This window comes from Pelecanus crispus, chromosome Z, assembly GCF_030463565.1.
Source record: "Pelecanus crispus isolate bPelCri1 chromosome Z, bPelCri1.pri, whole genome shotgun sequence".
NCBI lineage: Eukaryota > Metazoa > Chordata > Aves > Pelecaniformes > Pelecanidae > Pelecanus > Pelecanus crispus.
Genome location: NC_134676.1, coordinates 85,141,784 through 85,213,563, shown reverse-complemented (window position 1 = coordinate 85,213,563; position 71,780 = coordinate 85,141,784). Strand labels below are relative to the sequence as shown.

General features: G+C 43.1%; 1 protein-coding gene across 6 annotated transcripts; it reads left to right on the top strand.

Annotated features, from left to right (window-relative positions):
* Positions 1-11,396: 11,396 nt before the first annotated feature.
* Positions 11,397-55,139, top strand: ELL2 (elongation factor for RNA polymerase II 2). Of its 6 annotated transcripts, none has more exons than XM_075726030.1 (12): positions 11,397-11,525; positions 22,453-22,500; positions 33,500-33,621; positions 36,315-36,478; positions 39,113-39,372; positions 42,114-42,238; positions 42,380-42,467; positions 44,211-44,775; positions 47,136-47,205; positions 50,230-50,401; positions 51,599-51,643; positions 51,777-55,139. In XM_075726030.1, exons 1-12 carry the CDS (start codon positions 11,397-11,399, stop codon positions 51,891-51,893), a joined length of 1,905 nt encoding a protein of 634 aa, XP_075582145.1. In that variant the 3' UTR covers positions 51,894-55,139. The 6 variants fall into 6 exon arrangements, with proteins under 6 accessions (XP_075582145.1, XP_075582147.1, XP_075582144.1 ...); XM_075726032.1 differs by having other exon boundaries at positions 44,211-44,781; positions 47,139-47,205; XM_075726029.1 differs by having other exon boundaries at positions 44,211-44,781.
* Positions 55,140-71,780: the final 16,641 nt, after the last annotated feature.

Genomic DNA, 71,780 nt, shown 5'->3' with positions numbered 1-71,780 from the left:
GTCCCTATTTCAAGAGCTGTATCTAAACATCTGGGACAATTTTATTTTTAAGAACGGTGCAGGGAAAGAGAAGAAAAAACCCCAAATGTCTTGCTACATACTAAGTTGCATATAAATTACAGGTTGCATGTCTCAAAGAAATTATAGTCAGGAAAAACATGTCTCTAATTGGTTTAATGATTCTCGAGCATAACAGAGGCATATAAGACTTGTATTATACTGCAAAGAGGCTGTATTTCTATTTATAGAATAAAATTACAATAAGGACTAAAACTACAATAAGGACTCAACCATATATTTTAACAAGGAGCAAGTTTAGGAGCTGAACTCTTCCATAAGAAAGCACATCACAGCTGGTGAACACATATCAAACTATAAAAAAGCAGTGCAGAGTAAAAAATCCTGCAGATTCATAATTGCCTGTATTTTATTCAAGCAATGAAACAAAAGATACTGGATATGGAGTATGATAAAAAGTGATATAAAAAGAAACTTCAAGAAATCTGGAAGCTTTTACTGATTCTATAACTTCAAAATAAAGAGAAAAATTTGGAAATCAGGTGTCATTCTCATAAGGAAAGAAGTTTTAATTCTTACAGTTCACAATACAGTCCTATTTTCCCCATTTTGGGAAAACCACGCAATTATAGTCTCTTTTCATCTCTAAAGCCAAAAGCAAGGAGAGAATGCAAAAGTCATGTTTATTTTTTTCTAATAACATTTGCCTTGTACTTGGCTATTTACAGAAAGTATAATCACAAAGAGTTCATTCATGAGAGAAACCAAGAATATTACAGATTATTACTCATATTTTTAAAGTGAATGGAAACCAAAATTTAGGTCTGTCCTCTCTACCGCTTTTCATGAAATAACAAGACTGCTTCTGATTTAATTCTATGCCTATTTTTAAGTCTGGAAATAGTAGACGGGATCCAGAGACACTGTGAAGATGATCAGAGCTGTTTGCAAGACAGAAGATGTGAAGAGGCTGTAAGGTGAGCTCGTCTCTGCTTGGGGGCAAAATCTGCAGCAGGTAGCATGGCCCATGCCTCTGCACTCACTCTAGCTGTGCCTGTGCATTTGTGGACAAGCTGACCCTATAAACTTGGTCTGGGTGAAGCAGAAGTATAGTCAAGAAAACACAAAAGCAGTATTTGCAGCATTCTCGCTGCTCAGCCTGGAGCAGTGCTATCCCAGTGCTACCCCTTCTATCTAATATTAAGCAATAATTTAGTTAAAAATCACTAGATAACTTCAGAGCACAGGCCAGTTTGCATTCAGCAATTTCTATTGTTCACTTTTCCTCCCTTTGCGAGTGCTGGCACTGCCATATGGACATGTGGCCAGCAGACATTGCACCAGGCTGGTGCTGGCTCTACGCTGGCTGCTGGACATCCAAGCCAGTTGTCCTGCAGAAAGAAAACACAGTTTTCCTAAACGGCTTCCAGATTTGATTTCCCTCAAATCATCACAGTGATTTTGTGTTTACTTTTAGTGCATTTCACCAGGGAGACAGAGTGGTTTTGGTCCAGTGCGAGGCTTCCTAGGGTTGGACATAGTGTTACACAGAGCCATGGGCTAAGGATGAATTTGGCTGAAGTGGTGCAAACCTCTAGGACCAGCATATGCCAGTTTAAATTGTATTTATTTCAACAGCAATTAAAGTACTAAATGATATGAATTTTCATTGCAAATGTGCAAGATTTCTAAACCACAGAGCATGGCAAATGAGCTCTTCATCCTATTGCAGCTGCGCGCAACGAGAGCCATCTCCTAGATGGCCGTCTGCTCTGAGCAATGCTCCAGTCTTCTGTGAACAGCACCGTGTCCAGAAAGCAGGGAGGGTCACAGAGGACTGACCTCCTTCGCTTTGAGAAACAGGGGAAAATGACCCCATCCCAGGAGGGACTGTTCTAAAAACTGAATTCTGGGCAAAACTCGTGCTTTTTAGGGAAGAACGGAAGGACAAAACACAGTGCTTTGCAACCTGTGGTTAACAAGCCAGGCAGAATTCAGGCATGGGAAACCCACTGGGTAACAGCTTTGGTTTCAGGCACTGACCCGCTGATGCCAGCCTTAGGGCTGTGCAGAGCCCCTTGTGCAATGGGGATCTGCACAGCCCTCCACAACACCTCTGCACGTCCCTCTGCAACGCCCACCCACTCCATGGCCAGGAGCTGAAGCAGGGGGTCCCACATGGGCTCTGCACGGGGACGAGACACTCAGACATCAGCATGAAGAGCAACAGGCTCTTGTGATGGTGTCCACAGCATCTGCTGTGGCTTTGGACAATTTTTTTGATCATGAAGAATAAAACATATCTATTTCACCCAGCAAAAAAAACATTAACCCTCTGTACTCCAGCCAGGGGAACAAATTTCATGCCTTCATGACTGACCAAGAAAATGAATGAGACTTGGAGAGAAACAGCATGTTAGCATTAAGACCACCACATTAAATAAACTAAATTCTCACAGCAGAGAGCAAGTACTTGATAACACTTCTGCTTTAGACACACATGTTTTTAGTTCATCTTTCATCCTGCAAACACATGTGTGTACTGAACTAGAAGCAGAAATGGTCTTTTGGGACCATGGCCTAAAATACACAAACTTATATAAAACAGAGCACCACCAACAAAAAAAATCTTACAGATCTTTCTGTGAACTACTCGGTCATTCTATTCACTTCTTTCAAACATTAGTATTAACATAAAGTCAAATCATAGTTCTTCCTGTCTCAGCGGTATACAGAATAAATTACACCAGTGTTATCCCTTCTGTCTAATAATAAGAAATAATTTAGTTAAAAATCACTAGATGATTTCAGAGAAGCCTATACATTTGTCTTTTTGCATCTGAAGCTAGTCCTTAACAAAAGCACAGCATTTGCTTCAGAAATGTCTGATTGTCATGGCATGATTATGTTTGTGTATAATTGATTACAGAAGTGGATAATGTCCTTTGGCCAAATGAATTACGGATTGGCTCTCCTACTTCTTCGTCCAAATCTCAGTTACCTTAGCAACTTCACATTATCCAGGGGAATTTAAAACACATCACAGCCATGCAACTTCTGCTAAAACAAAGGCAGCATGCCATGCTGTATGCGGTGGGTGCTTCCTAGCAGTCACCACTCCTGCATGGCATGCCACCAGTCCACAGACAGTGTATATCCAACTAATTCTTTGCCTACAGTATTTTTTTTCATTTAAGCAGGATACAGAAAGGATTGTATTTAATGGCAGGAAAGATCGCAGGAGTCAAGAATAACTGTAGCGTACATTGTGCAGGTATATTTCTGTTTCACACTTTGCTGAACTTCAGGGGGAAAAGTCACAGTGATGACTAGTAGATTTAAGTCACCACAAAACATTTTTCTGTTCTTGTATATTTTCAACAGCCTTTTGAAAACAGAAATCCTGCCTATGCTTTGATATATATGCCACAGAAATAAATACCATATATATATATTACCATATATTACTCTCTGTTGTAAGAGATAATAAAAAATGTTTTTACAAGTACATCAACAATAAAAAGAGAGCCAAGGAGAATCTCCATCCTCTATTGGATGCGGGGGGGAACATTGCCACCAAGGATGAGGAAAAGGCTGAGGTACTTAATGCCTTCTTTGCCTCTGTCTTTAATAGCCAGACCAGTTATCCTCAGGGTTTTCAGCCCCCTGAGCTGGAAGACGGGGACGGAGAGCAGAATGAAGCCCCATAATCCAGGAGGAAGCAGTTAATGACTGGCTACGCCACCTGGATGCTCACAAGTCTATGGGGCCGGATGGGATCCACCCGAGAGTATTGAGGGAGCTGGCGGAGGAGCTTGCCAAGCCACTCCATCATCTATCAGCAGTCCTGGTTAACAGGGGAGGTCCCCGATGACTGGAGGCTTGCCAATGTGATGCCCATCTGCAAGAAGGGCCGGAGGAGGACCCGGGGAACTACAGGCCTGTCAGCCTGACCTTGGTCCCAGGAAAGATTATGGAGAGGTTCATATTGAGTGAACTCAACAGGCAAGTGCAGGTCAACCAGGGGATCGGGCCCAGCCAGCACGGGTTCATGAAAGGCAGGTCCTGCTTGACCAACCTGATCTCCTTCTATGACCTGGTGACCCACCTGGTGCATGAAGGAAAGGCTGTGGATGTCATCTACCCGGACTTCAGCAAAGCTTTTGATAACGTCTCCCACAGCATTCGCCTTAGGAAGCTGGCAGCTCATGGCTTGGACGGGCGTACTCTTCGCTGGCTAAAAAACTGGCTGGGTGGCCGAGCCCAGAGACTTGTGGTGAATGGAGTTCAGTCCAGTTGGCAGCTGGTCACAAGTGCTGTTCCCCAGGGCTCTGTTTTGGGGCCAGTCTTGTTTAATATCTTTATCAATGATCTGGATGAAGGGATTGAGTGCACCCTCAGTAGGTTTGCAGACAACACCAAGTTGGGTGGGAGTGTCGATCTGCTGGAGGGTAGGATGGCCCTGCAGAGGGACCTGGACAGGCTGGATCGATGGGCTGAGGCCAACTGTATGAGGTTCAACCAGGCCAAGTGCCGGGTCCTGCACTTCGGGCACAACAACCCCATGCAACGCTACAGGCTTGGGGAAGAGCAGCTGGAAAGCTGCCTGGCCGAAATGGACCTGTTGCTCGACAGCTGGCTGAACATGAGCCAGCAGTGTGCCCAGGTGGCCAAGAGGGCCAACAGCATCCTGGCTTGTATCAGGAACAGTGTGGCCAGCAGGAGTAGGGAGGTGATTGTTCCCCTGTATTTGGCACTGGTGAGGCCGCACCTGGAATACTGTGTCCAGTTTTGGGCCCCTCAATACAAGAAAGACATTGAGATGCTGGCAGCACGTGTCCAGAGAAGGGCAACAAAGCTGGTGAAGGGTCTGGAGCACAGGTCTTATGAGGAGCAATTGAGGGAACTGGGGTTGTTTAGTTTGGAGAAGAGGAGGCTGAGTGGTGACTGTATCACTCTCTACAGCTACCTGAAAGGAGGTTGTAGTGAGGTGGGTGTTGGGCTCTTTTCCCAAGTAGATAATGATAGGACGAGAGGAAATGGGCTTAAGCTGTATCAGGGGAGGTTTAGATTGGATATTAGGAAAAATTTCTTTACGGAAAGGGTAGTCAAGCATTGGACCAGTCTGCCCAAAGAGGTGGTGGAGTCCCCATCCCTGGAAGTGTTCAAAAAACGGGTAGACGTGGCACTCTGGGACATGGTTTAGTGGGCATGGTGGTGTTGTGTTGATGGTTGGACTTATGATATTAGAGATCCTTTCAATTCTTAATGATTCCTCATTTTTACTTTCATGAAAAAATAATCCCACCACCAAGCCAGGAAACATGAAATTAATTCTTACTCTACCGTTAATCAGTTGAGTGGTGGACTTGGTAACCTTAGGTTAATGGTTGGACTGGGTGATCTTAAAGGTCTTTTCCAATGTAAACGATTCTCTGATTCTATAATTCTATACACACACACACACACACACAAAAACACACATAGGCACAAGCATGGCTTTAGGACTGATAGAAAACAGCCACTAGTTTGAAACTTCTCAGGGGTTAAATAAAATAATTCTACTTTCTAAATGCTTCTTGATCTTTCCTGTGCCTCAGATGGACCAATAAAATGTTCAAATAATCTGTTTGGGTAGTTTGAATATGATAGGCCTCTCAGACACACACAGCCAGTGAGTAGTAGTAAAAATAATCTACAGACCAGAAATTATGCAAGCTCAACCTTGGCACTAAGCAGATGTAGAAGGCAGCCGTACAAAGGGCTAGGATTGCACAGGAATTATGCATCTGGACCCTATATGATACCTGTTGTGGGGTTCACGAGAAGGGATGGGAAGGTTTCACTTTTTCCTACAGCGATGAACACCACTGTATAGAACAGGGATTAGGGATTACAGTGATAGCTATAAAAACACAGACTGTATAATATGTAATTTGGCATAGCTTGTATGATAGTATTTCACTAACTTACACTGACATTTCATGAATGCAGTGGAAGAATCACATAAGTGGTTAAGCAGATAAAAAAGTCAATGCTGCCCTGAATTTTAAAGCAACATTTTGACATTCTTATAACTAATTTACTTTTGAAGACTACCGAAAACTAAGTACAACCATTTCTTATGTATACTTAAAGATTTTGTTTCCACTATCTGTGGGAGTATATTTTTAACCTGTGTAATGAGGAAATGGAGATTTTTCTTGGCAGACCACAAAATATACCCACATCTTTCACCACTCCTCCAGCAGCAGGAATTATCACTGCAGCCTCCATTGCTCCATAAACTATGAAAAGCTCACAGTGCATTAAAAAAGAACAAATAATGCAATTGGCTGCTTTGCAGCAGTACTCAGCTGTTTCTCCCCAAATGCTGGCTACCTTATTTTTTTCAAAATTATGTTTGTTAGAGGAAGTGCCAGCCATAAGAACTTGAGGGCTCCTGTTTATCCAAGCTGGCCACACATTTCAGTGGGTTCAATTCTGCACCACAATAACAGCGTGCAGGACTGAGACCACCTGAACTTTGGTTATAGTACCATCAATTACCAAGCATAAAACAAGAAAACCCCAAAGCCCCACAAGCTGGGTCACGGAAAACACCTGTGAGATCTGATCCTACTGAACAGGAGCGTGTGGACATCCTGCCGTTGCCATTAGTGGGAGGAAGATCATGCCAAAAACTTGTAGCTGTGAAAGTCCTGTGCAATTAGCCGCCTTCATCAGGCACCTACCAGCCCGACCCATGTCCCTGGTGCTCCGCTCTCTTGCGGCAGTGGCACTTCAGGGGCACTGAGCTGCCATCTGCTCACCAGCACAGGGCTTTGGAGGAACCCTTGCCAGAAAGGAAGGGTTTCCAAAGTGTCGCTATTTGCTTCCTTCTCTCCTGAACACAGAGCAAAGCAATGCTTATTTTCAGCAATGGCATCACAGGAACATTCCTACCACCTGTCAACTAAACCACGTCTGATTCCTACCACCTGTCAACTAAACCACGTACCACAGCAGTGTGCAAGCTAACACGCCATATGCCTTAAAATCGTTGCTAACGCTTGCTCTTTAATTTTGTGTATGCGTATAAATGCGCTACAGTGTCGAAAAACTGCGAAGCGTTTTTGCTCATTTCAGTGTGGAATGAAATGCAGGAAAAGCAGTAGAAGGAATGGAAATAAGTCTGCTTTTATCTGTCATTTCCCTTTGGTTCTTGTATTTTCTATGAGCGGAATTGCACACCTCTGATTCACATCTGTTTTTTTCCATAAGCACCCCCTGCCTCCTTTCGGCACATGCACTGCTCTGTCAACACCTCAATAGGCAAGGGATGAATGATGCCGTTGCCCAGCTACCAAGCTTCTTATTTTACAGCTCCTTTCTCCAAGCAGCTCCTCTAGGGCAAAGTAGACTACAGAAAAGGAAATATTATACAAAACTAGCAGTATACTCAGCTCCTTTCCTTCATACGCTCTCCTCTTCCTCCTCAGACAACAACAAAAAACCTCCCAAACCTTACATATAGATACTAGCCTCTGCTTATAGAGAGCAACTATCAGAAAGAAGCAAGAGTTTAAGCTTTTTAAGATGAAGTTAGATTTCTCACCTTGACACTTGCAGAATACTCTTTGAAAAAACTCTAATTATCGGAAGGTCCAGAAACCTTACAAATGTTAAAGCTCATCTGAGCATGGAATTTGCACTTTAAATGAGGGGGGAAAAAAACCAAAACCCTTCTTCCTTATCTACCTGTGCCAGTGGAAGAAATTACTTCACTTACTGTTTGCCACTAAAGCCTTTTGTGTCAACATTTCTTAATTCAATTCTGCAAGATAAGCTTAAACAATTTACTGTGAAAGGAACCCTTGCCATTAGCCTAAAGGTGTCCACTTACAAAGCCGCACCAGTTTAAGCAGCTCAGCATGCAATCACACCTTTAATTAAAAAGGTGCAACTTCATACATCAACAAGACCACAGGTTCTTCCCTATATAGGCAAGCCCCAAAGACCCAAAAATCTGCAGCAAGGAGAACGCAAGGCTGTTGACTCCTGTGGGACGCTTGCAGGGCTCTCTTCTGGGGCCCTGGTTTTGGGAATGAGGGATGAGTTTACAAACTCACTTTGTAAAAGCAAAGAGTGAGCCGCGACTCCGTCATCAACCTGGTAAGCTGTCCGTTATTTTTTTGCAAGTCTCATATTGTATCCTTGTTCACTTTGATCCTGATCATAAAGGAGCTGGACCAGATCCTAAGCTAACTGAATGACCAGAAATGTTTCATTGCCTACAAAAGATTGTTCACACTCTGCATGTTCTCACATATGAAAACTAACAGCAGAAAGAAGATCTGCAAGCGGGTGAAATGAGTATAAATTAGGCTTTGCTTTTGCAATTGCTGAAGGTGTTTATTTTTCCACTATAAACCTTTGGCTTGTTTCTACTAAAGCTCCTAGTTGTGTGTCTCACAGACAAGGCTCTCTCTGCTTTTCCTGGGGCTGTTGGCAGGGGAGAGGATCTGCCGTCTTCCTCCTGTGGTGATGTGTTTGGGAGCTTACTAAAGGGGAAACAGGTTGAAAAGTTTCAGTCGGGAGCTGAAGCAGACTGCTCTATTCTCAGTTTTTCGTTCACCTGATATCTGAAAATACAGAGAAAATCGCTCTATACACCTCAGACCCCCCAAAAGTACCCAAACAGAAGGAAAGCAAAACACTCTCTGTTGAACTGAGCAATGGCAGAATGTGTTAAGGGAACAGAGAGCTCAGAGGAAGAGGAGGAGGATGAATGCACTGGCTTACTAAAAGCATGAAATCTCGTCAAGGTGCTCATACATTTTTCCTTCTACTTTCTCATCCTTATTTTTGTACAGACTCTGCATTACCACTTGCTGCATATATGGTGACCTGGTGAAAATTTCAAGACCTGCACATGGGGATGTTTTGAAGAAATCACTACTGTCTGCTCTCCATAGACTATTGGTCCCTGCGATGTTATTATTTATATAATAAAGTAGTCATGTAAAGAAAGATCACATTCCAGAGAACCAGTCTTGCAAAGAAACATATACAGACAACCTTGATTGCAACAGAACACTGCATAGACACACCTATAGGTATAACATTTACGGGACTTACTTAAGCCTTCCCTAAATAAGAAGTGAGACAGTATGGATAGAATTATGCATTATACGGTCCAGAGATTGTTACCATTAGCTTTCTTCTTATTATGTATTTTATTTGCCTAGTTTGACCAGGAAATAATCATCACAAAAAAGTGAAAGTAAACAGGTATATATTGAGAAATGACCTGAAGAAAGGGGGTTGTATGACCCTGTGTGTGTATATATATATATGTACATATATATATGTATGCATATATGAGGGTGTATCTATATACATAAATATGTGTGCATGTGTGTGTGTGTGTGTATCAGAAAGATATTCTGGTCTAGGGCAGTACAGAATAAAGAGCAACTACTGGTGAAGGAAGAGAACAAAACTGGTGGAGATGAAAACTGAAACAGTGAATTACCATCTGAGCATGGCAGCCAGGACACCAGACCAGGGCAGACACAGATGTGGTCTTGAACGTAAAGACAAGATTTTAATTTGTGACATGAAAAATGTGCTTTGGAAGGTAACAGTCAATGCATTTCAAGTAGCGTGCTTTTAAACCCTAACCCTGCAAAGACTGGACAAGGTTTTTTTGGTGCCAGCTGACTGAGATGAATGGTAGGGCAGGAGTAAGATTGGGTATGGGGAAAATGAAAGTAAAACTATTTTAAGCTGTCTATAAAATATTTTCCATGGATGTAAGTAACTTAAATGGCAACCTGCAGTCAGCAGAACTATCAGCCTATAATTTTGGTCGGTGCTAGACTGATGGCTCTTTCACGTCAGCTCCTCCTGCAGAGCACATGGGAGCATTTGGATGCTGTTGGCTTGCCCCTTTTTAGGAAACGATGGGATGAGAAAAAACTCAGAGGATTTTGTAAAATAAATGAAATTTGAGTGATTGTGCACCAGCATGAATCCCCATAGACTGAATTACCTACGTTAGGACTGGCCTCTGCTAGAAAGGTGACATGTCACTGTTGGGTTAGTGGTATTAAGCTGCTCCATTATGTATGAGACAATAAAGCAGAGCAGTTTTCTACAGAAGCACTTAATTATCCTTGATTCACCCTAGAAAGCTGCTTCAACAATTTGAATGGCCAGCATACTGCTTTTTTTAAGAAAAAGCAGTCATCAGTGATAGTGGTACAGCAGGTGAAGCTGGAAAACTGACCCTGAGGTACCAGCACCCTTCCTTACAAGGCAATGTGTACCAAACGCACAGGGCAGCACATTTCCTCATCTTTGCATTAATTTTTCCAAATTTTTGGGGGGCAGCCTGCTACAGCGCATGCCAGGAGCTGCCCATACCTGGGCTCCCTGTCCTCAGGCCTTGGCGGGGGAGCAGCCAGCCGGGCCCTGGAGGCCTTCGGGGAAGCAGCCAGCGGAGCAGCACGTCCAGAGGAGGGCAACGAAGCTGGTGAAGGGTGTGGAGCACAGGGCTGATGGGGAGCGGCTGAGGGAACTGGGGTTGTTTAGCCTGGAGAAGAGGAGGCTGAGGGGAGACCTGATCGCTCTCTACAACTACCTGAAAGGAGGGGGTAGTGAGGTGGGTGTTGGGCTCTTCTGCCAAGTAACTAGTGATAGGAGGAGAGGGAATGGCCTCAAGTTGCGTCAGGGGAGGTTTAAATTGGGTATTAGGAGTAATTTCTTCACTGAAAGAGTGGTCCATCATTGGAACAGGCTGCCCAGAGAGGTGGTGGAGTCACCATCCCTGGAGGTCTTCAAAAACGTGTAGACATGGCACTCTGGGACATGGTTTAGTGGGCATGGTGGTGTTGGGTTGGTGGTTGGGCTGATGATCTTAGAGGTCCTTTGCAACCTTAATGATTCCTAGTTTGACTTTCATGAAAAAATAATCCCACCACCAAGCCAGGAAACATGAGATTAATTCTTACTCTAGCCTTAACTGGTTTAGTGGTGGACTTGGTAGCCTTAGGTTAATGGTTGGACTTGACGATCTTAAAGGTCTTTTCCAATCTAAACAATTCCATGATTCTACGAGCCTATGATTAAAGCCGGCACACCTTATTACTACTAAACGCCCCCCTCAGCAGCCGCCCGCTCCCCCCGACCGCCCCTGAGGCACTGCCGGCCCGCCCTCAAGCGCCACCGCCCCTCAGCGCCTACAGTGACGTCAGGCCAGGCCCCGCCCCCGCCGGAGGGCCCCGCCCCGCTGGGCCAATGGGCGTGGCGCGGCTGCGCGCGGCGGGGCCGGCGGCGGGATGGCCGTTGCGTGCGGCAGCGGCGGCGGCGGTGGCGGTTGAGGGGCGCGTAAGATGGCGGAGCTGCGGGAAGGGGAGCGGTACGGCCTATCCTGCGGGGCAGGGCCGCCCAACCTCACGGTGCTGCACGTCAAGCTGACCGAGACCGCCCTGCGGGCGCTGGAGAGCTACCAGAGCTGCAAGGTGAGGGGCGGGGGGCGCGGGCGGTCGCCGGGCTCTGCAGGTTTTCACCGGTGTCTGCGTGTCTGTCGTGTTTTCGGCGTGTGCATCCCCGCGTGGGGCGCGGCGGGCAGCCTCGGCCCCCATCCCCGTCCCCCGCGGGGTCCCTGCCGCAGTGTCCGTGGTGGCGGGTGTGCAGGTGCCGCGGCCACCCCACCTCCCCGGGCAGGGCTGGCTCCCCACTCGTGCTCCGCGGGCTCCTCGGGACGCAGATCTCCTGGTGGAAAGCAGCCCTCCGGGGGGAAGGCGGCCCGCGGCAGACAGGTCTAAAGCGCCCGGTGGAAGTTGGAGGTTGTTGCATGTTCTCTGCGCTGTGACACTTGGTAAACTTTCAGCAGCGCTTTGGCATGCCTCCTGGCTAAAATTAATGAATTTATCATTATACGTCACTTATACGAGCGTCTGTCCAGCGCCGCTGTGCTGTCACGGCGGGTGAAGCAACCCTGCAAGCGGGCAATGGCAGGGATTTCTGTGGGGCTGCAAAAGGCTTGAAGCCAGCGGGTGTCTGTGCTGCATTTGAAAGTGACTCAGGTGTTTGATATTTGCAGTTGTATCCACGTGTCGTGGTGCCAGCATCCTCACAGCTAATCTAAAGTCATTAATTCAGGATGAACGAGTTCTGTGCTCTCAAGAAAGGATGCCTTCCCGCAGCCGGTGGGATGTAGGTGGGACACGCTTCTCAGATCAGAGCGTTTCCCTTGTGATGGGAGCTGAGTGTCGAGGAACTTAAGTCCTCATCCTGGGTATTTCATGCTGTAACTGTGAGTGGAGATCCCGAAAGGTGGTGCACGCCTTGTGGAAGTGCGATATGTGATGTTGCAGTTTGAAATCAGACACTTCTGCGTGTTCAGTCACATGACAAGTTGGAAATGGTGCTGACTGTAATAAAACTGCCTTCTTTGCTGCAGGTAGATATATCTTGGAAGAGGTTTAATTATTTCTGATTTATGAAACAACTCGGGTAAATTATTTACCTGTGTTTTTATTCTAAACATTGGAAATTGGATCAATTTCCAAGTTAATGTAATTTTGCTTGAAAAATGAGTAATACATGCCTAATCATCAGGCTATTGCAAACTGAATAAAGAGCTATTTGTGGTCATTACGATCAAGAAAATAATTGAAATTCTTTTCCCTATTTCACTGTTTCTTCATCTCCCTTACTACAAATGAGACTCCAACTCTTCCTGCAGGTCTGCAGTATATGATCTGGTCCTGCTGGAGTGTGAATGTCTCATTTGAGCAGCAGCAAGTGGAAGAATAACGGAACATAAAAAATTCAAGCTTTGTTATTCTAGCCTCTGGAATTTCTGGATTTAGAAAGGGTCATCTTTTAAACTATTCAACCAAATCACACATTTCTAACTTTTGCAGTGGCAGAAAAACCTCCTGTGGACTATTCAGGAAGTGATCTTCAGAGTTACCTTATTGCAGATGCTTTTTGGTTTGTCGTATTAAGATTTGACAAGAATATCAACACCAGGGGGAGGAATAAGGGAGGGAGAAGAAACTATATCTGTCCATTGTCTCTGTGTTAAATAGGTCTGGCTGTGATCTGCTAGCTCACATGTCTGGCTGGTGCTGGAGGAGGACAGGATTGATGGTCTGTAGCTGGTGATACCTTCCTTCTTTCTAGCTTAATGTTCAGCTACATTGCTGACCCATTTCAGTTCTGACTGTGCAACTGAGAAATTTGCAATGAAGGCTTAAAATCAGCATTGCCGAGAACTGGGGAATGCAATAATGGGAATGCAAGGAAGGTAACCTACAGCTCTGCTGCTGCCTCTGTTCTGTGCTGGAAGATCTTATCTGTGTAACACAGGTAATATTGCAGAAAGTGTGTGGAGGTGAGAAATTGGGATAACCCTCCGATGACCTACTTGTCCCATCACCTGTAGAACCTAGGCAGCAGGTAATCAGGCTCTGTATACTTAATTGCTTAACGTTCAATTTAAACAGTCTGCATAAAGAATGAAGCACTCAATCCTTGTTGTTACATCTGCTAAGGATTTTCTTAGCTGGCGTGACAGTTAAAGAAAACTAGAAAGACTCTTAAATTCATACATTGAAAACACCTAACTTCACCTCCACCTTGAGAAATACAGAATAGAGATGGTGTCTCTTCGGCAGGCCTGATCTCTGCAGCTTAGTGTAGGCAAGGACAAATGCTGATTCCCTACTCACTTTATGTGCTCCATCATTGTGGCCTGGGGTGGACTGGACTGAGATGATGGAGGACGTTCTTCTTGCCTAGATTTCCTTTGACAATATTGAGCAGCATGCTTTGAGATCCTTGAGCATCATCTGTGGCAATATTAATTTAAAGCATGGCTAATTTTTTTTAAATCAAGTTCTGTTTAGCAGGGAGTAATACTATGGCTTTAGTAAGGTTAAGTGCTATTCCCTCAGAGGCCAGAGTTGCAGCCACTCTGCAGGAGAGAGCAGCGGGAAGTGCAGGATGGCTTGCCCTGGTGCAGTGCCTGTGGCCTGTATGCAGGCAGGGTGTCCAGGGTCCTGCTCTAAAAGCAAGGCTGAGCGGTCCCTGCCCACCTCGGGCAGAGCTGTGCCTGCTGCTGGGACCATGCTCTGGGGCTCAGCTGCTCGGCATCTCACTGCTGCCAGACATGGCTTTGCTGGCCCTGGTACATCACCTCCCTCCATCCCCTGTATTGCCCTCTGGGACTTTTTTGAACCTATTTATTTAGTTGTGGGGTTCTTTTTAGTTCTTTTTCCACACTGGTTTAGTGCTGGATGGAGAAGCATGAGAGCTGATGCGGTGGGAGGGCATAGAGAGCACATTGCCAGGATAAGTGGTGGGAGCAGAACCTCCCTTTTTCAGTGGCAGCGAACTGATTAGATTAGCTCAAGTTATAGCATACAACTCCACCCTCTGTGCAGAAACTTAGCCCAGGAAAAAAAAAACCCCAACCAAAAATCACTTTTTGCTGGCTTAGCTATGAAGTTAGCTTACTGTATGATCCTCAGAAACAGTGTAAAGAGAACAGGTTGAAGAGAAATGGAGTCATTTTACCTTGGTGCACACGGAGCCTCTCATCTGGCTTGGCTACAGCATATAGTTTCTCTCTCGCTGGTGGTGGCCTGACCTAATCTGCTGACCATTCTGTAGCAGATCAGAGACTACTGCATTGAGTATTGTCTGCAGAGCAGTGGGGACAGCACTGCCTTCAACTGATTTGGCTTTTTGCAGGATTAATGTCCATCTACAGTCATGTTTCAGCTGTGCTTCTCCAGGTAAAAGCAGCTGGAGGTGTATATTCTATTCTGCATGCTGTTAAAGCAAAGGTTTTGGCCTGTAAAATCTGAGCTTTTCACACCAAAGGATAATTGTGACTCTTAGGAATGTGTTTTGCATATAAGTTTTTGTTCTTCAGTCATTCAGATGTTCCAGCTGCAGAGGTGCTGGGCCAGTAAACATATGAAACACAATCTTTGCCTGATGTTGCCCACTCTAAGCAATTGAAATGGAGTCATAGGGCTCTGCCGTATTTAATTTACCAGGGTCAAATTTTCCCATGGCTTGTATCTGCCTCAGATGGCCAGGGCTTGGGCTGGGGGTTCAGAAACTCATTTTTTGGAAAGGTTTGGCCTTTTAGGGAGCTCTGGCGGTGTCCTTCTGGGAAGGAGGATGTGCTTCTGCTGACAGATGGGGCAGATGTCTTAGGTTTTGCTTTTTTGCTTTCGAGCTCAGCTCTAAGGTGGGCACACTGTGTTAGTCTTTTCAAAATTTGCATGTCCGTACAGCTGTGCTGGATTTAGATTGTGGTGTATAAGGATGGGCTCTGGCACCTGCAGTGGGGGAGATGCTACCCTAGATGAGCAGCTGGGGAGTTAACAATGTGGGACTTGGCTGGAGGGTGAACTAAAGTTAATGACACAAGAAGACTGGGAAGATAAGCCTTAGCAAAAGAGAAGAGCAGACTAGGGTTCACTGGTAGTGATGGAGAAGACTGGGAGCAAGGATTATTAGGAGCTCTGAGTGGGCAGCCAAGGTTGGCTGGTTGTCGTCCCTCCCATCTCCCAGGGAAGGGAATGGGGTGAAGTGAGCTAGCAGTGAGCAAGAGCATGGCTGGAAGAGGCTGAAGGAAGAGATTGAAGACAGTTCCAGGAATAGGAGTGTGCAGGAGAGTCTGGTTGCTGCAGGGTACTTCCAGAGCCTACAGTGGAGCTGGGAGAACCCAAGTAATTTCATTCTGTTGTCGGCACGTAAATGAAAATCTGCCACTAGCACATTTGCCACCAGTATCCAAACTGCAGGGGGGTGGTGGTCACTTCTGTGCAAAAGAAGGGATGCGCCTATATGACATGTCTGTGTTTTTGCCTCCAAGTTGCCAGTCTAAATATACTGATTGATGATAAGTTGTGTATCTACTTTCATTTCTTGAAATCTAAGATTGCATGTACCTTAATGTATGATGTAACTCATAATGAAGAGTTCATCAATTCGAGCAATACGAGTATTCATTAGAAACGCATTTTCATCAATGACTGCTTGATTGCAAGCCCTTTTGAGCCTGTTTTCTTACGGCAGCAGGGCGTGGGTGATGTCACTCTGCGTGTTTTTGCGTTGTCACTAACTTCTGAGTCTGCTTTCAAACAAAACTGTTAGTGGGGGAAAACAATCAATCCTTACAGTTTCTTTGGGGTAGCTGGGTGGTAGCTGTAGTTCTTCCAGTGGTATTGATGCATTTCCTTCCCGCAGAATTCCTACCTCGTCTAGAGCACAGGACTGTGCCCTGGATAAATCAGAGGTCTGGTATGAAGTGACTAATGTGTATCCTGTTTCAGATGTCAGAAGGTTGCAGCTGATGAGACACAAGACTGCAGGAGAAACTTAGGGCAGTTAAACACTGTCCTAGCAAACATGACGCCTTGCCTGCACCCTGCACAGGTGATCGCTAGAGACACAGCTGAGCTAAGCGTCCAGAGTGAAATTTTGAGATGGCTTGAACCAATTTGAGGTTTCATGACTCCTGAAAGGGGAATGTCCTATTCTACTTCTTTCCAATGCAGAAAACTACCCATTTAACTTTTTTGGGAATGTCTTCTTCTAGGTTAGTGGGTTGAATGAGGTTATGGAAGAGACCCACAAGTGCTGGAGGGAATAGGTAGAGAAAGGAGCCAGACCTTCCTCCTTCAAGGCACCGTGGGCTGTTGAGCAGTTCATCTCATCAACTTGCTGTTGATGGCCATTCAGCAAGAATACAGCTTTGTTTTCCAGTACAGCTAAGTAGATCTGTTTGTCAGCTTGCCTGGGAAGGGCAGTCTCACCTTCTGAGCTGGCACCTCCACCTCCTTCCCTCTCCCAAGGCAGCTCCTGTCTGGCCCCAGGGCTGCAAGATCAGTGCTGTGGCTCCAGGAGATGGGGTGAGCTGATGAGACACACTAGCGAGGCACATTCCCCTCTGCATCTGTATCTGCACACTGCTTCTACTTACCTTGTCCCAGTGCCAGTGCTGGCAGTCTGGTTTTGGCACCAGACAGTCGAGTGCTCCCATTGGCAGCATCCCTCATGTAGGCTGCCACTGCTGTGTGCTGGTTGTGGGTACAGTGAAAGGAACCGGGAGCTAGAGGTGAGAATGTCAAGTGCAAACGAGTCTCAGTGAAAATCAGAACTTGGATTTTTCATATCTGACACCCAAAACTATCAGGTAGCGCAGATTGTAATCATCTCTTTCTGTTACTGCTTGTAAAACAGTAGTAATGGCTGCTCATGGCGAATAGGAGGATAAATGCACCGGTACTTGTGAGGTACTTTTGGTGTAATGATGAGTGCTGTGTCTCTTGGGATTGTATAGTAATCAAGCCATGGAGCCATGTGCTAAGGTTTTTTAAATGTTTTGGGTTTTTCTGCTTATTGAGTACTGTCCAGATCATGTGAAGACATTGTATGTTTTAAAAAAAAAACAACCCACCAAAATCCAGTGTCACTCCAAAACTAATCAGAACAGATACATCAAAGGAGGCCAAAATTCCTGTTGTATCTCCATATCCATGTGTCAAGATGGCTCTGCCACCCCACAGCATGGTTGTTCCAATATATTTATGCATTTGGAGGTCAGAGTTGGTGATCTGAACATTTAAGTGCAGCCTGGCTGGTTGCTTCAGTTCCTCGGTCCTTGTAGCCATTGGGAAGCGTGATGTGACTGATGCACTCACTGGAGTGTGTACGTAAGGAGGGAATCCTCTGTGGCAGTGATACACTGTCTGTAGTAATTTAATGGTCTTTGTCAATGCAGGTGGTCTTTCCTTCCAAATGCTTTCTCTCCTCCTTGTGAGGAGAGCTCTATAATTCCTAAGCATAAATTGTGCTGATATACAGCCATGTTCTGAATTGACAGATAACTTTTTGGGGTTCAGTGGGTGGCTGTAAGTCCTGAGGCAGGGAAGAGAGCATGCAGAACGGAGGAGGGGACTGGGGAAATCCTTAGCCTGGCATTACTGGAGAGCACCGGTATCTTCTCCTAGTCTCTTTCTACATAATATATAGCTCTTTAAAAATTATCGAAGCATATGCAAAATTTTATTATACATTGCAATCTCTAATGTGCTGATACGAAGGCATCTTCTGCTCACTCTGAGTCAACGTGCCTGAAAAACAGTAGATAATTAGCTTCATATACAAGGGTGGTGCCTTATAAATATCTGAGTTATTTGCAGCGTGCCATGTGTGTGTGCAGATCTCGAGTCTTGCAAGCGCACACAGTCCCTGCCCAACGACTGTTAAGCAAAATAGTAAACCTGGAGAAGACAAGCCAGCTAGTTCTTGAGTTTTTGCTCCCCTAATTAGAGATTTAAGACCTGAATGTTACAGCTCCTCTAGCTAATTTTTTTTTTTTTTAACTAGTCCTGTGGAGGAGAACTTATTCCTTATCTTAAATAAAAGATTCAGATGCAAATAAAGAGTAATTACTTAAGTGTGCCTGGAGCTGCTTGGTTTTCAGCTGAGTTGATGCCTCATTGTTCCTGCTCCTCAGAGAGGCAGTGCACATGTTACTCCAGCTGTTTTGGGCACTAACAGTTTTTCCAGGATCACCTCCTTGGATTAACTAACTAGGTGGGACTCTGGAGTTTATGCCCTGGGTGTGGGATCTTAGGGTTTTCAAGTCTGTGCTGTTCCAGACATTTTGGGCTGAACTGGCCAAATTAGCGAGGGTGGATTAGGAGGAGGGGTCAGCTCACATGTTAGGCGAGGGGTGATGCCAGTCAGATAGGCACCAGAAGAATGACTTGCAGAAATGGGTCTGGCTTAGTGGTGGCTCTTCAGGGAGCGAGTGAGGCTACCTCTGATTTCCCAGGTGTCAGTCCTGGAGCCAGTTTCACTTAACATATTCAGCGATGGCCTGGAGAGGATACTGAGGTGTCAAAGCTTGGAAGCGATACTTGGCTTTTTCAGGTGATCAGAAAGTGATGCTTAGGAGCTCTGGAAAGACCTTGCCAATCTGGATTGGTGGCAAAAAAGGTAGCATATGGTTTTCACCATAGGTAAAGTAACATGTAGGGGAAAAATAAGCTCTGTGTGACATGAAACTTGGAATAGGCAGTTGCAACTACAAAATGAGAGATCTCAGATTGCAATTTCCAGTCCACGGAAAGCATTTGTTCAGTGTGCATCAGCAGCCAGAAAATCTAGCAAAGAGCTGGGCACCGTCTGGGAGGGCGGTAGGGGTGATGTGAAGGGACCCTTTGGCACTGTGTAAAGCTCTTGGGCACCCACATTTTAAGTCCCCTGTGGAATCCTGGTTTGTGAGGGATGTAAGGGGGGAGAGCTTGTTCTGCTTGCCCTCTCCAGCGGTAGCAGCTGCCGTGCAAGGAGAGGGTGCGGAGGCTGGGGTTCTACACTGGGGAGTGAAGGAGACAGGGCTGCAGCTCAGGGAATCGTAGGTGATGTGACGGTAGAGCCTATACTGCTCGTATCTTGCAATACTGGAGTGAGAGAGCACTTGATGGAACCAGCAGGTAACAGTAAAGCAGGTGAGTCTGTTCGCCGATTGGATGGTGGGCTACCACACCTTGCTGTCATAGGAGGCTGAGGGCAAGCAATATCAGCAGGTTCAGGCAGGGACTAAGTCGTGGACAGAAAGTGCATGAATGGATGCAGAACAGGGCTAATGGGGGATGCACGCTCCAACACTCCTAACAAGGGCGGGTGTTAGGGAAGTATGAGGGGAATGGGCATGGGAATGTGGTAGGACTCCTGGGCTCCCACAGAGAGCCACTTCTCCAAAACTTCAAGCTCTTTGCTGCGAGGAAAGAAATGCGGGAAAACTGGGTGATTCTGGGGGAACAGAGGGAAGGGGGGGTTTGAAGAAGCAGCTCCCATATCTGTGCCTGAAGCCTGAGGTCCATGTGGTGGCTGTTCAAAGTGGTCGACTCATTGGACATGGGGGGGTGACAGAAGGTTTGACTGGAGGGCCAAGGTCCTCTGCCTTGGTCCCGGCTGCAGCAGCCTACCACTTCAGACCAGCTGCCAGCAGGTAGGTGAGACCTTTCTCTTTGATGCCCTGCTAAATTTGTGATTTTTTTAATGACATTTCCTTGTGCTGCAGTAGAGGACGTGGCTGATGAAGCCAGCACGGTTTCTCTGGATGAAAAACTAGGTTGTATGAAATTCTGTGAGCCAGTGTAAGAAGGCGATGGCTGTTGCATGGTCATATGCAGTCATGGCATCACATGTCTGGCTTGGTGTTTCGTGAAGTGCCTTCATATGTTAATTTCTGTGGAGAGCACTAAACTTCATTGTGGAAAACCTCAGACAAGGGTTAGGATTCATAACTGTGTGCTGGACTTTGCATGTGTAACCCACTGCATTTTTAAAATGAGTTTCCTTGTATGTGCTGAATAAACAGATAGGTACATTAATAATCTCTGCTCATTTCTAACACTTTCTGGCTTTAAGTCGGAAGGTTTGTGGGCAGTTGAATTTGCAGCAAGCCATTTCCGGGCTTAAGATTGTACGTGTTGTTGGCTGCTGTGTAACTTGAGGTAGTGTATAAGGCTCTGATCGTGGAAATACAAGCATAGTCATTTTTAAAGACAACACCGCCAATTCGTGTGGGAACTCTGGCTCTCCAGTGGTATTATTTCTGCCTGAGCTGCTCTCCGGGATTTCACGGCATTGGGTGATGCTCTCAGGCAATATTGAGCACAGGTGAGGCTTGGCTTGGTCGCACAGTCCTGCTGCCTGCCCGCTGCCATCTCCAGCACTCACTGGCACCTGTGTGAGCAGCATCAGTTCATTGCCAAGCCCAGCATGAGGAGTTTTCCGCTGGATGAGCGAGATGGACTTCACTGCAAAAGGGCAAGACAAGTGCAAGTGAAGGAGGAGGAACCTGTGACTGTAGGGAGGAGAGGACAGGAGACCTAACTTGCCTTTGCAGTGATGGTGAGTCCTAAATGCTCCTGAATGGCACCTAGAATTTAAGTCCATAAGCACTTGCTTTTGCTGGAGTAAAGTCTGTATTTATGAGGATTTCATCATTTGGCGCAACTTTTTAGCGTGTTTGCAGTGGGTTGGCAAACTCCCTGTAACAGCCTGTGGACAAAGCCAAGCAAATTGAGCTAGTCAGCATAGCTGCCCTATGTTTTTGTGTCCAGCAGCGTAATTTCAGGATTCAGTAAAGCTGAGCAAAGTCAGCATTGCTGCTAAAATGGGATATTCTTATCAGTGGGCTCCTGCTGGCACTGGTGGTGTTGCTGCTTGGGCTGCGTCGAGGAGCAGATCTGACCGGAAGCCAGGTTGCGACAGAGAAAAGTAGTTTCCACCTAGCAAGCTCTTAGTTTGGGTTTGTTTTGGTTTTTTTTTCCCCCCTTAACATTTGGAAGTCTTTATTGACTGTGGTGTCAGCACAGAAGTAGGGCAGGAAGGACACTTCCATCCTCACAGGTCAGGAACAGGCTGCACTTGGTGCCATGAAATTATAGAGACAAGGCGCAGGTGGCTTTTGTTATTTTTGGCCATATTGCATATTTCCCTTGGCAGGTACGTAGCTGAAGAAGCGAGGATAGTTTGGGGGAGCTGAGAAGTTTGTTGGAGCCAGTTTGATTGTATCGAATCTCTTTTTAAGACATGTGCTAGCTGAGGTTAATTAGCTTAAGTTAAGAGTGTAAGAGCAGAAGAGGGGTACTATTCCCTGCCTTCCTGAGGACAGCTGGGCTGTCAGCACTGCTGGGAGCAGCATGTAAGGTGCCATGGTGGGAGGCTTGATTTCCAGCAGATGCTCCTGCCAGTACTGGTGCGTGCATGGACGTCTGGGCAAAGAGCAGGTCATCTGTGACGGTGGGAAGTGACGGGGGCCTGAGCATTGTCCTAGCAAAGAAAGCCATCATTATCAAGACCTTTCGAGTAGGCAGGTTGCCTGTGTTAATCAAGCAACTCGAGCTGAGACCCAGAACTCAAATACATGTAAAAATGGTGTCATTGAATAGTCTCTTCAGAAATGAAGCCAATCCCAGTCTGTAATCAACTGGGACAGCAGGGCAGGGTTCGGGAGGGGGGAAGCATGCCATTTTGGACTCCCACACTCAATGGTACATCGGGCAGAGGAGGGGTTGTTTTTCATTTTCATGCCAGCAAATACCATTGTACAACTTCCAGCGTTTTCTTGGACTTCCCATGGCTCCCTGGTGTCCTTGATGAGCATGATAAAGCACCAGCTCTCGGGCTCCTCTGCACTGAGCGGAGGAAACCCTGGGTGCTGCTGGAGCCCTGGCCACTGCTGTCTGGCAGGGTCTGCATCATGGTACAGGCACAGGGAGCCCTCCGGTTTGCTGTGGGCGCATCCACCTTCTCTTTCTACAGTGAAATAACTTCTGCTGGAGCGTGGAGGTTTATCGTTTTGCTTACATTCTACTTGTTTTCTTTCTCTCATAGGATCGTGTTTCTTCTCAACCTTCAATTCAGTTTCAAAGATCCCAAGGGGTGAGTATTTTGTACTCTTGTTATATTGGAAGATAAAAGGAGTGTAGATTAACACCTTTCAGTTATTAAAAAAAAAGAAAAAAATCCTACAGACATTCTTAAGATCTGCTTAATGCCAGATATGTTTCATTGTATATTTGCTTAAAGGTTGTTGCTGAAAGTGGAAGAGAATCATGCTTTAGCTATGCTGCTTTTTTTATCCTGCTTTTGTTACTTTTAGCCTAAATTTGAAAGCAAGGGGAATAACTTGTAAGTCATCAACTGAGCAGTGCAAATGTAATATTTTAAAATGGACTTTAAGTGGTTGGTTTCAAGGTGTGAAGCAGAACTGCAGTTCTGAGGAGTGGGGTTTTGTATACCACAGACGGTTCTTGAGCCTTTTCTGAAACTACTAAAACAGAATGTTTCACATCTGTTGAAGAGCTGAAGAAAAATATGAGGAAATGTGGCCTCCTGAAGGCCACAGGCCCTGTTAAACAACCAATCAGTGGTGCAAATTGAAGAATTAAAGCTGAAGGTAAAATTAAATACCGGGTATGATCTCTAAGTAGAATGATTTAAGAGTTTGGGTTTAATATTTAAACTTTAAGGGATGACTAAAGACTCATTTTTAAAGACTGAAGTATGGATTGTGCCTTTTATGCTGTTATCCTTAATTCAGATCCATTAACTGATCAGTTTTCCATGTGCTTGTCTAGAGCTGGGAAGGAACGAGAGAAAGATGGGTAAGGTCTCTATGCTGGTGTGAGGAGGTATTCCTACCCACAGGTGTGAAACTACAGGCCTGGTTCAACATTGGTTTGGCTGATGGGTGCTCAGATGCTGGGACAATCATATCTATAACAAAGCTATTTGTGCAGACAAAATTCTCTTAACACTGCACTCGCAAGAAAATAGTTTCTTGTTATTGCTTATTCGCAATTTAAACTATACTGGCAAAAGAATTTCCTTGCTAGAATGAATAACCACCTTAGCTAAGACAGTCAGCCAAAAGAGCTATACCAGGAGAGTGTGGCTGGGAGCACAGATCAATTTGAATTCATGCTGCCATCAAGAGGGAAGTTGTACTTGCTAATTTGGCTGGAAGTAATCCAGTAAAATGGACCGGCCGGCCCTACCGGTCAGCTTCCTGATCCGCCATCCGTAGTGGCAGGGGTGCGAGCTCTGCGAGGGATGGAGCAGGAGCTGAGTTCAAAATAAGCTCTCAGAGTATAAATACTTAACCTAGCTGTTAATGTGAAGTTCTGCAAGTAGTACACTGTGAAAGAAAAATTACCAGTGTGCTTTATCTACCCTGCACCCTCTCTTTCTCTGCAAAGGTTCACATGCTGTTTTCTGCCATGTTCTCTAGTAGCGGCTTTAAAGCAGTAGTATGTGAGGTTTGAGACATTTCTGGGTTGGGGGAGACTTTTTCTCAGCTGTAAAAAAACAAAATAAAATCTGGGTGTTTTATCAAAAGCTTTCAAAATCTGGGGGTCACAAGGCTGCCAAATGCCACAAGAGCCAAATCCTAATTTACAATGTTGTCACCCTTTTTTCTATTAAAAAGTTAATCCAGGTATGTGCTTTTTCATTGTGAAACTCAAGGGTAAGGTCTGCTCCCATGCACTAGGAGATACAAACATCTGCAGGCACTTCACTGCTTGCTGCAGAAGCAATAATCTCTTACAGTACTTTTCAAATCTGTCCATAATTAAGGAAATGCAAACTAAGGAGTTTATTGCAGAAGATCCTAAGTCTCCACAATAGGGAGTGAAATGTAAGGTTATTCAACAGGCTGATGGTAAGTTAAAACAGGACATTTACTCCTGTACCGACAGTGGGAGGGAAATGGCTAGCTGCAAAAGATGGTTTGCATTCGATATGATAATAAATCATTTGTGCATGCTGCATAGTGTCTATGTGCCTCTTCAGTACAAGCACCACTGAAAGAGTGCTGGAACAGTTTGCACAAAACACAGCTAAGAACTCTGTGAGTTGTGAATTCATGAAATATCTGTGACTGTTAAAACAAACTTTTGCACCAAAGCACAAGTTGGCCCCTGGAAGGGAGAACTTTTCCTCCTGGAACATCTTACTCCCAAACAGTCTGGATGATAACATGTGCTGGTGTCTGAGATAGCTGGAGGATACAGAGGGAGAAATGGATCGTTGTGGTGATACAGATTAATTTTTAAGAAATATCTTGTAATTAAACACTTCGGAGTACACCTAGGCAGCCTGGAGAATGTAGCAGCTGTGCTGTGCTAGGTACAATAGCCCTGAGGAAGGTGAATATTGGCAATTGGCTTGTAACGCAGTAGGGATAAGTTTAAAGAAGAAAAAAAAAGTCTGTTTATAGTCCAGTGTACTTCCTGTAGTCATAATAAGTTTTAAACAAGTGCACTTACCTTGCTATGTCTTCCCTCCTGTATTTTTAACTTTCTCTGCCATGTCCTGCAACTTGCAAATACATTTCCTACATAGAGACAAAATTTGTGAAGTATGCATCACACCCGCAGCTGGTGACATCCTCCATCTCCTGCTGCAACGCACGTGCCTCTGGCTGCTGTGGGGACAGCTGCTGTGATCCCACCTGCCTCCCATGAGCGTATGAAACCAGTCGCCTGTTTGGGGAAATTAAGCAGCATGCTGAATCCCCTGGCTTCAGTTTAGGGACGGTTGTTGCTTGCCTTGCTCTCTGGCCTTGTGCAAACCTTTGGTCCTTGCTCCAGAGGAGGGTGCAGCAGTATGGGTGTTGGGGACAGTGGTTGCAGCTCCTGAGTGAGGAGCTTTTCTGCAGCAGGTTGGTGGCAGGTTCCTGCTGGGTGGCAATGAAACCAGCACGGTGCCCAGCTCTGGGGTTCAAATGGGTGAACTGCATGGATTTGGGGGACCAAATATGAAGCTCTTAGAAAAAAGGCCAGAGGGAAAAAAAGGAAGGAGGGGAAGAAGGCTGAAACGAAAAGAAAGTCTTCTCCTGTAAGGTTATCCATTTGTCTGCAGGTCAGCATAATCAGTAAAATATATACATTTGAAAAGGTTTTTATGTAATAAAATATTTACATTTTTTTGCAAGGCAGCCATGTGTAGTCACATTATTTCTGTAGAAAGGCGCCTTAATTTCCTTTTTGAAAGGGACATTGGCCACTTATGTTCTGTAGTGTAGCTATAATGAAGGAGGGTGAGATTTAGTACTCGAAGGAAACAGCAGTTTGCAAAAAGACTGCCAGAATTAAAATGAAAACAAAAGAAATCAGTGCTGAGATTTTTCTCATGTTTAAGCACAGTTTTTTAAGTTTCAAATTGGTCGAGTAGGTATCTGGAGCAGTTTTGTCTCCTTGAAGGTGCAGGCTGGATGTTTGCATTAATGCAGACAAAGGAGCAGAGTTTCATGCTTGGGAGCAAACTTACCTGGGTAGAAGCTACTGTAGCAAAGATCCCAATGATGCTATGGCAAAAATTATCCCTCTTGGGATTTGTAAAAGCAAAAGTTACATGAAACATGGCAGAATGTCTCTGCTAAGCAGAGTGCCCTTCCCCAGTAGCAGGGGTTTGCCTCTTGGGTGAATAAAGCGTTGCTGTAAAGAAACTGTGAGTGAACTTCATCTTAGAAAATGGATTAATTGGAAATGTCTCTCAAAAAAAAAAAAAAAAAAGCAGAAGCCTAACTTTGAGGGCCCTGCAACTGTTAATTTTGAAATCCTTTAATCCTGTTGTAGAAGCTTATGGCGTGAGCTGGGCAGTGGTGTGGATGCCCGCACAGGGCAGGAAGCAGATTCCAGCTCAGGCTGGTGAGCAACCAGAGCTTGTCCTTAAAAGTAAGGCTTTGAGGGAAGACCACTGGTGAGATGGTAAGGTTGGAATGATTCTGAGAAGAGACAAAGGACAGGACTTGAACACATCTGCTGAGCAGAGGCGCCTAAAAATACGGTGCTCATGTCAACCTGATGACATGATGCTGTACTGTGGAAGAACAAGAGGAGAGAGTGGGTAGATGTGCCCAGAAAGGGAAGAGATTGAGTGGCTCATGCTTGGAGAGCAAAACACATCTGGTGTGAATTGAGGGTACTATAACAGCACACAGTATCAGCAGGAATGCTGGAAAAGAGAAGGCAGAAGTGACAAAAATCTATGAGCCAGAGAAATTGGAGTGAGTCTGCAGGACCTTCAGGAGAAGATTATGAAAACTGCTTTTAGGTTAGATAGCCAGCAAGGATGGTATGCCAGAGCAAGAGAGGATAATGATAGATCTGAAAATCCATCGCCAAGGGGAAAGGATTAAAGTCAAGGGTCTGAGCTGTTCTGGTGGATACTCTGTATTACTAAATCCATTAGACGGTAAGAAATTGTAAGCCAGTTTGAGGATGTAGAATTTAAAAAGACATTTTGAAGTAGGCTGCAGAGGGTCAAGAGCTCTTGACACTCATCATGAAGTGCTCCAGCCTGGCTGGTGGTGACACTGGGGCCAGGTCAAATGGCAGCACACCACTCCACATTAGTGTCAGACTGGTGTGCTAGTGCACACCTAAGGGTCTGCAGCCATGGGTTTTGCTGGGAAAACTCACCCTGCAGAGGGGTGAAAGGCAGGAGGCAGGAACAGGGTACCCCTGTGTGCCACAAAGTACGCTTCTCTGGATACCCTCATCTGCCTGACTTTCCCCAGGTTGCACAGCCACTTGATCTGAGCTTGCCAGAGTTCATCCATGTTTGTTTTAAGTCTTGACCTTTTTTTGTCACGCAAACGTGGAAGCTCATTTTCATTTGAGAAGATTTAGCAGTTGTCTCTGTATCCTTTTGCTTCCAAAAAGAAAAAACTTTACTACTTTATCCTAAAGTCTCAAATTTCAGAAGCATAAACATTTTAAGACTTGACCTCTACAGAACGTGTGTTCTTCCACTTTTGTTTTCTGTATCCTGTGCTAAGACCATGGGTGTTTTTTTTGGTTTTGTTTTTGTTGTTTTAAAACACTTCAAGAGTACCCTGTACCAACTCAGTCCGTCCTTCCTGGGATTTCCTTTAGCATATCCAAGCTAGCAGCTTCGTAAGTTTCAGTGTGTATAGATAAATAGGTTTGGAATCCTTACTGTCCTGTGCGCTGCTGTACTTGCACTTCTCTTTGCCCTCTGGTGCTAAATCTAACTGCCACAAGGCAGTTGTTGGTTTGTGTTTCAGCTGGCAATGCTCTAGGAAAGGAAGACTCTTCTGCAAACGCGATCACTGTGCCTTCGCTGCAGTGATGTTGTTCATGAAGATGGCCCAGAAGAAAACTTTTTGTTTGTTTTTTAAATTTCTTGTGTAGTTTTCTGCAAGGCTAGCTCTCCACATCCGTGTGGGACTGGCACAGTCAGATGCCCTGGCTGGCCTAGGGGAAGCAGCAGGAGCATGCTCGTGGAGCCAGGCTTCTCACCGGCAGCCACCTGTTAGGTTGGCTTCACTGTGTTTTAAGAGCACACCTTGTCGTATTAAACTGACACTAGTGTTGTGAAGTCTATCCTAATATTTGTGTCCTAAAAAGTCGCATCAGTGCTGGAGGTTCAGGCATGTGAAAGCAGGATGTCCCTTATCCGATCATCCACTACATAACTTAGCTGAAGAATCTGACAGTGAGGGAAGATTAGAGTGGTTCGTTAAATTTGTCTTGGAATTGTATGCAAACATGGATGAAATTGTTTTCTTTATGGAAGTGTAGAGCAGAGGCAGAAAGACAAATTTCCTGCAGCTGCCATCAGTTAAGAGTGATCTGCTCAGCCACTCCTGTGTTTTCAGCGTGGATCTAGAAAATAGGCTTTTTGCATCTCCATTAGCCTAGAGAGATGCATTTGACATTAATGGTAAGACTTCCTGCATACTTCTGTTAAAATAATGCAAATTCTGTAGGCTAAACAAACAATTACTCAATTTTCAGAACTGGAAAATAACTCTTCTGCGGTGGCTTCTGACATCACCTTTTTCACACATCACCTTTAACAAAGTCTATTAATCAGTGGATTCACTAAAGACAGGCATTTGGGTTTTGGTTAGGAAAAGAATCCTAAAACAGGAAAGAAGGAGGGCTATGGTACAGAAGGTGAAACTGGGTGAGAAGGCAGCTGTGAAGTAAAGTGGAAGGGTAATGTAGAAGGGAAGGGTTTGAAACAAGCAGCTGGTCACGATGGAGCAGAAAATTTAGTCAAAGCTGGTGGGGAAAACTGAGTGTTCACCTCTGTGAATTAGGTGCATCTTAGCTTGTTTTTTTTCCCTTTCAGTGCCTGCATTCCCCTGATACTGTTTTGTGGCCGTGCAGGAGAAGCACATGTGTGTAGTACTGATAGCATCGAGGGGATGCTAAGGTTTTTAGGCATGAGGAGGTGTTATTTACGGCTTTGTAAATCCTCGTCCGTCACAACATATCTGTGTTATTTTGTGAAACAGACCGGTGATACTCTTCCAGTGTCTGTCAATTGTGGGCTTAGCTAGAAGGTAGCAGCTAAGGCAGGTATCAGGAGCCGAGCTGGGTGTTCGCTGAAACTGGGTCATTTACCTGAAGGCTGCTGAGCAGCAAAGCGGCAGTGGGAAGAGCAGCGAGGGCTGCACATGTTGGGTGGGCTGTACGGCGCAGCTGGCACAAGGCTTAGCACGGCTGCCTGTGTGGATGCGTCTTCTGCTGGTGGAGAGAGCATTTCACGTGACGGGCTTCTCGCATAAACGGGGAGAGAAGCACGTGCAAGGATAAATGTGTTTGGGCACGTGAGAAGAAAAATGGTGTCCTACTTTTCCATGCTAGTACGTATTCTGGGAAGTACATAGGCTGTGGACTTGCCAGCTCAGACCAGTTAGTTAACATGTTTGAAATTGGTCAATGTTAGGGGAAAGTTGCATGGTTCACTTTATTAGGGTGGCGCCTAAACCAAGGGAAGAGATTGTTGTGAGCTGTGTCCGTATACATCTGCTTTTAAGGTGGCCTCTACCCTTGTCTGGACACAGCGGGGGTGACCCTTTGGGTAAGATGTGCAAACATGCAGCTTCTCTTCCGGGCTCTCTTGTCTCCTTTCATTGCCCTGCTTGGTTGGTTGCTGGTAAGGATCTAATGATCTAAAGATCTAATGAAGGATTGTGGCAAGGATGTCACCGTTTCTGGAAGAAGACTGTGGGTCAGCTATAAACAATGGTGGGTGTTTGCTGTTCAGAAATCTCCCCCATTGCTGTAAGAGAATATAGCAAATTCCTTTCCAATGTATTGCATGCCACGTACCAGCCAGGATGCTCTTTACATGTGGAAGGTTGAATACAAATCAAAAGCAGCTTCTCTGGAACAGACATGCTGACAACGGGCTTGCAGTGCTACTTCCTGATGCAAACAAAAATTTATTTTCTATTACGGATTAATGTGGTTGCAATGTACTTTCTTAATAAAGGCTCCTTGACCTGCTTCTGCAAGTATCGCTCAAATAGGAAAAACAAACTTTTTGCTACTATGTTTATCTCAAGCTGAGTGCAGTATCTTAATTCCGATTAAGCCAAAAATCCTTGAACTGCCTATTGAACATTTCAGAACCATATAATATAAATTTACAGTGTAAAAACAGGACTGTTTATTCAAAACAGGAGGCTTATTTGCAGAAGTTGCTGAGTCTATAAACTACTTCAGAGTGTTATTTTGTCTTGCAAGGTACAGAAAGAAATGGCAAATATGTCAACAGCAGTAAAACTTGATCGTAAGTGTTCGAGGTGACAGTAGTTTTTGCAAACCTAGGTGTTGTCAGCAAGTTTATCCGGTTCAAGTATTGCTTTCTTTAGGTTGCTGAAAATCTGATAGTATCCTAGGAATACTTTCTAGACTGAATATTGCCTAGCAGGAACCCCATGCTTTACAAGTGTGCCTCTGCAGGATAACTTTACTTCGTTTGTCAGGGGATGAGGTTGTCTTTGCAAAGAAGCAAGGAGGGAGCCTTGAAATCTCCTCAGGTCAAAACTGGTGGATGGCATTTGGCAGAGGACAGTGCACCAGGGCTGGGATTTGCACTGCACGGCCGACTGCTGAAGCATCATGCTTCCCTGGAGCAGTGGTGTGCGATGTGGTGGTGGGAGGGGTCAGACCTGGTGGACACCTCTGGCAAGCCAGAAGGAGGATCAAGAGCGACAGCTCCCATGTGCAAGTCTCACATCATCGTCCTGCAGTTCAACCTGCTGTTTCTTGTTGCTGTAGTCATGTTGGTGCACCCCAGCCTTGCAAAAGCGCGATACTGCGGGCTTGTGTTGGTTGGATGTTCAGCTGTAACCTGAAGATCATTTTCTGTACAGCTGCTGACCTGTGTTGGGTTTTCACTTCAAAATGAGGTACCTTGCACAGCCTCTTTTGGGGGTAGTATATGCCTATTTTCAGACCTCCACTCTGTTTTTTTCGAGACTGCTTTGAATTCTAGCTCCATCCTCATGCATTTTGTCCCTGCCAGCTTTGTATTACCTGCAGATTCAATAATTATTCTTCCTTCTGTTTCATAAATGTTTGGGCTTTCACTTTTGAACCATAACATGGGAAATAAACTTATCTGATTTAATTGCATTTCATATAACTTAAAATGCATTTTTTCCTGCAGAGCTTGTCCCAAGTTTATTAAACTGGGTTATCTGAATTATGACAGACTACAATAAATTTGCTTCTTCCAGGGACAGAGCTTTTGGCTGTGTGGATATTCTGAACAGGTCTAAGAAAAGTTCACAAAAATGAAAGGCTTGTGTCTGCTGCATTACAGATTAAATAATAGAACTTTGGAACTGAGGGTGAAAAAGTTACATTTTTATTCTCAGGTTAGTTGCACTGCCACTTTTGAAATCTTCTACCAGAGAAATACTCCCCCACCATTCTTGTGTTCTCTTCATCCAAATTAATGAATGCCTGAGGAACGGTCATGTAGTTCTTCTGAAGTCTGTGAAAAATATATCCCAAAAATTTGAGAATGAAAGTGAATTTCTAGACCTTTTCTTTGCTCATGCAAAGAAACTTGTCACAATGGTTGCAGTAGCTGGTTCCCTCCTCATCACTGGTGTCTTTTTTGCAGTTTGTGAGGGGGAAGCTTTAAAATATTCAGTGTTTCCATTTGAGTTTGCTCCTGGGAAATCATTGTTGGTGGTAAGCTTCATAGGCATCTGCCTGCAAGGAGGCAGACTTGTTTTTCTCTGTACTTTATCAGCATCTTTTTCAATATTCGGGAGAAATAAGATCTTACTGAAGAGAGTGGAACAGCAACAAACATGTTTTTAAATGTGCTCTAAGGCCAGCTTCTGTCTTCACGTTATTGCATCAAAACACATTAAGCCGTTCTGTGTTTTAATATCCACAGCAATTCTTCCAGAATTTTAAATATAAACATTAGGGTACAGAAATTCCTAATGTTTAACGTGACTGCATGCATATACATTCTCTAGGCTGATCAATGGAAAATAAAGATTTGCTCAAAATAAGCTTTGAGAATGAAGGCCAAGCATACACGGCAACACTTACCTGCTTCCCTCTGCTCGGCTGTATTCCTTGAGGGCCAGCCTTAGGTTGATCACAGTATATATCTGTTGGTTTTCTAAAAAGTGTATTGGGCTGAAAAAACATTACCCCTTCTTTGGTGGGTTGAATTCAAACTGTCAGTTTCATACATACACACACACACCTGCTGTATTTATAGTAAAACCAGTATGCTGAAACACTCAATCAGTGGCAGTTAATGTTATAGAATGTAGAGCAATTTTAGTGTCATTTGGACCCCTATGATCTTCTTAGGTTGATGGTTAACCTTCATAATCATTAGAAGGTAAAGCTGCGTATGTAATCCAAGATTATGCATTTGGTGAGTTACCTGATTTATTTCCATTCGTACATAAATGCACAGATTGCTCTTTTAAGCACACTAGTACTTTAAGCTTAAGTAAAAGAATATGGTGTTCAAATGACTTGTCTTTCTCCTTCATGTCCAGTCACTGTCCCAAGATGTTGGTAAGCTCTGCCAGTACTGATCAAAATATAAATGGTAATGCAGTTGTTTTGTAGCAGCACTTTGTGCAAATGATAGTGACGTTTATGAAGAGTGGCCAGTCTCACAAGCAAAATATTGAGAGAAAGATTTCTAAGAGGCTGTTGAATATTGCTTTTAGATATCTGTCTTTGCCAGTTGTATTTAATATTCTGTTAAAAATTCAAGCAAATTTCAGAAGAACAGCTTTTTAGATTTACTGCAAGCTAATTTTACCTTCAGAATAAAGTAGTTGGATGGCAGTAGTTTTTTGTGCTTCAGTATTGTTTTGTATAGCAGCACATCGAAAAATGTGCTTATGCCAATAAACATTTTAATGATTTCTCGTATTTACATTTTTAAGTTCCAGCAGAATGCAGCACATTCTGTACTAAATGATTAGTTCAGCCAAGGAAATCAAGTTTTGTTACATCTGACTAAACTTACAAAAAGCTATTTATGTTTCACATTTATGCAAATAATTGCATCTAGAGCTGAGTAGAAGAAAAAGGCTTTTAGTGCCTCTTGGAGTTGAAATTAATCTTTATAGTTTAAGAAGTCTAACTTTCGTAATTTGGGTGTTGTTGCGTTTTTTTTTTTCTTCTTGGAGCTGACTCCTGTATGTGCTTCATTGGGACTGAATAAATCACCAAGTCAGGGTGGTGTCTGATGTGGTCTGTGTGAATTGCTCTCATCTGTTTTGTTAGCTGAGCTTCAGTCTGTTTGATTATACTCAGGCGCTTGTATTTAAAGTTAAGCACATGCATATTAATTCCACTAAATGGGAAAGGATGACTTGCTATTTGAATGCTTTGCTTGAATGCAGCTTTTCCAGTGCAGTTACCGCTGCGACAGACACGTAGCCAGTGCTGCTTTCAGAAGGAGAATTGTGCCAAAGCAGACTTTTTAGTGACGTGACTGAAACCATATCAAAACTTTCAAAATACAGTTTCTCATTTAAAATTATGGTCCCAGTTAATCACAAGCAAAGGAGTGTAGCTTGAAGTTTTTACATAAACTTTTTTTTTCCTTTTAGCTTATTAAAATTCCCAAAGTTGATACGCCAAATGAAGTGCATACATTTAACTTCTACTTGTCAAATGTTGGCAAAGATAATCCTCAGGGAAGCTTTGACTGTGTCCAGCAAACGGACTCAAGGTAAGTTTTACTTAACGTTTTCTTTCATGGCAAATTTAAGTAGATTCTGTGGCTTTGAGTGTATAGCAAAAACCTTTAACCAGAAGTATGCTCCTAGTGATGAGCTTCAGCAGAAGGTTAATTCCTAGCAATAGCATGATTTCTTGCTAATTATAAATACTTGCTTTTACATAGAATTCTTCTTGGTTTTGCTCTTAAAAAAGTAACCTTTTGAGTACTTTCTCACCCCTCAGTGCTATTTTTAAAAGCATTTGGAGTTCGGCATCATCCACGCTAGACCAGATCCATTCTACAACCATATGTAAATATGATTATGGCTGGCAGCATGCTAGCATGCTGGCCATGATGGATCACTGTCTTATTTTAAGAACCACATAAATCAGTGACCTTATCCATAATTGCATGACCATGGTGTTTCAGAACCCAAACGTAATACAGCAGCGCCTTGTCCTGGTCCTTTGAGTCAAAGTGAACAGTGTTAACATCTACCAAAAAGGCAAGAAAATACCATGCTTTTACATTAAGTTTGCTTCAGCTTCTAGAATATTACATTCAGCTTAGCATCAGTGTAGTCCAGTGGTGTGAATAATTGCTTGTCCCATTTGATTAATTAGGACATTGCAGGCAGAGTTTGTATATTGATCTGGGAAGCTGATAGCAAACAGGCACACTGACACGTCTCCAAAAGGTGTTCCTCAGGCTCTCAGTCACAGGAGAGCATCTGCCCTCACTTTTCATAGAGATTTGTCTAGTTAGCGGGTTTTGGAGCAATAAGAAAATGAGCTGATTTAATAGCTCTCTGCCTAACAGGATACTTCTCGGCATCCTCAACCTCCTTTTTCTCCCCTTGCGTTAGGTTTCTTCTACTACAGTACAGCTTTTCAGTGAACTCACTTAACTGGTGGGATTGGCAAAAAGCTGAATGGTTTAGTGGCAGACCTGGGGGAGCCTGGGGCAGTGTGTGTTTTGGGGTTTTTTTTTTATTAAACTCTATCTGAAAGGGGCCAGACAGCTGCTGAGGCTGGCGCAAAGCAAGCGGCAGGAGTATGTGCCATGGGCGAGAGGTCCTGCCTCCGCTCGTGGCTTGCCTCTCCCAAGCATCTCCGAGGGCTCTTTCTTCCTTGGGACGGAGCACCTTCAGTTAAATTAAACTGGATTCACTTTCTAAGTAAGATTAAATTTAAGCTGCTTTAGTTCTGAATAATTCTGAATAGCATGCCTAGGTAGTTTTAATGTGGTTTTACTAATCTACTTCAAAATCTAATTCAGACTAGCTTTCGCAAGTTCCTTTGTAGCCAGCGCTCTGTGCAAAGTGTCTGCAAAATTAATGCAAAACTTGTGTAGTGTTGTATGCAGGGTCGTTTAAAAAAAAACAAAAACCAAACCAGAGAGGACCTCTGCAGGATATCTAGTCTAACTTTGTGCTCAAGGCAGATCTAGCTTCAAAACTGGCTTGGATTTTGAATATACCCAGCTTGAGGAGGGGGATTACACAGCGTCTCTTTTGGTCAGTGCTCGGCTGCTCCTGTGGTGAAAAAGTGCATAGCAACATTCAAGGAAATGGGCAATGGGTAAAAGCTGTGCTATAGATCAAGACGGACCTGGTTTTTTTCTGTTGTAAATGTGCTGATTTTGGAGCAAGGAATCAATGCATAGCTCTAGGCTATGGACAAAACTGTAGCTGTATCATCTTGAAATACTGGTCAGTGGCTTGGTCCAGCTTTGTGACTTTCAGAAACAACATAGTAAGTTGAGACACGGGATTCTTGACCCTTCTTCTTGGAGCCTTGATGGGGAATTTTAGGGTGGTTGAAGTGTTTCAGGTTAGCTAAAGCTGGTGCCCTTTCTCTGGTCACGTACTGTTGCAATGGCAGGTGTCTGCATGGTGTACTCGTTAAGAGCGGTGATAGTTGGGCCAGTTTAAACAAAGCTGCTGTTAGTCAGTCGAGGTGCCCTCCTGGCTGGGTGCAGTGCAGAGCAGGAGCACGTTTGGACTGACCATGGAGGGTTGGGCTCCTCCAGAAACGCCTCCTGAAGCCTGACGCCCGCCCTTACGCTACTGAGAAGACCTCGTGCCCCTTCCCCTCGTGCAGGGTTCGCTCGAAGTGACTCTCCTCAAACAGGAATCCTCAGAGAAGCAGGCGGGTGAAGCTCAAGCGCTCCTCAGCACTGTCAAATGCACAGAGCAGGTGACGAGGAGGGCAGACATCTCTGAAATCAAGATGAAAAGCCTCGAGGGGAGGCTGCTTTGCCCTCCCAGGGCCTCGCAGGGCCCATGGCCACCACGGGCTGCTCCAGGCAGAGGAGAGGAGATGAGACGTGTGCTGAGCTGAGAGCTGGGCAGCCGGTGGAAAGCCTCCAGGGCGGGAGCTACCCACCATTAGGTTGCCAGTGTAACTGTCCGAGTTGTCCCTGTAACTGTCGTTGCAGCACTTAGCAGTACAGCCACCGACACTACCCTGAGTCTGCCTCGCAAATACAGTTGTATGAGGAAATGTAATTACACCAACAGGTAAAACTGGTAGAATTTGGATGTGTAGAGACAATTTGAGACATATTTACACCCTAGCGAGCTGTCAGAACTGGGAAACGTTTTTTTTCACCTGTTACAACAGGTTTTAAAGTTCCTGATACAACCATACTTCTAAACCTGAACTAGTGCTTGGGCTCAACCTTTTTCAATGTTTTTATAGTTCTGGAACCTTGCAACTCAGTTGCCTGGGACTTATACAGAATAAAATTACAGTATGTGCAACAAGTGATTCCTATCTGACGACCAGAGAGCGCATGACCCAGGCAGAAGAGGAGTCGCGCAATCGAAGTGCAAAGGTTATTAAACCTGGTGGACCATTTTTAGGTATGGTTGTATTTCATTTTCTACTAGATATCTGTAAGTTTTCAAACTCAGCAATTCATCTTTTCAACGTATTCTTGGGAAAGGTGGTGTGTTCAGAGGTCTCAGGTATAGGTAGCTTGCCCTCATGTCACAGATTTGCAGTCTCCTGTTGCTGCATTCAGACATTAGCCTTTTTTAGCCCCAGAAAGCCAGACAGTTCTTCCTTGTTCCCATATTGCTTGACTGGTTGAAATTTTGACCATTGAGGTGAGGGTTTTTATGGCCCCATGCGCTTAAATTCTCTGATTTAGTAGTTAATGTCTTGTTTTTGTAACAGTGCTTTTGAGTACATAAATACTGTGATAAACAATTAACCTTAATTTGTAATCTAGAAAAATTAACATTGAGGAAGTCTCATACAAATTCATGAGCTTAATATGAAAAACTTTGCTTTTCACACTTGCTAATGCTGATTAAATTTTATGTCATTTATGGTCATTAATAAGCAACTGTTACCATAAGACCATGTTGGGGGGTTTTTTGGGAAAAAAAAAAAGTTAAAGTAAGGTAATGTTGGCATCTTCCCATGGATTTTGTTGTTTTCCACGAAATAAAAAGCGTTTAGGTGGTATCATTCATTATTAAACTGTTCTGAGTACCGTTTCCTCGAGGAGCCTGGAGCCGGCTGCACATAGACGCAAGGTGAGCATCCGCCTCATAGGCACTCAGTGGTACAGGCAGTGACGGTCCTGCCCGCAGCAGCGAGCTTGAACCAGGTACATCAACCTTCATAAAGTCAAACAGGCTCTCACTTGGCTTTGGCTGCATTCCTCCGCCAGCATGGACATCCCCGACAGTGATGGTGCAACGCTTGCTCTGCAACTTACTGCAGAGCGTTTTCAGCCAGCATGGCCATGGCTTTTGGGTGATACAAAACTACGTGTGTGTGGCCTTGACACTAAGGGAGCTGGGCGCACGGGTTAGTACCAGGACATGGAGTTGGGACTGCTTCCCCCATATTGTCTAAACTGTTCTTTAATGGCAACATGAGAGGAGCCGCCTTCATCTATTTCTAAACTTCCCATTGGGGAAGTTCTGTTTTACATGTGAATGATCTGTGTGATTCTTGTTAGTTGTTTAAACAGAACTTAAGTGAATATTTAACATTAAATAAATGGGGTCTGAAGACAGGCAGTAGGACAATTACAGTATTTGGGGATACTTCTGTTTCAGACTGGCATTGATGAAGCTCAGGTAGGACAGGTCTAGTTGCTGATAGGGCACAGGGGTGACTTGGCAACATGCTTCATGCAGTATAAATTAGGAACTGGGATGGTTAATCATGTTAATGCTTGGTTGTGTTTTCAGTTAATTTTTTTTTAAATGAATCCAGAGACATGACTTCAGGAGGTGCTTTGGTTGAATACTGTTTACGCTATCTGCTGTGTGGTGGGGTGTGTGTATCTACATTGAGTTTAACTTGTTAAAACATTTGTAATGCGTTCAATAAAGAACTGGCAAGTTCATACTGTTCTAAAAATGTAACCATGTCTGTTTGTGTGATTGGGTTTGTTCTTGAAAATCAAAAGGGCAAAGTCCATGGAGCATGCAGGGTGGAAAGGTTATAAAGGTTTGGTCTCCACTGCAAAATGGAAATGAATTTTTTGCTGTCCCTGAGGACAAGCAGTGCATAAGCACAGCTCAGTCTCTGTGTGTCTGATAGAAGAGAGCAAGCTCCAGACTTTCTCACCAATACTCATTAAGTCTTCCTCATGTACCAAACATGAATTGATGGTTTCGGAAAAATGCCTAGTTTGTGTCACATGCTCTGCTGGATTGCAAACAATGTTTACTACAATGATTTTTTTGTAATAGTCTGGTAAATCTTTTTTTTTCTGTCCAATAGCAAATGATATTTAAAAACACAGAGTTGAGAAATTTGGTTCTTTTTCTGGAAAATGGGATTCAGGTTGGGTGGTGTTATTTTAAATTCTGAATGCATTGCTTGCAAACGCTTACATTGTTCTTCCAGTTGAGAAGCATGTGAGTTTGATCCAAAAAGCTGTGCAGGCCATGTTTTAAAACTTCTCTGGCCTTCAACTGTTAAATTTTTTGTGTATTGTTTCTGACAAACCTGGGCTTATTTAATAACAACAGAACATTTCAGCTTAAAATGTGGTGTAACTTGTGGTAACTCAAGTGATTAACACCAAGGGTTGGTAGTTTCTTTAAGCAGTGATGCAATTAATTCTGTAGATATGGTCTCCCTAAGCATTCATGGAGAATCTTAATTATATGGGAGACCTTTGTATCACACTTTAGAGTACTATTCTAAAAAAAAAAAACCTGATTTTGGGTATTCAGTGCTTGAGCTTATAAAGTGGAAAAATAATAAGCACCATCTGTATAAATAATCAGTTAAAGTCTTCCTACCGGTGCAACTCATTTAACAGCTTTTTTTTATATTGTATATTTCTTTGTTAATGCCTGGCTTGATGCATCTTTACTACCTGTATTTTCTTATAGGTCTTGAAATGCTAAGTAAGTACAGTTTTTAGAGTTTATCCAGCTTAGTAAATTCTTTTAAATCAACTTTCTTGTCTTCTCCCAACCTCCCATGTCACTCTTTTTTTCTTTTTGTTACCCTTACTTTAGGAAAGAGAGTACAGGTCAGAAGAGCACCACAAAGCGTTCCAGATGCTGCACCTGAGAGGAAGAGGTCGACACCCATGAACCCTGCAAATACAATACGGAGAACTCACACACAGAATGCTGTTTCTCAGCGACCATACAAGGACAGAGTGATTCACTTACTGGCCCTGAAGAGTTACAAGAAACCAGAGTTACTTGCTCGCTTGCAGAGGGATGGTGTCAACCAAAAGGACAAGAATTCCCTTGGAGCTGTCCTTCAGCAGGTGAGATCATGGGGTTTGTGCCAGCATTTTTTTCTCTCCTGCTATTCTTTTAATCATAATTTTGAGGTGTGTCACTCCTGTATTTAAATTAGAAAATAATAAACAACTTACCTGATGCTCCTTGTTTAAGCTTTTCAATCAACTTTACAGAGATGCCCTAAACTGCAAGTCAACATGAGGAAAGGAAAGAAGTAATAAAAATTTTGAGGGATTGTTTTTGTTTTGTTAGAATGGCAGGCGACAATTAACTATTTCTAGCTTTGTTGCTCCTAATGTCTTATTTTTTCCTCTCCCTTTTACTTGGACTGCTTAACTGCTTAAGTGAGAGAAACTGACCATACGTTCTCTCGTTTGTGTGAAATAGTTTGTCATAGTACTTAATATTTCTTGTGATGAGTTTATGAGGAGAGAAGTTTGGTAACTGCATAGGTTGGTATTTCATTTGAGCATAATTGGTGGGCTGTAAATGGTACTTGGCTTCTCTTGGGATCTGTCAGAACTGCAATCCAGGGAAGGGTGTTCCAGCCAAATAGTAAATGAAAAAGGTAGTGGTCCAGTTTTGAGCATAGTGTTTCTTTGCTATCATGTAGATTTATCTTACTTGAAACCTTTTTTTATTCAGTAGCTTTTCCAGTCCTCCTTTGAGTTAAGTTCCACTTGTATTTCTTTATCATATCCATCAAAATAATTGGTAAGCCTATGTTGTAGGTGAAACATTTAAGCTGTATGGTCAAGAGTGTCACATTAATTCTCTACTAAAATAGTTCAGAAAAGGCTTCTTAAAGTATCGTAAGATGCAGTGGCTCCTCCCTTACTTTTTAAATACTCCCTGTGCTCATAGACTGTGGCTGAATGATGCATGTATTAATACATAGAGTAGGAATATTTCCCATTTATCTAGGAAAAAAGTGTTTTGGAACCTATTAAAGTGAGTAAAATGCAACATTTATACAGCTTTGGTTGATCCTACACTGAATTTTAAGAACTCATTCCTTGAACATGTTAAGTGTTGTTGCTTTGTTTGCCCAGTGCAATGGTAGGGTTTTTTTTCACCCTGAAGACACACACGATTTAATGAGAGCCATGTTCTTACATACAAATTAAAGTTGTCGATTTATACTTTGATTATAAAATTCTGAAAGCTCAGCTCCCTAAAGGATAAAAGGTGCAAAAATTTTCTCCTGTCCCATTATGCTTGAGAGTTGTTAAGGAGACTTTCTTGGAGTCTGTTTCCTGTATGTGGTATGAACTACCTGAGGGTACTGGTTTGCAGTCAGAAATGGCCACATTAGCAGCACTACACCTTGAAAAGCCTTCCTCACGTTTTTCTTAGCTTCATAATGAGCTTCTTCTGTACAAATCTAAAATCAGTAGCCTGAACTTGCTAAGATCTATTATGCATAGATTTGCTTCTCTTGGAATGCAGCTTGCTTTAATTCTGTTTTTAGCAAGTGAATTACTGTTTCTGGGTGTCTTTGTTACTTTTAATTTTTTTTAAGCTGGGGACAGACAGACATGCACACACACGTGAATTAGTGGTATTTATTTATCATGTTTTGGAGGAAAAATAGGCAAAGCTGCAATAAGTGGTGGTGATGCGGTGATGAGTTGTTCAGCATTTTATATCAGGCAAAGTGACAGTGTTTTTCTTTGAGGTTTTCTCTGAAACTCTGAACTGATGTCAGATGATGAAGTCTAAAACAGCACTTTATGTTTCAATGGTCTCAGGGTTGTACAAGCTCATTTTAACTTTTTGAGTATACTTTGTATTTCTCTTAAGGAAGATATAAACCCATTTTATTTTCGAAAGTATACAGCAAGACATGCACACGACTTCTTATGACAGTGGTTTGCTGTAATGAACCCTGTGTCTGCAAAATGAAGAGTGCATCTGGCCAGGCCTTTGCATCTCTCCATAACTGTTTTAGCACTAAATCTTGTTTTCAAAATATAACTTGTTAGATATGAGTACAGTTACTTTTTTTCCCAGTTGGTAAAACCTTGATACAGCTTAAAACTAATGGGATAGATGAATAATTCATCTTTGTACTAAAAGAAGTTCAGTGCCAGTTAGGTTATTGCATACTATTGTTCACTAGAAAGCTTTGGTTTCTTGTGGCTCAGGCGCTTGAGAAAAGAGAAGCAATTCTGTTTATCAAGAAAAATGGCGACATACCGCAGTCATTAATGTGATGATGGAAAACATGCATCATTCCCAGCACAGTCTGTGCTTTGATATTGCAGTATAGCTGTGTAAAACAAAACAGCAGCAGGTGTCCTCCTGAACAACTCTGAATTTTTATATGGAGATGGTGTTCTTCACTTCTTAAAAAAGAAAAATAAATAAAAATAAATAGAAATAAAATCTAGGCCTCTCAATGTATTTCATGCAGTGAAGATTTAAAGTTTTGGCATAGCTTGCCTTGATTCTCAGTGCTGTATCAACGACAAAAAAAACAGATACATGGTGCAGAGAGAGGTTTTCATATAGTACGTTTCACACATGCTTGCAGCAGTCTGGGATTTTCTTGCATCCAACTTTCTACATCCCAAATTGACCACATTTTTTAAAATTGGTGCTCATTACATAGAGCTACTTCAATCCTGACATCTAAAAAAACCTGGAAAACTAATGTGTGATTTCATTTTCAACTTTGATTTAGCTTTGCAGTACCAATCTTATTTCTGTAGTTTGCATTTAGGTATAATGAACATTCATTTTCTTAAATGTCTGCCTGTAGGTAGCCAACCTGAATCCAAAGGATAATTCTTACACTCTGAAGGATTATATATTTAAAGAAATTCAGAAAGATTGGCCTGGATACAATGAAATAGATAAACAGTCATTGGAGTTAATACTTTCTAGGTAAGTTCAGTCTCTAGGGGAAGGAAAATAGCCATTTAAAAAACGTTTTCTGGGAAATGAATGTCTGTCTTCCCTATAATGAAAGAACTATGACATAGACATTTTTGCCTTGTAACCTGAAATGTTGGGTCATCCTTACAGAAAATTAAATTCATCTCAGACTGCCACCAGCACCAGCCACTTGGAATCTCCTGTAACTTCTAATAAAGATGCTCCATCAACTCCTCAGGTATTTTGCATTTTTTTTTTTTTACATTGTTTACAGTGTATTAGGATTTATCACACTCTTATGTTGGTGTAAAAGCTGTGATGTGAAGCACTAATATTGTCTTTAACACATGAAAAACTGAAGCATTTCTAATTGGGTTATTATATTTTTTTAAAGACAGCTGCACTGTCAAAGCCTGCAAAAAACTTATGGTCACATAGCTTAAGGGCTTCTATATTTAGTGTTCTGTATTTCAGAATGTTTATTAAAATATTCAGAAAAATAAACAATTTCTGTCCATACAGTATTTTGTAAATACACTTGGATCTCTTCAACAGCCAACACATTGGCTTAAATCGTAACTCTCCATCCATAGCACACTGACCTTGCAGAAGCCCAGACTCACCCGTAGAGTTTAAACTTGCCTGCTGAACTTCTTGGTTACCCATTATTGTTACACAAACCTGTACTTTCTGGTTAAATACTTAAAACTGGTTTGTATTGCCACATAACTTGTTTATCTTGGTGCCTAGGAAGGTCTTCTAAAGACAAGATATGTATATATTTTTGTTACCTGGTTGCATGCGTTCAAGGTTCTTTGTGTTACGGTAGTTATAATATATAAAATATGTACAAACATCTTTGTGCTACTGTTCAAATATAAAACTTCGGAAAGTCTAGAATAAAGACAAATTACAGCAGTGATCCACTTGGAGGAATATTCCACACCCCCCCTTGGCGCCATTTTGATTCAGGGTAGCCCAGGTGCAATAAGGCAGACCAAAATCAGCAGGTAGTACATCTGCCTTCCCCCAGCCTTTTCAGACTTAAAATGCTTATGTCCTGTCTTCTTATCAATACAAGAGGACAATGCAAACCCTTTCAGAAGAAGCTTGGAAAACTCTGCATGAAAGGCATTACTTTAAGGAAAAGTTTGGTACTTTCTGTGACTAGAACTGCACTTCAGTAAATGCAGATCTCAAGAACATGAGCGCTTGTGTGTGTACAGCGATAAGCTAGGAAGTTCGTAAAGTCTTTCACCACTGAGATATTTACATTTAAATAGAGGAGGGTGAGCACACCTCTGTTTTTCCCTAACTTTCTTCCAGTCAGAGGGTGAAATGGTGCAGGTCCCAGAAACCTGCCTCTCTACACAGAGAATCTGGATTTATTTCAACAAGGGTGGCACAGAGCCATGCCTGGCACTCCTGGTCCAAGCTGCCGCTTGTACATCAACAGGAGCAGTGTATGCTTGCTAGAGAAGAGGATGTGAACCAGCATTTCAGCTGGAGAACAGCTGGAACAACTGTAACAAAACTGGGGGCTTTACCTATTCTTATCAGCTTTGCTCTTCTCACACTCTGATAAGCACACCACTGCATGCTTCTTGGGGCTGCTTCAGTAAATTGCATGGCTGTGTGATAGCAAAAGCTGACTCTTAACCCGGTATGTCTGAACTGAAATCAGTATGTAAACAATACCGACCTGACCTCCTTTGGTGAAACCTTTGATAGAACTGCTGAAGAGAGCATCTTTCTCTCAAAGCCTTTTAGCTGTACATTTGAAGAGCAACTTGCTAAATCATAAGATTCAAATCTAAGAATTAAATAAACCATGTATTTAGCTGCAGTAGTTCCTTGTTTGACAGCTGTTTTCAGGTAAGAAAGATGTGTTTTCAACAATTGCCTGTTCAGAAATGGTGCTTTTTCAGAATGGGAGCAAAGCTTAATTCTGCTGAGGTTTTTTAAAATTCTCTTATTACAGAAACGGCTTTTGAATTCTGATTTTATCGATCCTCTGATGAACAAAAAGCAGAGGATATCTCACCTGACCAGTCGAGTCCAGCCATCACTCAGTGGCCACTTGCCTGCTTCCAGTGAGAAAGCCTCTACTGCCCCTCCGCCGCCTCCCCCCGCTGCAGCCGCCACTACTCCAGCTCCTCTGCCGCTGCCTCCCGCACTGGTTCCCACTTCCAACCTTCCTCAAACTGTCAGCTCCAGCTCCCCCAGCACCCCTGAGGGGAGGGGGACACAAGACCTGCCAGTGGACAGCTTCAGTCAAAATAGCAGTAGCATCTGTGAGGACCAGCAACAAAAAGATACCTCTCAGACTCCTTTGGGAATCCCAGCGCCTGCCGCGGTGCAGGCGGAGCCTCCCAAGCCCACAGGCGAGAAACATGTGGTGTTGCACCAAAAGCTCAAGAAGGTGAAAGAGGATGAGGAGAAGGATGAAAGCAAAATGCAGGACACTACAAATGGAAGCGAGGAGGAGAAAGACCTTAGAAAAGAAGAAACTGCCAAACTGAAAAAATCCTCCCATTCAGATTCAGGTGAAGGTATTAATATGCTGCTTTTCCTAACTGTTACATGGGTAACCCTGGTGAAAAGGGACCAGTAAAACCAGGGACTGGAAACGCAAATGGTCTGTTTTTTCACTTGCTATATGTTAAGTGCCTTGCCATTATCCCTTCTGTTATGTTTGTGAAGAATCAATATTTTTTTTTCTGCCCTTGCATTACATTGTAACTGTTAGTTTAAAAGGAAAAAAAAACCCACCACACAACAAAACCCAGAATCTGGATTTGTTCTGCTGGAACCTTAGCTAAAATAAGGTTCATTTTTTAAGAATTCTCACTGCAGAGCACAAAAATCATTAGAACAAAGAAATCTTAAATGGATTGGTGTTGGGCAGAAACTGGTTATGAGGAAGAGCTAGGTACTAGAAAAACACAAAGAGTGTTGGTTTTTTTTTTTTTACTTGATTTCCAGTAAACTGACAGTTTGCTGAAACTTACTCCATCTTTTCCATCAGCAAATTTTAAAGCCTGCATGCTGAAAATAAAAACCTGTCACACATACTTGCTGCGTACTAGTTTACTGAAACACATAGATCAGACATAAATGTATTTCGTTGTGTGTCACAACGCAAGGTTCATTGAACTCTGCCGTTTCACAGGAAGTCTAAAATCTACATAAACCAATAAACCTGCGTGTGGTTTACTAGAATTTTGAACTGTGCTGTAAGCTCCTCTCCATTGTAGCTGTAGGTAGACCTTATGACTTCAAAAGATGTAGAAATGGTACACACTTAACATGGCATAGAATAGTGAAACAGAAAGGCACAAGAATATTTGATTTCTTAACACACGCACACAAAATAGGGCAGGGTTCAGTTCCTTTGTTAAATCTGTGTATTGTCTAATTTCAGAGGTTTGACGTGCAAATTAGAAGTCAAGTTTAGCCCTTTCCTATCGCCTGGAGGTGGAGGCATGTTTAGAGTATTCAGGGAGCCTCTTTGAAGTGGTGGGTGCTTGTAGATGAGGGTGCTTTGAGATGGTCTTTTAAAATTTACCCTGGACATACTACACAGTGCTCACATGGCTTGTGATTGCTTTGAACATATTCATGCTTGAATTTATAAATATGTGAGCATCTTTCTCTAGAAGCCAGTAACAAAATTCTGAACAGCTAGGGAAGATAAAAATCTCTACTGTGTTTCAAGTTGGTGCTTACGTTGAAGCTATCGAACAGACTGAGCCATGCCAACAAATGCACTTGAATTTTTGGAAATTAAATGCTTGCAGCAAAACCATTCACATAAGTTGTGTTGTACATACTGTGACTATGAATAGTACAGTTTGCATTTCTCTCAAATTTTGTTCCCACTTTTACACTTCTTTCTATACTCCTGCTATACCATGTAATAATTTTAATATTAAAAGCAAAAGAATCGTGTAAAATATTGCATAATAGGTCTTTTCTCTCCCCATGACTTACAGCTCAGATAGCTTAGAGATTGGCAAGAATGGCTGTACTTTAGCAGAAATACTGTGTTTAAACAGTGGCAGTGTAAAATAATACTGAATATAAAGGATTGCGTGTTTTTTTAAGCTTGCCACAAAACCCCAAATGAAAAGCAGAGAGAGATTACCAGGATACTGAGTGTTCCTTCTTGTTCCAGCTAACTTTTCTTTACCGTGGCTATTTTTCTTATTTATCAAAGAGATAAGGGGCTTGTGAAATATTCCTTTAAAAGGAGGGATTAGAGATTAAGTGTACTGTGCTTTCATAATGTCATTTAAAAGAGCAAAAGAACAATTTACAAGTGCAAATAACTTTCAAACCCAGTATTGCCATGTTAATGAGGAGCAAGCCTTTGTTGCAGGTTATTGAAGCCTGAATGCTAGTAACCCATATACAATGCTATTGAGTTTCCTCCTTAGACGAGTGCTGAAATTAAATCTAACTTTGGATATCCGTAATTGGCAGGGAAGGAGGGGTAAAAACATGGCATGAAAAGAACTTCAGTGTTCTACTCTATTTCTTGCTGGAACCTGAATGTTGAGATATATATGTCAGTCTGTCTTTTGTGGAGCTACATCTGTTGCTGCATAACTTGAATTGCTATGCAGATGCCACGTCATGTCTTCAAATAAGAAAAGCTGACCTTGGATTAATACTGCGGTAGCACAGAACCTGTAGGATAAAGTAGCCGTGCCCTGTTTCTAAACCCTGCTACTGCCTACTGTGGAGGTCATGTGAGCCCTATTATTAACTTAGAATAAGCTCAGTAAGTAATTTATTGTGAGAATAAAACTCTAAAGGATTTTTTCAAGCCCATCAGGTTGGTATTGTTTGGCTATATTAAAAATCTGTTTATCACAAGTGTCAAAATTCTGCTTTTCTGTAGGAGTTAAAGAAACTTGCACTGCCTCCACAGATTCTTCTTCATCAGCAAGTGAACAACCAGACTACTTCATGTGAGTAAAAGAACAATTAAGTGTCTCTGGCCACTTATTGAAGCAGTTGAAAAATCACCTATAAAAACTCTCATTTAGCTACAAAATTGAAAATTTACAAAAATGTAATTTTAGAATAATGACAAGTTCCTTTAAGTCACCCAGCTGCCTTATTTGAGTACTTGCAAGTTTTAACCTCTGAGGTTGTCCCTTAATTATTGTGGGGGAAAAGAAGTCTTAAAAAGAATTTTTAATATATCCAGTTTTACTGTAGAATTGCAGACCAAAGACCTGGAGAAAATAGAAAAACCTCAGTTCAAATCTTAAATTTTAGCTACTTAATTTTGACTACAAAGCAAAATAAAAATGCATTAAACCTGCATGTGTAATGTTACATATCTACAATGACTGCCATATTGCAGTCTACAAAATTACAGTTCAATTTTATAATTTAGTTAAAATTAAACTCTTTAAGAAGTTATTACATGTCAGATTAACACACCCGAAAGTTAAAATTTATGTGGCCTATAAAGTTTTGCATCCCTGACAAGTATTAAAGAACTTGCTTTAAAATGAAATAGCTCTAACAGACTCCTTTGGTTGCGTAAATACTTTTTTAGAGTATTAAAACTTTTCTATCAGGGGGATTGTTGTAAAACAGAGAAATAGCTTCTGCAAATGCCTAGTGTTGGGGCTTTTTCCCCACTGTGTTATTGGTGGCCTTTTTTAAAAATTGTGAAAGTTGAAGGAGGCTGCAGTGGAATAACTGGCATAACTTGGTCAGTGCAACCTGAATTTCCAATAAAATGTGCTTTTTCTGGGGAGGATGGGCACAGTGGGGAGCAATCTAAAGCTCTTTCCTTGGTTGGAAGGATGGGTTTGAAAAGGTTTTGATGGCCCTTCAATGCTTAGAGCTGAAATGAGCACCACGATAGGTAAAGCCAGGATGAGCCTGACACCTCCTAGCAGTGCGATTGTGCAGCATCGGCTGCAGCAGTGGTGCTGAGCCCCTTGTCGCATTTGCAGTGCAAGAGAGGAGGGAGAAGTTTGCTAAAAGACGGCAAATTGCCAGGTTCACCAACTTCGGTCAGAGGAGTAATGTCAGAAATGGAGGTCAGGCCTCCCCGTAGCACTTCAACTTTGGTGCATCTTCCATCTGCGTTGAAGCAGATGGCGTGGTAGCGCCCTGCATCATATTTAATGCAGTAAGTGATACTCCATGGGAAGACTGAAAGTAAGTCTGGCCCTGCAGGGAAGCAGTTTAGTGCTTCACGTGTTAGGCTGAGAACTCAAACCCACACTGAATTCCCAACCTCTGCTGGGTGAAAATGGGCAGATTCAGCTCTTTGCTGTCTGCTTCCCACCAAGCTGAGAGCAGTGATACTAAGAAGTAAAGTATATGGTTATTTGATGTAATCTAATATTAAAGTTGGATGCCAACTAAAGGAAAAAGAAACAAAAAAACAAAACAAAAGCCTTCATGCAGGATTTCATAAAGTTGGTTTAGTTCTGACTGGGAGTAAAAACTTGAATGAAGAATTCTCTGTGAAAGAAACAACCTCTGGAACAATCTCACAGTTAATCTACTGGCCACGGTGTCCTGGGAAAAAAATCAGATTGTGCTGTTTCAGACATCTGCCTGATCATTACAGAAAGATTGAAACCTGAGAGTACCTGCAATTTGGTGCAGTTTAAAGGACTTTGATAGTTTATTCCAGCTTCTCTTCCTGTCTCTAAGTGCTACCTAATTAATGAGTATAATCATAGGTTTAGCATAAAGATGCTTTCCATCTTAATTATAAAGATTATGAGAGTAAAGGAACTCAAGCTTTTTAAGCAAAGTTTAAGCAAAAGCTAGAAAAACAAAACAGATTCACGCTTCTCCCCACTTCTGCTCTCATTTCTTCCTTCTCCACGCACCTTGCGAGTGCTTTTCTGGGCTCTTGTCCTGTGCCAGGACTCTTGCTGTGGGATGTAACTGCATAAGCCAGTACTCCACACTGTTGCTTCACAGGTACCTCCCAAAATGTTGAAAGGCATCTTTAGTTTTCTTTTGAAAACTGTCTAGTGCTCTAATCAGGTGCATCAGGCCTGGGATACATCACCAACAAAAGTTGTTGTCTGTGTTGATACAGACTTTCAACTTGTTATATTTTTACTGCTCGTTAAAATTAATTTAAGCGTGGCTTGAAGGATTCATCCCCATGTGGAGGTGCCTGTGTCATCCAAGGAGAATCAGGTCTTTAGGCTAGGAGGACCAGAACTATTGGTGTGCCAGTGGTGGGAAATGGTATCTACTACTCGCATTGCCACTTCATCTTGGATTTGTACGAGCTTGTTAAATCCTCTCATGTTGATCTGAGGGAGAGGGGAGTGAAGAAAGTTTCAATTGTGTCAGTGGCTTTAAGCATTTATGGGTTTTGCCCTCCTTAGGAGGTGATGTGATGGGCTGGTTTGAGTTTCAGACTATTTTGCAGTTTGTTTTTCTTGCTGTACTGCAACTGCCTTAGTTGAATGGACAACAATGGAACTAGCGTTCACTAAAATAATAAAATTTTATCATTAACTATGCTTTGCTGTGAGATAGGCATAAATGTGGCCAAAACACTAAACTGCTTCCAACTCCATAAATGCAGTCCCTTCCGAAACTGTAATGAAGATTAATTTTCAAAAGTAAATGTAACTTAGTTAACCTGTCCCTTCATAAAGAGAGGTTATAATCTAGCAGTTTCTAGTCTCTCACTGATGCTGATGCATTTATTGGTTCTTCTATATTTGAATGATTGCTAATGTTTTCTAAGTATGCTACACTTTTTTTTTGCCCAGCTTCTGAATAAAAACTCTAAAATATTAGCAAATAATGGTCACAAAAATACAGTAGATTTCTGTAATTACCTAAATGCATTCTCTTGGAGCACATGTGCTTATGTGTAGAAGCAAGGTCAGTCACATAGTTAACTGACTTAAAGCTTGGGTGCCTACGCTTGGTATTGACTATGAAATGTCCTTGGTGTAAAATTGCATGTGTTCTTATTTTTCCATTAGGAAATACATAGCTATAGCCTCATACGAGCAACGCCAGAGTTACAAGGATGACTTCAATGCAGAGTATGATGAATACAGGAACTTGCATGCTCGGATAGAGAGTGTCACCAGGAGATTCATGAAGCTTGATGCACAACGGAAGCTTCTTTCTCCAGGGTCCAAAGAATATCAGGTAAAGGAGGATAAAACTGTGAAGATTGTGTTTCATCTCCCTTTTATCACTGCCAAAAATCACATTTTCAGCACAGGCAGACTCTTAGAATCATAGAAGCATAGAATCGTTTAGGTTGGAAAAGACCTTTAAGATCATCCAGTCCAACCATTAACCTACACTACCAAGCCCACACTAAACCAATTAAGGGCAGACTAGACTAAATCGTGTCCCAGAGTGCCACATCTACCCGTTTTTTGAGCACTTCTGGGATGGTAACTCCACCACCTCTCTTCAGTATGCTTATCCATTAAATTGTATTGAGGTGGTTTTTAAAAGACTTGCCAGGTTCAATGTCTGAGACTGAGTAACTGGTTGCATAGCTGGAGGTGCCAGACTGGCTCAGGCTTTGCTGACTGCCTCAGTGTCCTGGCAAGGTGAGGGGGTGCTCTTAGACAGATGGAGGAGAAGATAGGAAGTGCGTGGAAACCAGTGGCTGTAATCTGAAGGCTTTCCTGACCCTCTGTTTCCTGTGATTTTATTCTCTTAACTAAACCTACAGCCACAATTTACTCATCTTCCAGGTGGCTGATCCTAGCTATGATTTTAGCAGAGAAGGGTATTAAAAACCTGATATTCTGGCTTTCCAGCCTGGACTTCTCTGGTTCAGACATATGAATTCCACATGTTCAGTATCAGAATTCTTTAATTCTGTGTGCACGCTGAGGATTTCCAGTTGCTTTTATTTGGTTTTGGGCCAGATTGCAAATGTATTTGTGAGCAGAAGGAGTATTTTAAAACCCCTGTTACTGCTCAGTCAGACAAAGGGAAACCGTGCAGAATTTGCATACATGCTTAGACACTGCATGGGCTAGCTCTGATTTTTGTAGCTTGACAAAACCCTGCAAAAAGCTGACAGTCCTCAAACTCCACCTGTTTGAGCTGACTGAACACACAGCAGCATGAGCAACTTCTCAAAGGGGATCTTCAAACACATGCTCCTTTTGTTGCCTATCTGCAGGTTTAATTGCAGATCTTGGGTGATATTGGGGTTGGGTTTTTTTTTTTTTTTTTTTTTGTAATACAGGAGAGTGGTGTGGCTCATGGATAAGAAAGTACCTTGAGTAAAACTGAATGTATTTTTAGTATTTTACATAAACTGCATTTTCTGGTAGCAAAAATTTCTTCATATTGTCTTCATGTTTGTTTTTCTTGAAGATCCTTCATGAGGAGGTCTTAGAAGAGTATCGAAAGGTAAAACAGGTATGTGTAACACCAGACTTGTGGGAGGTAGTAATCACTGAGGCTGGCTCGAGGCTATTTTTAAGCAAAGGACATGAAAGATTAGACTTTGCAGAAATGTTTTCATGCTGTAATGTTCTTTTTATCTTTACAGTCTAGCCCCAACTACTATGAAGAGAAGTATAGATGCGAGTATCTCCACAACAAGCTGTCTCATATTAAGAGACTAATAGGGGAATTTGACCAACGGCAAGCAGAGTCATGGCACTAGTCTTCTGCTTTGACCAGGACATGTGAATGAACTGAAGTTTATTTATTTAAAACTTAAGATTAGTTGCTCTAAGATTCTAAAAATTAGTTTCAGACTTTTGCATTACAGAAGTTTCAGTATTAGCAGACTTAAGTTAACTACTTTCGTTGTTGTTGATGTTGCGTATATGCATATTTGAAGCTGCTTTTTCTGGTCCCTTCTTTTCTTCAAGACTTATGTTTATCCATTGAAATAATTTTATCAGTAGATGCTGGGGACCCAGTACCTGTACTATGAAGTTGTGCACATTTTAAGAAAATATTGTAGCAAACTGAAATGCTTTTGGATAAATATAAGGCTGTTTTCTGACCTTTCTTGTTAATGCAAACTCTTTGCCTTAAATGGTAGAAGGTTTAGAAATTTGCACAAAATTAAAAAAAAAAAAATCACTTTGTTTTGGAGGGTTAAAGAGGCATGTATATGTGCTGTATACAGCCCATTTTGTTACAACAGAAACTCACCCCTGCAACTTAAACCCCCCATTGCAGTGGTTGCCTTAAGGTGTTTGCTTGTGTATATTTAGTGTAGTTAAATTATTAGCTACACTGCTTCCCACTTTGCTGAAGCACCTGGGAAGCACTACGTGGCCTACCAGTGTCTGGAAGTGTGTGCTTGTACTGTGTGTGTGCGAGAATGTGTGGGTGTGAGCATGTGTGGTGGGGAAAAAAAAAAAAGCTGCTACTCTAAGTAGGCCAAACGCTCAGGTTAAAACAACTGATGAGTGTTGCTGTACGTTTTTGCGATAAAATTGCTACTTCTATTGTGGAAGATGAGAGCATTTCCATTTCAATAGTTTGTCAGCTTTAATAATATTGGGGAAATTGATACTTTACAAAAATGAAACAGATATATAGTTTTTGGGCAAGATTATAAAAGTAAACATGTAGGTTGCCTATTTATATACTACTATAAAGTATTTTTTGAAGAGAGATATGCAAAGAAACTATTGCCTACATGAAATATATATTTAAAGATTTTTGTCCTGGGTGCCAGGAATATAACAAAGAACAGATGTATTTAACTATAAAATACTGTGATCACCAAACAGCACAAACTTTCATTTCATGCAGTTTTTTGGTTTATTTTGATGTAAACCAGTGCTTACTTTATCATGTGAAAACACAGGTTTTTTGATCAAAATTGAGCAAAATCTTTGTGTGTCTTACTGTGTTTGTCTTTTCAAAATGCTGCAAAAGGGAAGCATTATGTTTACAAATCTGATTTTAGAATTATTGCCAAAATTTTGGGTGTATTGCTAATAGACTTCATCTCCAGTGTCAAAAAAACCCCCAAACTGTTGTGTATCACTGTAAACCAGAAGATGTTTGATTGCCAGAAAAAATACATTCAGGTGAATGGGAGCAATTAAATTTTTGCCTTAAATTTGTGGGTGCAAAACCTTCCATTCATGAAGATGGAATAGCAAGCAAGGTGCATCCCTTTCTGTTGTGTGACAGTGGTATTTGTGTTACCTGCTTGAGACCAGGTGGACTTTGGGTCCCTTGGATTAGTACAGTTGCTTTCAACTCCATATTTCAAACAGCAAGATGAAGAGAAGGCTCCTTGCTTCCCAGTAAGAGCTGCCTTCATCTGGGTTTAACAGCTGAATTCGGTCCTGAGCAAACCAATGCAGTCATGCCCAGGTATAAATGCAGGGGCTGTTAAATTCACTGCAGTTCTGCTGTAGCTGCACTGGGTGATTAGCTTTCAACCTAGAAACAAAGTGGCTGTTCAGATTAAAATAGTGTGAAGTGCCTGATACTGGAACCCATTTTGGCAGTTCTGTGCTCTTTATCTAAACTGTGTGCCTGGATCTGACGTTAACTGCCATTACGCGATACACAATGCTGCTACAACTGTCTCGATGTATTGCAGTAATTCGTAGTGCTACCACTGTATAACTGAGGCCCAGTGCAATTAACTGCAGCTGATTTTTTTTTTTTTTTTTCTCCTGCTTCCCACCACCTTTTACCATTGACCTGTATTTGCATGCATCTTCTGGTTTACAGGCTTCATATGTGTTGCAGCTGGAGGTTAGTGCTGCTCCGGAGGTCCAGCACTGCATATCGTCATCAGACCTGACAAGCTACTGTAAAGGCCTTAATTGAAGGTTTTGCCCATTTGCATTGAGCATTTCTGAAGCCTTGCAAATATACCCGACAGCCTATGTATTGCAAAATAGTGCTGTAAATCTACATATCTCTTGTTTCCCTGGAGCTGACGTTCCTGTTCAGCAAACGTTGAGAGCCCGCTGCAGTGGGGCCTCTGACTATTATTGCCTTTCCTGTAAAACTGGCCTGCTCACTCAGAGAAACAAATATTGCCTATGGTGGCATCTTGGCTGGGGTTACACTACTACAAATCTGAAGCAAATTATTGATGCAGAGAGGGGGCACCTGTGCACATCTCCTTTGTGGAAACTGTGAATCTCACTACAGTTTATAAAAAATACATGGTTGAAAGGGCAGCAATAGCCCTTTCCAGTTGGCTGAAAAACACCATAGGTTAAGGAGTATTGGTTTCCAGTCTTGCTGGGATTTGAGGGAGGAAAACTGTGCCCAAAGTGTTTGGTTTGGTTTGGGTTGGTTTTTTTTTTTTAAATTGTAGATATGCTCTAAACTGTCACTTGAAGCAGATCACTTGACTGCTTTTAAATCTTCAGTTCACCTTGTCAGTTATCAAAAAAAAAAAAATTAAATCTTTTGGGAGTGTACAACGTAGACAACTGTTGGAGGCAAGTTACTTCAACAGGTTTTAAACAGAAATTGGGTTAAAGTATTGATATTGTAACTTTGCTCATTTATTAGCTTTTTTAAAATAGTTATGTTAAAACCAGTCTTTCTAGATATGTAAATGTTGATTCATGCAAAGACCTATGGCTCTTTTTAAGTATAGTTCTTTTCATAAGTTTACTATCATTTGTTTCTGTACCTGATGCGGGGAGGGATGTGGCCAGCAATTCTGTAACCTTTTGGGGAAAGATATGAACTTGATCAAGGGAAGACAATATTTGGGAACATGAAGGCTTACAACAGGGCTGTGAAATCCCCCTTTCTGACTTTGAGAGTATTTTACAACTTTTCTGATTGTTTCCATGCAAACTGTGTTAAGACTCTACGTGAAACATCCTGGGGTGTTTTGTTAATGAACACTTGAGCCATTGTTGCCCCTCTGTTCTACATCAATTTAAGTTCAATAAAACGTTAACTTTGCAATCCTGAGACTTTGGTCTTTCCTTGTCTGGGGGCAAGGGGTTCCTCCTACATCTCTGCAATGATGCAGTGCAGCGAATGCTGCCGTGGGGACTGCTGCTTTACCGTGGGAGCGTGGGGTGAATTTCTGCTGATATGCAAGGGGCTCATCGGTGGTACACCACCTCACCCTAACATCATGCTGCTAATTTGCAAAGCATGCGAGAGTGCTGCTGTCAAGTGTAGATGGAGAAATGAGAAAGATGTGTGGTAAACAATTGCCAGTGAATGGGAGGTGATTCGTTCCGGCCTGTTTGAGCAAGCACGCTGCTTCAGTTAAAGCTGAAAGCAAAGATATGTAGGTATTTTCTGTGCAGGTTGTCCTTTTGTTTCTGACTACTCTCCCTCTTTTTACCTCAAGTTCAATGTCCTACCTCTTTCACTTCCCTTTCCTATGCTGGCAGATGACCAAGGTTCCTTGTCTTCCGGTGCTGGCGCCAATTTCTAACCTAAAAGAGTAAAATGTTCACATGCTAAATTGCATGTCTTGTTTTTCTCGCTCCTCCAGGTTTTGGACTCCCATCTGTCCTCCTTTATTACAAAGCACAGGTCATAGTCCTGCAAAACACTTTGATGTCGAGCAAATTTAAGCATCTGGGAAACTGTCACAGGCCACAGGGTTTTTCCCTGCCAATACGTGCCCCACCACCACAGAGGGAAGGAGGCAGCAGCACTGTCTCAGGTCTGGCTGCTGGCTGAATTGCCAGGGCTTTCTCTTCAACAGAAATTGCTTATCTGTTGCTTGCTTAACTGTTGGTACAAGATGGTTGCATCACTCTCAGCAGTTAATTGCTGGTTATAAATATGAAACTGATGGATGGATAAAGGTTTTACAAGCAGATACCCTTATTCTGGTTCATATTTCACTGTGCCTGTAAACTGTTTTAGGATGAATGGGCCCATGCATTTCTGGCTGTCATTTCGATCTAGATCCCCAAAAACCAAGCCAAAACCAAAACACCTCCCCAAACAGGAAAAAAAAAACAAAACCCACCACTCTTTTTAAAACCCGAGAAAATTACCAATCCAGTAAGTTACGGTTGCCTGAAAGGTGGAAAGCTGCTGTACATCTCTGTTAAAAATCATTTTTAACATACTAAGCTATTGGCTTCCATTAGAAAATACATTCCACATCTGAGGGTTAGCCTGCATTGCACAACAGGTCAGTGCTATGAGAGCTGTAGCCACGAGTAGGCTCTGCACAGCTTGGATCTAACTCTTCCTGCTCCTGAACTCCAAGCACTCCTCTAGCATGTTTATTTCTATACAGTTTTCTATTTCAGCCCTAGTCCTGAAGTGAGTTTACATTTTCCTGAAAGCTATATGTAAAAGCTTAAAGCTTGATGTCGAACAGATACAGAAATAGTCGTGTTTTTCATTTAGACAAAGCCTTATGCAGAAGGATTAGTGGCGCAGCCAAAAGCAGAGGGCAGGGAGCAGTATGAGGGTCCTAACTCGGCCGTGCTGGGCTGCCCAGCTCAGTGCTGGTCGTGCATCCCAGAGCTGAGGTCCCTGCTCCTGGATCTTCACTGACTTGATGGCCAACTGGATGTTTCCACTGGGATGGGCTTTTATCGTCTCCTAAGGTGCCAAAGGCATCTCCATAAGAACTTCCTCTAAAGCCTGGTTGAAAATGCAATGTTAAGAAAACGTGAAATTATTCTCTGAGGATCACACTGCAAGATACAACTGTGATCAAGAGCATATGTTTCTTTTAATGATTAAACTTTTCAAACTTTCAAACTGTGCTGATGCATGGTAGTAGCTGGGGAACAAAGCAGGAACATCCCTGAAGGCCAGAAGGCTGCTAGGGACCCTTGGGACCAGGGCAGAGTGCAGTGTCCCTGGGAGAAGGAGGCAATGGGGGTTGGCAGCCTGACTGTCCTGCTGGCTCTGCCAGGAGGCTGTCACCACTTCTCTGTCCCCCACTAGCCCACAGCTGGGGTCACCTGCAGTGCAAAACAGAATTGAGCATCGCAGCTTGCGGCGCTGGTGGTAACGCTGCTCCTGTGAACGGGTAGGTCCCTACCTGCTGCTGCGGGCGACCAGCGGCCTCGCAGCTGACCACTGCTTCAATAACTCTGTTCCCCCTGCCAGCGAGGTGGGACTGATTATGGTTGTTGCAAAAGGCCGGCAAGGAGAAGCACTCTGCAGTTCCTCAAATAACACACTGGTGTGTTATTTGTCCCAGGCTGCTTTTGGAGCCACAGGCAGGTTGCAAGACCCTCCTTGGCTTTGCCCTGGGAGACCTGTCAGGCTGTGTGTGTTGCACACAGCACTGGCAGTAAACCAGTGGATTTTCTGGCAGGTTGATAAACGCAGCCTCTGCCAGCTCTCATTCTGCCCCAACTGCCTCAGCCCACTGCTCGAAAAATAATTACCACGTCACAGAACAGCTAGATGGTAAGACACTGATAAGATTTTCAGTATAGGAAAAAGCAGATAGCAGCATGTGCATAAAGATACCATGGTCTTTAGAAACTCTCATGCATGAACTTGAGCTTCTCTGCCTTTCATGGAGAGTGGGGCTGTCCTGGTCCAGACTCATCCAGCTATTTTTTCATGTTAAGAGAGCATGGCTGGGTGTTTAAAAGAACTGATGGGGTTGTTGATCATGCATTTACTGCCCATAGCCAACCCCCAAGTCTTCATCCTGAGCAAAGAATAGTGAGAACTTCATGTGTTCATCTTCACCTTGAAGCTCCCAGGTACATTTCCAGATCACACTGGGAAATCTTTCAGGTTAAGAAACACCCAGCCTTCTCCCCACCAGCCACAAAGTCAAAGTCAGGGCTGGCTTTCCTCCAGCAGGGTCTACCTCCCTGGCCCACAAAAGACTTGGCCAGCGGCCAGCTGAAGATGAAGATGATTGCAGCGATGTCCCTGTTAGGCTCAGCTGTCAGTTTTAGCTCCACCAGCCGGTGTCCTGCAAGCCACAGCTCCACTGTTCCCCCTCCCTGTTGAAGGCTCTGTCCCTCTCAAAGCATGGTCTTGAGTGCACAGCTGGAACTTTCTGTAAAGAAGAAAAGCATCAAAGCTCACTTATATGTTACACATTTCCTCAGCCTGTGCAGAGACGGAGATGTGCAATCCTGCAAGCTGTCTGCCATGCTGCTCGTATGAGGGGGACCCACCTCAGATAAGTACTTCCCCTCCGTAGAAAGCTGCACGCCGCGATCGCTCCAAGCCCTTGCTGATGCCCTGGATGCCCCCAGCTCAGCAACCTCCCAGGTACTCAGCAGGGATGGGGTGAGATAAACTGACCCTCCCCGCTCTCCTTGGGCAGCTGTGCTTCAATGAGCAGCCGGCAGCAGAGCAGAAGTGGGAAAAGGAAAGGGCCTCAGTACTGGAGGATTTTTTTTTTTTGCTCCATCACTAAGGCTGAACTTCCTCCTTCTTTCTGAATGACAGCCACGTGCACAGGATAAGAATGGCTTCAAGACTAAATGAAATACATGCTTTTAAAACAGCCATTTTACTAGTAATAACATTGAATACTAAACCCACATGGTAAAAAACTCTACGAGGACATCTCTTCTCTGGAAAGCCAAAAATACTAACCTGGAGAGGAAGAATAACTGCAAACCTTTTAAAAATAAAGCTTTGACCAGAACTCAATCTTCCACCCCAAACAACCCGCTACACTTTGGTGAAGTGTCACTGCCTTAGGGGTTTATCTTCTGTGTCTTGCAATCTCAGGTTTCTGGGGCAGACTGGGACTGGCTGATACATCTGCCTTCATGCTGACACCACTTTCTGCAGCATATTCTAACAGACTGTGGTCTTCTCCTGTATGAGATTACTAAGGACAGCAACTACTGTGTTACTTGCTCTCCACTAGCAGAGCTTCTTCTGCTACCTACCACTGCTGTGAGGTGGGCACAAACCATCCCCAGATAACCCTTGATGGCTGAATACCATGTCACAACCCCAGAAACAAGATGCCAGCTGTTATCACTGTGATCTGCAGCAAACTTAATGTCATTCCACCGCATGACTCCTAACCATCCACCCAGCCCTTCCCATAGTAAATCGCTTGCAGTTGCACATTTTTGTCACAACATGGTCAAAATTTCACCATACAAGGCAGGTTCTTACAGATTTACAGTAGTGGCAGCAAAGAAAAGATAAAATAGTCTTAACAGTATCATTGGCTGAAATGCCTCTTGCTTCCAAAACTGCTGAAAAAGGCCAACAGATGATGAAAAATGCAGAGAAGCTGATGTTCGTAGAGCTCCTCCACCCCCAGGAAAGTGCTAGGAGAACCAGCACAGGGAACTGGGAACTAGTGATGATTTTGCAGATCAGGAGAGAAAGGACAAAGCAAGTCCTTTTGCTTTCAAGAGAAGCAAAAGGAAGGTGGCCCTTAGGATGTCTTGCAGTGCTGTAAGTAGCAAATGCACATAATGCAGACAATTGTGGAGCAATACACACAAAGTTGTCCTTTCTAGTGCCTTTCAGGGCCCATTGACAACCAAAACAATAGTGTGATGTGTGGGAACAATGGTTGTATTTCAGAGCAGGCTTGCTGTGTGCTTTCCCAGTGAAAGCATCTTCCCAGCTATCTGGCAGAAAGGGACCGCAAGTGCATCTGGAAGTGTTTCCTGGCTCAGAAGTTTTGCAGGCATCCCAGATCATCACAGTATGGCCGAAGTGGCCTGTTGCTCTTGTCTCACAAATGCCATGCCACGGCATCCAGCTAAGGAACAGGTTATTGCAGGCACACACTCTCATTATACATGACCTGTTCATTTGCTTGTACTGGTAACTTGGCTCTGAGTATAACCACACTCCTGTTGGAGTTATGAAATTCTTCAAAATTTGCAAAACCAGAAGCATGAGACCAAGTCTCACGCAGTCACAGGTCACCCAACAGGACATTCAGCATCCATGCCAGAGACCAGAGCTGAACGGCGATGGGAATCTTAATGGTATAAAAATAAGGGAAACGTATCAGCTACTGATAATGAGCAAATTGTAGAAGTTGACCTCCAAAGCACTGAGATCCTTGGTTAAGGCAACACTCCACAAAGCATTTCAGAAGTATCCCTAACTCATTGCACCAGGAAGTCATGCACAGGACAGGCCATGGGGTGGCTCCAGCCAAAATCTTCATGAGTAGAAGAGAGCATAAACAAGAGATGATCAGGCTTGGACGTCTGAGAGGGTGGCTACAGGATGCCACTGACCACAGTCTGTTGGGCACTGACTGTCTTCTCTTCCCCTTAAAAACCTGCCCTAGAGCAGAAGAAGGATGAGACCATCTCATCCTCCCTTTCTTGTAAATTGTACACAGGGCATCCAAAGCACTGACAATGATGGGGCACAAGGGTGAAAAATGCTCAGGTAAAAAGCAAAGTTACCTACATGTTAGGCAGCTGGGATAGCAGCAGGGAAGGAAATGGCTCAGAGGGACCCAGCGCTTCCTCAGCCAAGCTTTTAATGCAGCTAATCTCAGTGATGGGGCCAGAGACCAAACAGACTTGGAGAACAGATATCTTTTCATCTTTCATCCTTCTAAAATAGTAGGAGTTGTATTGGTAAGCACTGTGAGGAAGCAGACTGATTACTAAATAGGAGATTTCTGTCTTCAAAGACTATCAGTCAGCATCTTGCATAAATAGGTGCTTCAGACTGATTATCCAAAAAGACGTATAATCCTTTCATGCACTACAGTTACCTATGAGTAGGATTTCAGAAGTGCCTTCCAGAAATACGGCATTTTATCTCCAGTGTCTGCCTATTACTGTTCATAAAAAGGAGTTTTCACTCACTGCTCACTGTATCAGTTCACATTTTAAATAACCAGCTTTTCCTATGAATAACAGAATCTGCACTGCACCTCTGTTCTCTGCTCAACCACCTCTTATATCAGTGACCTGTTACTCAAAGCACATTTAAAGTAGGTATTTTTGTTTTGAGGTTTTCTGCTGGTTAGAGTTGTTTCCCCCTCTTTTTCCTTCCATCCTAGCCACACTGCAAATCCACAAATTATGCTAGCAACATTAAAAAAAAAAAAAAAAAAAAAAAAAAAAAGGAAATATCATGTCCTTGCCTTTTGCTAGTGTTTTATTCCAGGGGCTACTGAGAGAAATGTTATAATAGGAGGACAGAGATTCCCACAACCAATACTGAAGTTTTATATGATTCAAAGATGTCTTATGTTGATTGTACTTTACTGCTGCCAGCTAGAATTGTGTCTGCTTGTTGATCTCTTTGTGACCACACTAATTAAGAGAATTAGCTGGGGGCTTGAGTTAAAAGCTATGGTTACGATGAAGAACACAAGCCATGTTCTTACCCGCTGTGTTTCCTTTGACTGACAAGACAGCATAACTCAGTTCCTGAGTGTTTCTGCTATTATGGTATTTTGAGATAAAGCACTTGGGAAAGAAAAGCAGACTGAAACCACCAACCCTTTTTGATCAGAGCTCTGAAACTCCTCAAGGCTGTTTGCCCTGTGGAAATGCGTACAGTTAGAATTAAGGCATAGCTGGAACCATGATGTCTCAACATAAAAATGTAATTTTAGCCATACAAAATGGCTAAATTAGCCAATAGAAGTTAAAAGCCTACCATCACACAGGGCCTGTTATAGAGGATGCTGAGAGCTGACCCCACTTGGGTCTGCTGCCAATAACCAGCTAGAAGTTGTGATTTTGCACTGTGGTGGTCCCCTTCTCCAGACATTGATCTTCGTGCTTTTAGGCTGAAGAGGCCTTCTTTGGGTTTTCTATTATTACTATTATTGTTGTTGTTGTTGTCATTGTTGTCGTTGTTGTCATTGTTGTCGTTGTTGTTGTTGTTGTTGTTATACTCTCAGAGGGGCTTCAGGTTGCACGTGACACCCAGCATCTGTCTTGGTGATAAGGATGTTTTTCTAAGCAAATACAGACGTAAGTTGTTTCTGTCCTCCTCATGAACTTGGCAGTTCAGGGAAGGACCTGAGCAGATTATATTCACACCTTTTCCAATACTGACCATTGCTGTGATGCCCCCTGGTTTTATACAGGGCATTGCTATGAAAAATAACCTCATGAACAACTGCAAGAATCACAAGTGTTTACATACCATGGAAAGCAAATGGGATGGCGTGCAATGGTAATAGTCAGACCTGAGTGGGCGAGTGATTTTATTTAAATTTGATTCCTCTCAAACCCCGACTAAATAATGGAACATCTGATTTTTTTTTTTTCCCTCATTAGCATTTCAGCAAAATGAGGTGGGTTTGCTTCCTAAAAAGAACCTCTCCATATATTTCAGGGTTTTTTCTCATAGGACTTCTTGATTAATTCAGTCAATCCCCACCACAGTGCTAAGAGCAAAGAGTTAACAAGGAAGTTTTAGCCGTATTAGAGCAGGGGTCTTGTGTGAGTGCGTAACCAAGGGAAGGAAGGGATCGCTCTGAAATGACAGAAAGTGGAAGCCTTTGATAAGCAAGTGTTGACCACTGTGGAGGTTAACTGATGCAAAGCAAACGTTGATCACAGCAGGAGCCAATGCCTCGGCTGGAAGCAGGGCAATAATCTCACCTCTCCCTGGCATCTTTGCCTCTGAAGGGTGACATGAGCAGACGTGCATCAAAACCCCTTTCCAAAGGCCATCCCAGCCACCTCTGCTGGCTGTCCTGGAATGGCTCCAGCTGATTCTGCTCCACCTGGATCCAGAGGGCATCTGTTTCATACACATTGATGTCCACCTCCCTGAACATGTGCCTGCAGCCTCCCCTCCCACAGAGCTTCTCCTGCACTGCAACTGTAACTGTGCCTTTTGAAGCACTTGACTCTTTTTCACACCTTTATTTTCTTAAAATTTCAGCATATTTTAACAACATTTGTAGTGGTATCTTCCCTTTCTTCTGCTCTTTTTTGAGTGTGGGGGGAGAAGGGGCCATAATCTACAGACCTTCCAAGTGACTTTGGAAGTGACAGGGGTGATTGATTATACAGGGACACCCTCCCCTGTTGAAGGCTACTGTTTCAGAAATTATTTTCTTCCTACAGATCACCGGGGACGTTCACAGAACCACTGTCTTCAGCAGGATGCACTTATGCCCCACTACATTTCAGAGGGAAAACCTGGGGGGAAACCCCCATATCATTTCCTTTAGCCACAGGATAAATTTTAATTGGAGCTTTCATCCTCCTTAGATGCTTCAGTGATAACCAGCCACAAGAGACAAATCAGTAGGAAGTCAGATTTCATTAATTCCAGTACCCACAAACCTGACTTTTTTCAACTCTGATTACTCATATGTCAGAAGTGGCTAATAACAATTTTCCTTCCTCCCCTCTTGCCTCAGCTGTGGAAGACAAATAACAATTAAAAAAATTAGGAGGAGGTAGTTTTGGTGGCACACCAGTGAGCATCCAGGCATCCAAGTACAGCATGCTGAAGGGTGCAAAGGAGACAACCTCTATCAAGGGGCTCGTGCCAGTGCGAGGGTGCCTTCTCCCCTGTGACACAACCCCCCCCTCAGCTCACTGTAGTACCATGGAGTATTCAACTACCTGTCTAATTCATCTCTCTGCTGGATGAAGCACTTTAAACAGCACATAGCAAGAGACAAAAGTACCAGGGGAAAAGAATGTAAAAGCAATGAAATCAAGATGGTCACAAGAAGAGTTAAAGAAAGATGCACAGCAATAATCCCCCCGCTCCTATGACTAGCTAGGGTAGCTTGCCTTCCTGAACCACACTGCCAAGAACTGTCACTCTCCCTGCTAGGATCCAGCCTTTTTCTGTGTTTATCAGGGCAGCCACGTGCAAGCTTGCATGTTTTTCCGGGGTAAGGTGGCAGACTGCCGTAGCAGTATTTATCATTGTTCTTCATCAGGAATTAGTTGAGCACTAATGATCAAAAGGTTCAATTTTCCCCAGGTACCCCAAAGCTTATCCTGTTCCTACCCAAAAATCTGCTGGCAAGATCAGTCTTGTGGAAACACCTTGCAGGAGGTTCAGGCTGCAGCTGAGCCGGGAGCGTTACAAAAGCAGCTTTGATCTCCACTGGATCCCCAAAGCACCAAGGGGTGCAAGAACATCTGCAACACAAAATTTGCCATGTTTTTCCAAGTTATAAAAAACAGCTCACCACACTGGAGAGCCGAGTCAGTGCCCTCACCCTTACTCCTCCTTGTCTGGCACAGTAACAGGATGCACACATGCTGGGAGTGATGCGTGGCAGCCTTGCCCCTTTTTTCTGGACAATACTCTGTTCTTCCTGAGTGGGCAGGTACTTTTGCACCAACTGTGATTGCTTTGGGCAGAGAGAGAAGGAGTCTACAGCTATTTGGTGTGGTTGGGTCTGTCTTTTCCCATAGCTGGGGTAACATTTCTCCAGTTCAAAATGTGGTGTTGGATCCAGAGCACTGGGACCTCAAATTTTCTGTAAAATCTGCCTAACATCTAACCCATAGAAAGTTTCCTCTAAGACCAGTGATGTTTTGAGTCAATGACCCAGTGCTTGCAAAAATGGACTGCCAGAGCTTTTCATAAAGGCATAATGTAATAAAAAGAAAATAGGCCAGACTGTCTTGGAGAAGGACAGCATGGTTTGTTGAGTAGAGATCAAGTTGCATCTCACTGTATCTCCCTGAACTCTGTGTGCTCTGATTTCAAGATGAATGGCTGCTTGCACCCATAACACAAGGGTCTCTGGTTGCCCATTGACATCCAGCCTAACTGTGGCAGACCTACGTAAAAGCACTTTACATTGAAGGTCCCGCTGTAAGTAAGTGCTGGAACCGGCAGTGCAATAGGGTCTACAGAGAATTAAATTGCTGCCTCCTCAGGAACAGGAAGTGCAACTTTCTTGCATGCAAATCTTGGGCCTTAGAAAATCTTGGGGAAAAAAATTCCATGAGAGACACAAATCATGGTGCACAACATGGAAGCAGATCAGCCCACCATGTGGAAGTGCCTGGAGAAGAGGGGGCAGCAAAAGGACCACTCTTGTGCCACTCAGCAAGGCTGCTTTTCCACGATTATTAAAAATGGCTTATTTTTGTCAACAGGTCCTGAACATAAAACTCACACTAAGAAATATTTCCATGCCTTGCCCTGCCTCCGCTGCATGATGACCTACAGCACTTCACGACATGGTGCAGCTCCACCACAGACAAAAGGGAAGAGCTGCATCACCTAATTTATTAATTGCACTTGGTTCTTCTGATGCGCAGACACATTAGACAGCTATGCTGTCGGTAAGATGAACAGTTCAGACTGCTGCAGCATCACTTGCCAGCCTCACAGCAGGAGCTTCAGCCCTAAGGATGCAGTCATAATGGGATTCACACAACCACCTTTGCCCTAATGCTGTGCTCCTCATGTACTTATGTGTTTGGACACTGCTTGAGAAAAGATATCAAGTGACCCAAGAACGCTGTAAACTCCCAGGGGCAATAGCTTTGTCTTCTTCTTTATAGATAATGAGCCTCACAGAACTATGGTGCCGTTAAAAACAAAACAATTTTTGCTTCTCAGCAACCTAGTTTGGCCTGAAATAGGAATCAAGCTTTGATAAAGGGTACATTGCCTCTCATGGCATCCAGGGTACAAACCTTGACAGAGCCATGGCATTACATAGTGTAAGAGCAGAACTTCAGAGGTTCTTTCTGAACTGCCTGCTATACTGTACCTTAAATTAATGCTGCAGTTTGGTCTTCTCTGCCTTCACTCCAATATAAGTTTGCCTTTACAAAATACGTAGTGCTCACCCCTTAGATTCTCCTTGCCTCACACCTCAGCCCCAATCTTGTGTCTCCAGAAGAAATGAGATTTTTATTGGGTGTATGTAGCAGAGTATAAATTTATAGGAAAAGTAACTTTAAAGATTTCTGCAGAATTTCTGTGGCAACTTCAGACAGAAATTTATTCTAGAAGTCAGAAATAAACCAAGACTGCAATTTACTGCTTTTACACCTCGCAAAGAGCAAAGCAGGATCTCTGAGCTATGCCTCATTTTTTCCAGCTTCCTAATACCATGGAACTAAATCATAGTTTGGGGACTGACTCAGAGGGAACTGTGTCGCCTACTGAGTCACTGCTCCTGCCAGCTCCAGAGGCACCGATGCTCACCATGCCGGGTGGCTGCCAGCACCAAAGGCTTCAGGCAGGGAAGCCGTGCTGCTGCCAGCTGCGCTGAGCTTGTGCAAAGCAAGGATGCCGTGGGATGTCTGTGCTGCAGCTCCGGCAGGACAGTGGCTCGGCTTCCCGGCTAAAACAAAATCTGAAATGACTGAAATTGTTTTACCACTTCTTGCACTGCAGCTTTGTTTCTTCACACTTGAGGATTCCCAGGGGAAGTGGGAAGTAAACGTTAACACAAGCTGTGGCAATTGCCAGCAGTGCCCAGCCCCAAGAGGCCTGCAAGCCAGGAAACTTCACGGGAGAGAGTATGGGGGTTTGGAAAGCCCATCAGTAATTACCCCCCAGGTTACTGCACAGGCATCTCTTGTATCTCTTGTGCAACAGCGCCCTGTTGTTCAAGGATAATTACAGATTAAGTTTGACTCCTAAATCTCAGTGACTATTTCCATAAACATCTGCTGTTAAAACAAAGTTGAAGCCAGCCTGACGTGCTCCACATGGGCTGCTGGAGGGGTATCCTCTGTCATGACAGGTTGCGGAGACATGTCACGATAGAGGAGCAAAGAGAAATGTGATGAAGCCCCTCCTGTCTTCACCACATCCTGTGCCAAACATATCCTTTCCTGCTGATTCCAGCTAAAGGTGAAAGGTAGACACAGCCACTGATTGTACCCCCTAATTATCTCCATGTTAAAGATCTTTATCAAGACGCTGAGTGACGCACCATCTCTCTCTGCAGCAATTCCAGACTTTAAGCAACAGCACAATTGGAATTGCTTCTCATTTCTATGATTTCTGTATGTACAAAGTGCTTAACACCTTGGTAAGGCACAACTTTCCTTTTGTTCAAAAATACTTAAAAATAAGTAATTTTCTCTGTAACACTAAAATCACTGTAATAAAAAAATTCTCTACAATACTAAAATAACTGTAAAATACTAAAATTACTGTAAAATAACTGTAATAATAATAATAAAATCTCTATAATACTAAAAAAAAAAAAAGCTGAATGAAATCCTCATTGTGAACATCATCTCTCTCTAACAGATACAGCATGTCTTCTTCTTCCCTTTTGATGATGCTTTATCATTTTAAAATAGCCCCCAAGGACAGCCTGTGCCTCTGCTCTGTGAAGGCTTACTGTGCGTGAAAGCAAAGGGTGAACCCCCACCAACACCCTCTGTGTTGCTCAAACATCAAAAAGCAGAATTGCATCTGACCTCAGCAGAAAACATTGCCCATGTGTGACCTCGGTTGGACACAGCTGCTTCTTTGCAGGCACTGCAACCCTCTGCAGGCATTCTGGAGGATTACACATCCACCATGTGCTAGGGCAAAGAAATCCAGGAGGGAACATAGGGAGCAGGATGCATTTGAGATGATTCTGGATTCCCTTGCATTAACATCACACTGTAGATTGACAGGAGGACAAAAGCAAACTGAAGTCTTCATTCTTGCTTTCTCTTAGGAAACTACAGCTCTGAAGCCAGTTTGGGGAATTTTTGGTTTTGTTTCTAAGGGATCAAACAAGCTGATGGAGGCAGGGAAGGCTGGGTTCTGACTAATGAGGGCTGTGCAGCAGGAGCAGGTGGAATGCCTCGTTGCACAACGGCAGGTTGTCCCTCTGTGGACAGCTTCCCCAAAAACCTGGTTTGCTTCCTTCTCCTCCCTGCTGATAATGTCTCAGGCACAGGTCATTCCTGAAACTCAGATTAAATTTAAAAATAAAAAAAAGAAGTCATACTCTTTATGCAGAGAGCCTGTTGTGAGCCACACAGGAATGATGCAACGGGATTTCTCTGACGCATCAGGCAGATTTTGCTACTCTCGGCCATTTTCCTGGTGCCCCACTGAGCTCTGCACTTCCTTCAAGATATGCAGCAGTGGAAAAGGGGAGGGATGATCAAAAGCGGGGGGCAAACACAGATTCAGCACAGCTGGGAGCTGAGCACTGAGTCTGCACTGACGTGGCACTTGAGGGGTGCTGCATGGCAAGACGCTGGGCTCTGTCCCCTGCCTGCATGGCAGGATCAAGGGGAGCAACCGTCCCTGGCCACCTATCATGACGGTCTGGGGGCAGTAACATCAGGGTACAGCTACACATTCTCACCCTAGGCAGGGTAGTGCATGAAGATCTTGCAAAAGCTCCATTTTAGTAAACTTCAAACTATCTGAGGACATACTGAAGTAAATTGGCGTCTACATCCATTGAGTTTCCAAGGATGATATACAGCCTTCTCACTCCCTTTCAGGAAGAGGGAATAGTCACTTCACAGGAAAATCTCCTGGTTTACTTCCTGATGAGGCACCAGAAACAGCGGGACGTGTCCCTCTGCATCACCACCTTCTGCTCAAATGCTTTAGCATCCAGAGGATGGAACCCCTTAAATCAGTCTACAGGTGCTTCAATAATTAAGAACCAGCAGAAAAAATCCAACAAATACAGTAAGGGAAATGGCATTTCTTATCCGGTTATTTGAAGCTGGGTGTTTTTTCCACCCCTTTTTTCAGAAGTTCAGTCAGACTGGCAACAAAAACCACAGTGGCATTATGCTGTCAACAGAGCCTGAGGCTGGAAAGTTTCCTAGCACACCCTCAGCACTGACTGGGATTCATGGATGTACCTGACAGGAGTGGAGCCTGCCTATGATTTCAACATGGGGGACAAAAAAGCCCAACTGCTTTCATGTTTCAAAAGCCTTTAAAGCATTTTGCAAATTCCTTGCATATTCTGTAAGCACTTACTCATTGCTGTCCCTGCCCCAGCATCAGTGACGGCAGCATTACCTGGATACCTGTCCAGGAAATGCACATCCTGCAGCCACTGCGCAGAACAAACATCCGTCTCTGTCATCTAATGGGAGACACTTAGCAGCAGCTGCTGGGCTACCGCTCCTTAGGTGCCACGGGCAGGGCTGCTTCTGCTGCCTGCCTGCACCCTCTCCTGGAGCAGGCACTATCCCGCAGCACCTTGGGTCTGGATTTGGCCAGTCCCAGCACTGCAGAAGGGACACAGCTGCAGAAAGGAGATCGTTTGGAAACATCTGGGTGAGCCACTCCTCACCGAGACGTGTGCAGCTGGAGGCATGATGCCTAGCGTTAGCCAGAAAGCCAGTCCTCGGAAAAACTGGGTCTATTTTTGACAGGCTAGCAGCAATGGGATGTAATCTGACAGCAAGCATTATTCAAAGCCCAGACAGGCAGAACTGACACATGCAAGTCTTGTTCTTACCCACTTGTATCCATTTTTTTTTTTTCCAGTTAAAAAGACCAGCATAGGTTTTGGAGTATATTGATAGGATGCTCCAACTTCAGACCAGTTTACAAACACTGAAGGTGATCTCACAAACACTTAATATCTGCTTTGTGAAGATTTTACAGTCTACTTTACTTGGGTCACACAAGAGAGAATACATTTGACATTAAGGATTATTTTTACCTTTGATCTCCCAGCTCCAACTACAAACTGATTTGCAAATAACTTTTATATGCTCCAAAGGAAAGGAGGAGGGGACCATGTCTCCTTGTTTCTTTTCAAAGCAACACCTGTGTTAACACCAGGGCAACACATTTTCTCATAACAGGAAAAAAAAAAAAATGTAGTCCCACTCAATCATTTTACAAGAATTCTCAGAAATGTACAGTGAATAGTAGTATTAAGTACAGATATGCTCCCCTCAGAAATACATGCAAATACAAAAATTTATTGGCACAGAAGTCAAAAGAAATGCCAGTCTGATACTTGTGTTGTTTATTTCTCTAACAACATTTTCCTTCCTCTTACTCTGCTCTGTTCAATTTACCTATCACAAATCTTATGGCACAAATTCTTCTTTTACACTCAAATAGCCTAGCTGACTTTCATGGCTGATGTGTATCAACAGGGGTGAAAGGAAAGACCGTGGATGCAAAAAGCCTGCAAGATAATGCAGTGACAGGGGCTCGCACACACTCCCAACACACGGCTGAGCAGTAACATTGTCACTAGGAAATTGTTTTGATATTTCTACAGAATTACAAAAGCAAGAGGAAATATACTGAATTCCAGCCCTTCAGCAGTCCAGCACAATAAATGACTCCAAGTACTTCTCAGCTCCAATATTATTCAATTAAACAAATACTCCATCACCCAGGGAACATTATTACACTTAGAGAAACATAAAGACAGGAAATCTACTCCATAAGACAAGCATGGACCAGAAACAGAGGACGGGAAATCACTAATGGAAGACAGGCCAAAGGGGAGATGCCTGACCAAAATGATTCCCAGTGCCCCTGCACTGAAATCCATGTAGAGACACAAAAGGTTAATTTGGGCAGTGCGGCCAAATAAAAACACTGGTATTTTCCCAATAAGCAAACATCAACAAGAAAGGTGGGTTTTGTTTTTACATATGTAAAACAAACATGAGGATTATTTATTCTGTTGAACAAACATGGAGCAGGCTTCACCACGAATTTTGAAACTAATCTGCACAAAAAAAGGCAAAGGTTTAAGTTCACTGGAAGGAAGGCTTGAGATCTGGTGTTAACACAGTGTCAAGAGGGTAGTCTGGGGATCTCCAGCTGATTTCTTGTGTCATCTGTGGTAAACTCCCTTAACCTTCCTGCATCTCAGTTTGGGGTTTTCTAAAACTGAAGTAACTGAACTGCTGCAAATGCTGTAAAATAAACGTACAAAAATGTAGAATCTAAATAAGACCAATGCCCCAGGATTTCATGATCATAACTAACAGGCTCAAGATTGGTGAATATATATACTATTATTACTAGAAAGACTTTATTTCTTTAAAAAGACAAATCAAAGTTTTAAGGACCCTATACCAGGGTTTGCAGAATTCCTTCAGATTAAAATTCTTCAAAGGGACAAGACAAAACCAGTACACTCTTTTGCCTCACATATCAGCTACGTTACTCAGCACTTAATAGCTGCTGCACAGGAGAACAAGAATGGATTGGGCTTGTGCCCTTTTTGCTTACTTTTTTTCAGTCTTGTTTGTTTTCACTTAGTCCATCAATTCCTACTTCTTATTTAACATATCTTGCAGGAGACTCAGAGAAGAAATGAAATGTTTTTAGTTAGCTCCAAGTTAATAAAAAAAGTGTCCAAAACAGTACCAGAGCATAAGTGATGTCCTCCAACAAACCAGACTTTGTGTGGCTTCTGCAATACCAACTGAATCCCGTTTCTCAGGTGGTGTGTCCTGTGCCTGTGTGAAACCTGTTCAAGTCATCCCATGAAATCACTTAACTGAAGGTGCACTGGACAGGAAAAATTAAAGCAGAAAAGAGTTTCCAAGGATTTTTTTTTTTCTTTTGTTCTTTAGGAAAGTACAATCCAGAGTGCAAGTTCCTCTTAAGGCCACACACAGTGAATTATGGCTGCAAACATATTGATTAGAAAAAGGCCAGCTTGCAGCCAGCTTGGCCAGGTGAGTTCACCTCCAGCCATAAGATGTGGGACCCTTGCCTGCGCCTGCTGCCATGAACCAGCCTCTTTTCTCCCAAG

Excerpts from the sequence above, each read along its gene's own strand:
- ELL2 (XM_075726028.1), top strand. The coding sequence starts at position 11,397 with ATGGCGGAGCTGCGGGAAGGGGAGCGGTACGGCCTATCCTGCGGGGCA. Across the intron at positions 42,468-44,210 it reads ATGCTCCATCAACTCCTCAG|AAACGGCTTTTGAATTCTGA; the intron begins GTATTTTGCATT and ends CTCTTATTACAG. Across the intron at positions 50,402-51,598 it reads CAGGGTCCAAAGAATATCAG|ATCCTTCATGAGGAGGTCTT; the intron begins GTAAAGGAGGAT and ends TTTTTCTTGAAG.